Source organism: Mus musculus, chromosome 5 (assembly GCF_000001635.26).
Source record: "Mus musculus strain C57BL/6J chromosome 5, GRCm38.p6 C57BL/6J".
Taxonomy (NCBI): domain Eukaryota; kingdom Metazoa; phylum Chordata; class Mammalia; order Rodentia; family Muridae; genus Mus; species Mus musculus.
Genome location: NC_000071.6, coordinates 68,899,522 through 68,971,610, shown reverse-complemented (window position 1 = coordinate 68,971,610; position 72,089 = coordinate 68,899,522).

The following is a 72,089-nucleotide window of genomic DNA, read 5'->3' as shown; positions in this document are numbered from 1 at the left end:
GAACTGCAACCCTATAGGTGGAACAACAATATGAACTAACCAGTACCCAGGAGCTCTTGTCTTTAGCTGCATATGTATCAAAAGATGGCCTAGTCGGCCATCACTGCAAAGAGAGGCCCATTGGACTTGCAAACTTTATATGCCCCAGTACAGGGGAATGCCAGGGCCAAAAAGGGGGAGTGGGTGGGTAGGGGATTGGGGGGGTGGGTATGGGGGACCTTTGGGATAGCATTGAAAATGTAAACGAGGAAAATACCTAATAAAAAAAAAGAAAAACAAGAAAAAAAAAAAAAGAAAGACAGGGCATCAAGTGAGGGAGGGAGTTGTCATCCCACAGTCAAAACTCTGACCCATAATTGTTCCTGTCTGGGAGAACTACAGGAATGGGAATGGAGAGGAGCTTGAGAAAACAAAGGTCCAGCTACAAGTCCAAATTAGGATCCAGCTCAAGGAGAGGACCCAAGGCCTGACACTATTACTGAGGCTAAGGAGCGCTCACTAAAAGGGACCTAGCATGACTGGCTTCTGAAAGACCCAACTAGCAGCTGAATGAATCAGAGGCAGATATTTGCACCTAACCAATGGACAGAAGTTGCCGACCCCTGTGGTTGAATTGAGGAAAAACTGGAAGAAGCTTAGGAGTAGGGTAACCCTGTAGTAGGACTAGAAGCCTCAATTAATCTGGACCCCTGAGATCTCTCAAACCCTGGACCAACACCCAGGCAGCATACACCAGCTGATATGAGGTCCTCCACACATGTACAGCAGAGGAATGCAGGGTGAGGGTTCAGTTAGAGAATATGCACCTAACCCTCAAGAGACTGGAGGTCCCAGGGAGTTTAGAGGTCTGGTGGGGTCAGGGTTGGGAGTTGGGGACATCCTTGTGGAAACAAGGGGGCTGAGAGGAGATATGGGATATGGGTGAACCAGGAGGGGAATAAAATCTGGAGTGTAAATAAATAAATAAACAAATAAAAGATTTTTAAAAAATAAGGAAGGAAGAGAAGAAGAGAAGGAAAAATACAAACATGGCCAGAAAACACTTTAAACATGTTCAAAATTTTTTGTTAATATACGAGTGCAGATTATCATCTCACCCAGGCAGAATTTGCATAATCATCAATACTAGCTAGCAAATGTGACATGGGGAATGGCAATCTTCATACACTGTTATTCTGAGTGTACAGAAACTTTGGAAATTAGTTTAGCGTTTCTCAAAAATCTAGAAATAAGTCTATAAAAAGATCAAGTTATCCCACTCTGGGGCATATGCTTAAGAAATATTTCTACCATGAGGATCATTACACATTCCTGGTCATTGATAATGTATTCACAATAGTCAAGGAATGGTATCAACCTAGTTGTCTATTACCTTGCATCATGAAATATTCTTTATCTGTAAGTCAAACGTGGTAATGAGATTTTCAATTGAATGAATAGAGCTGGAAATTTTTATACTGAGTGAAGTCACTCAGTCTCCAAAAAGAAAAAAAAAGTATGTTTTATTTTATATGTACAGCTTAGCTTCAGCTTTATGTGATTAACCTGGAATACCTGTAGAAGCTAGGAATCTAGAAGTGGGCAATTATCAGGAATGAATATAGTTTAAAAACAAGGAATGGAATGCAAATGAAGGGAGATACAATGGATAGAGAGTTCAGCAGGTAATGAAGTAGTGGGGATGAGGATGGGTGAACCAAAATGATGTGTGCATCAAGAAACTTCTTAGGAACCTATAGTCTAGGAATCCAAGAAAAAAACTATAAATAGTAGAACAAACAATATGTTGTTCTTCTTCTTTGTTGTTTAACATAGCTAGATGGTAAAACTTCACTGCTGAAGATACCAGCTTATTTTGTTTGAAGGGAATATAGAAATTAGTCTTGAACAGACTAGAACGTTCTCTCCCTGCCAGCTAGATTTTCTAGTGCTAGAAGGTGCTGTATAGGCTGCTGAGAGAGAAAATGTATCAATTATTTTTCCTCCCCAAGCTTCAGACATTATCTTGAAAGGGAGCATGAAAAGAATCTAAAAGACAGAGGATGAAGAGAAGTTCCGAAAAATGTCCATTAGACGTGATATTGCTAATGCATGTCTAAAAATACTGCAGTTCTATTTAACTTGCCCAAAACCTAGAAAGGTCAAGCCAGTAAAGAATTCCACCAGGGCAGGGCAAGGGGCTCATTAGGCACCACCCTTAGTAGAGGAGTTAAAGGCAGTTGACTGCTGTAGGAAATGATCACTTTTCCTTGTAGATGTGAGCAGCAGCAGATCTCCAGTGCCTCGTTGCTCCTGCATCTTTGTGTCTACGGACAGCATTAGCTAGACTCAGTAAGTATCTTAGTTAGGGTTTTACTGCAGAAACAGACACCATGACCAAGGCAACTCTTATAAAGGACACCATTTAATTGGAGCTGGCTTACAGGTTCAGAGGTTCATTCCAGTATCATCAAGGTGGGAACATGGCAGCATTCAGGCAGGCATTGTGCAGGAGAAGCCGAGAGTTTTACATCTTCATCTGAAGGCTGCTAGTGGAAGACTGACTTCTAAGCAGCTAGAATGAAAGTCTTAAGAACCCACTTTCATAGTGACACACCTATTCCAACAGGGCCACACATTCTAATCCTGCCACTCCCTGGGCTAAGCATATACAAACTATCACAGTAGGTAAAAAAAAAAAAAGAGAGAGACAAACAAAACAAAACAAAACAATCAAACTTTATTTCACTGATTTCTAAATCCAAACTATCTTTCTCTATTGTTTAGGAAAATAATTATATTGATCCCTATTTCCTTCCTTCCTTCCTTCCTTCCTTCCTTCCTTCCTTCCTTTCCTCCTTCCTTCCTTCCTCCTTCCCTCCTTCCTTCCCTCTCCTCCTCCTCCTCCTTCTTCTTCTTCTTCTTCTTCTTCTTCTTCTTCTTCTTCTTCTCTCTCTCTCTCTCTCTCTCTCTCTCTCTCTCTTTTTTTTTTTTGGTTTTTCAAGACAGGGTTTCTCTGTGTAGCCCTGCCTGTCCTGGAACTCACTCTGTAGACCAGGCTGTCCTCGAACTCAGAAATCCACCTACCTCTGCCTCCAAAGTGCTGGGATTAAAGGCATGCACCACCATGCCCAGCTCGATCCCTATTTTCTTAACTACTGTCTGTCTCCTATGATGAAGGTTTAATTACTGATTCATAATGAGAATTTTAAAATTCTCATTTTAATTAAAATGAGAGTGTCTATAGAACTCTGTCCATGGGAATAAAAGTTGGAAACAGTACCTCAGACTATCATTTTTTTTAATTTCTATTTTATTTTTTATTTTTATTTTCCTGAAAAGAGTCTAGGCTCAAACTATGAAAGGAACTTTCTGCAGAAGATTCATCTACCAGAGGTTAAACTTATCTGAGAGATACACAACATTGTTCTTTCTTGAACTAAAAACAGCACACCATACCTTTTCCCATAGTTGTACTTTATTTTCTCCAAGATATATTGACTGTGGTAATTAATCAATTCATAAATTAGAAAGAAACAAGAAAGGAAAACATAGTAAAGTTTTTAACTGATAGTGATGTTGTTGGTTTATTTTTAATGGCAGAGATTAATTAAAATCACAACTCCTCCCATTAGGTGGCCACATGTAAGATCAGGCTCTTTGATATATCTGAACTTTAATCAACGAAAATAATTAGAACTGTTCCCTGTAATAACATTTCTAATAATTTTGCAGTGGGCCATATATCAATAGACGTGGAGCAAGGATAGGGTAATAGAGATGAATTATATTCATGAAATGTTCATAATATTAGCAATGGGGTAATGCTTCTTTTAACACAGATATCAGGTGCAGAAATTCTAATTGTGGTTTGACTTTTTAAATATTAACAGCTGTTGAACTCTTTTTCCAGCAGGTTTCAATGTGTTAATTGGATTATTGAAGGTTTTCAAGACAGATTTTTTTCAACTTTAAAGATGTACTTTTGAAGGCCATACGGACCTCCCCATAATCATGAATCCACATTCTAATACTTCAATGTTTTTCTTCAACAACCAAGTGGCAGATAATAGTGTCTGTCATTTATAATTCCAGTTGCATTTCTCAGAATGATGCACTCCAATGAAATACTCCTTTAGCTGCATGGTGGATGTGATGGACAGATAGCCTAAACCACTCTGCATGACGAATAGGAGGAAAGGCCACTTTATTGGGAAAGAAATATGAGAAGCAGCAGAGGCTTAAGAACTAAGATGGAATATGTTATCACACCTTACACATGGTAATATATTTCTATACTCCATAAACACATTCAATTTACCGCAAATACAAAATGCTATCTACCATAGTAGGCCACAGTGAGGTATGTTTTCCTGGAGTTAAAGACCAACTTCACGGTTCAGCAAGATTTAGAGTATAGAAGAGTAAGTAGGGTGGGGAAGGACCTTCTTCTGTGTCAAGTGTTTAAGTGCTACAGAGTTTGAACTGAGACAGAAAGCTCTGGCTTCTCTCACTTGGCTAACTTCATCTACTATACCAAATGTGGTCAGCATTACTGGTATATTTCCCCAAGGAAGAAAGAAAGAAGATGGGCGTTATGAGCAGACACTTGAATGCAGACTCTGGGAACTGTTTTTTGACAAAGTAAAAATGAGTCAAATCCAAATCATCTCTGTCCGCTTATGAAAACCTGGCTTATATCTAAGAACTTTGATAATCTAGGTTTATATTACTGTGGAAATGTAGAGATATACGTCAAAACATGGAGATTTTGCCTCTCACCAACAACAGCTTATGTTTTTAAGCTGTTGTTGGTGAGAGGCAAAATCTCCAATGTTCTGAAAACAGGTGAGTTAGAAAGCATTGTAATGTTCCAAGTGGCACTGTAGTAAAAATTAAGACAGAACCATTATTATACTACCCAAATGTAAAAGACAAAGAAGCAAAATTTATAAGGACATAAAATAACCAAATAGCTATATATTGATGAGCTGAAGAGAAAGAGGGATGCTTTTGACTTTAAAGATTTAAGTGTTTAAGACTTTAAATTTCACTATGACCAATATCAGAATTGCTGTGTGTCTTAACATGTGTAGGCTCACAACTCCTATTTTTATCTTTAGCTTAAAACCTATTCCTGAAATTTTGGATACCAGTCCTATTGTACACCCCCTGGGAATGTGGTTATAAATATGTACTTCTCTCACAAGGTAAACCCTGTTTATTTTTACCACAGATATTGTGGCTCACACAGTCAATGAAGAATGTAAGTTTGGCTTCTCCTCATTTGAATGCCTAAGTACTGGACAGTGACTTTTTATCTTGACATACTTAAAATACTGTAGGTTTCTATGTGTCTGCCTTTCTGTCCCATGTTTTTGTTCCCCTGCTTGAGCCCTGTTATAAGTCATTGAGAAATCTAGCCATATGTGCAGTCTTTTAAATTACCATTGAAGGACATCAGACATTTGAAAGCATTCATTCACTGCTGTGTTTCTGATTCTTTATTTTTATTTTTTATATTTTTATTAGCTATTTTCCTCATTTACATTTCAAATGCTATCCCCAAAGTCCCCTATACCCTCCCCCACCCACCCTGCTCCCCAACCAACCCACTCCCACTTCCTGGACCTGGCATATTTCTAATTCTTGAGATTATTACTGTGAGTTCAGTCAGCTCTTTGTGAAGGTTAGGTATACTTGAAAAATATTTTATGAATCTACTTTAAAAATGGCATTATGTTGCCATTTGTCATGTCTGTTGTATGAGAACTTAAAATGTCAGATTGTGTAAGAAACTCTAAGTGCAGGATGTTTCCTCTCAAAATATATTTTGAAGCAGTGCTATTAAAATAAATTTAAATATTTTGATGAATAAGAATTTTAGATGTCAATTGTTAACTTCTGTGTGAAAATATTATCCAACATCATGGCTGTATCTGTTCTTGGAGGAAATGTACTACCGAAAACAGATGGAAATGTCTTCTACAAATCTTTCAGATAATAATGCTAACATTTTCCTTTGGTTTTCTATGTCTAGTTCACTAATGAAGTAACTATCAATATTAATTACATGGTTCATAACTTGTGGCTGTTTTAAGTATGCATGCCTTTGAAAAATGAAGAACTACCTTCAAAAAAGCATGCAGTTCATCTGGTACCAGGAATAAAACTAACATGAGTGAGGCTGTAACAGAATCAATTAGACATTAGGTGTAATTTGAGTTTGCTATACAGTATGGGCTATCTGTCTGCACAGGTCAGATATCATTATAACATCTGAGTGCTTATGGAAGTCATAATCTGTCTTGGCAAAAACCCTGAATGTTGAGGTTTGGTTTGTTGCTATGTATTGTAAAGCTCACCTGTGTACCTGAAGGTCTAGGTCTAGGATCACACATTTATAAGCTCTTGTTGTGTAAACCTTGTTTCTTGATTAAAAACCATTGGTTAAATAAAATTGGCTACAACCAATTACTGGAGGGATCAGAGGTAGGTGAGTTTTGAGTGACCTGGTTGGGGATAGAGAGCTGAGGAGAGAGAAGGAAAAGGAAGAAGGAGAGCAGAGGAGAAAGCTGCCATGGGGGAAGATGGATCATAAGCTCATGTCCAGGAGAAACAGGGGTTCACTGCTGGAGAGGTAGCTAGACCAGCAGTTAGAAAAATAGATTAGGGGTTACCCTCCATGTAATAGTCAAAGTCTAATAAAATAACCATAGTCTGAGTCTCATTTATTTGTAAACTAGTCAAGGATAAGCTTAAATTGGATTTACTACAGTTGAATAAAAGTAAATTAGGTTTTAATGTCACATATTAAGAAAATAATTTAAATATCTTTAACACTTCATTGATAATTAGGTATATAGCAAAGCTTTGTACACGTTGTATGTGTGAATATGTATATTTGCTGTTATTTGAAAACAATTGTGTGATTTTTGGTTGGTATTTTAAAAAGTGAAAAATGATTTAAAAATACTAACATTAATTATAGTAGTTAAACCATTCTTTGTCTGTACTTTTGCTAACTTTTATTTGAATTTAAGTAAAAGCTATCAAATATTTTTATAAAGCCTATGCACAAAAATAGATAGCTTGAGGAGATGGTGCAGTCAATAACGTACTTGCCATGCAGGAAGAAAACCGCAGTATGGATCACCAGCACCTATGCTAGCTGGGAGTGGTGACGCTGAAGAATAATCCTAAAGTTTCAGAGGCAGAGACTGGAGCATCCCTAGAGTAGGAATGCCTTGGCTAGGGATTCTTTCAGAACTGGTGAGCTCCTTATCATTGAAAGAATCTTTCTCAAAAATAAGTTGGAAAGCAGTAGAACAGGTTACCTTACATTGCCCTCTGGACTGCACAAACATGTAAGCAAACATGATGCTGCCCGGTACATACATACATATATATATATATATATATATATATATATATATATATATATATATATACATATATATTCTCATGAACACACACTTTTGCATAAAGAACACACACACACACATAAACACATACCCGCTGATATCCCATGAAGGTATCCTCCCACACTTTCAAAAGACTACGATTTGAGTTTTCTTAATAATATCAACCAAATTCATTTATTGTTTGATTCTAATTCATTCAAATATCCATTCTCTCTAATTTTCCAAACACACATTCATTGTTATTTTGATGGAGTTTGGGGAAAGACTGCACATAAGAGCACATGCAAAACCACTCACAATGAGCTAGATTTTAATTTTCATAATACTATTACAGAGTAGAGAATGCTATTCTCTACTAATGCCCTATAATGGTTTTATGCCATTAGTATGAAGGAAAAAAAAAAAGAGAATGAGACATTCTGACCAGAGGGGAAGCAATGCTTCCCACCACTGGATACTGGATCTAAGGAATTGTATCAATAATGGGGCGATCACGTATGTAGGACTCAGGACTTGAAAGACTTGTGCGGGGAAGAAAGCAGCAGAATGAGAGAGCAACAAGCACTGAGGAATGGTGGTTTAAAAAATGTAGAAGCTGTCATGAGCAAGAACATGTTGGGAGGCAGATCTTGTTTTATAAATCAGTTCTTTACTTATTTATATGTAACTCTACCAGATATTCCAGAAATATCTCTTAAAGTTACCAACAGCAAGTGATTTAATGTTTTCAAGATGCTCTGAATGTAGATTTGTTTGGATTGGATGGATCTCACAGTTTTCTACCTTTATGATTTTGTTGAGAAATGTATAGATAGATAGATAGATAGATAGATAGATAGATAGATAGATAGATATCCCCTGCTTCCTCTAAAATAGATTCTAGAGAATGTATTAACAACACAAAGTACACATGTGTGCACTGCACTTGTAAACATACAGAATAAAATTAAAAACAGACTGTAAACAGGAGGAAAAGAACCAGTTGGCCCTGACCCTCTATACCAAAGCTCTCACTTCCAGATATAGGAAACAGGGTCAGTGTAACTATTACAGGGTGAAGAGGAGAAAGAGACATGGTGTTGAATGGTGTGATGAGTTCATAGTAGCAAGATGATCACTTCTTACTGCAATGTAGCAATTACCATACCCTGAAATGACAACAATTCATTATTTTACAGTGTGGTGGTAAGAGACTAGAATCATGTTGCCTGGCAGGAGGAACCACAGGCTTTTTGATGCTGGGAAGATCTGGTTACTTGTCTTCCTCGGCTTCTAGGCCACCACATTTTTCAGTCTGTGATCCTCATCTTCAAGACTTCAGTCTCCTTCCTCCACTCAAGTCAATTCTTCAAATCTGTGTATGACTGATTCTCTGTCCACTAACGCAGATCATTTTTATTATACTGAGATCATGTGATAATCTAGGCTAATCTCCCTGATGCATGATTCTTAATTTATTCGCTTTTGAACAAATTTTGGACAATTAGAAATGATATCTTAGACAACTTAAATCTTAAGTCTCCTCCAGGCAATGTAATTTTAATCACCACTGACATAAAAATGATTAACTGTTTCATGATGAGGGAAAGAAAGGTAGATTTTACATGACTCTATATTAAATGTTTGGCACATTATATTCAATTTCACCTACTCAGAAATTGGGTCATTTCTTTGCTCTTCTGTGAAATTATCAAATAGAAACAAGAAAGGAGAAGTGAATTGTATCATGTAGTTTGTCTACACTGCTTTGTCTGCCTCATTGGATGCAGGCACGCACCCTCCCAGGAGCTGTCTTGGATCTGGGGATGAAATATGCACACACACACACACACACACACACACACACACACACACAAACACACACAAGCTTATTTTTAACGGTGATTTTTAGCTCAATGGTTGGGCACTTCTAAGATTCTCATAGCTTTGTGCCTTTACCTTCAATCCTGGATCAACACCTAAATCTGTCCTCAGTTTAGTTGTCCAGTTACCTTCTGTGAAGCCCATTGGTCTTAATGCCCAAGACATTTTCAGACAGTTTTCCATTTCTGCCTATATTTTGGGAGATCTTGGAGCTCTGAGTCTGTCCAGAATCCTTCTACCCCGTATCTCAGTTCTTCTTTAACACTCTCATCCTTGCCTGCAGGAACCTGGAAGACCCACTTCTTTCTTTCTTCCCAGTCATTGGCCACTAGCATCTTTATTGATAGATCAGAAACCAATTGAGGCAAGGACCTTCAGCATCAATAACACAGATTCCTCATCAAAGCATCAGAATTACCTCTTTACAGGAAAATCACAAAGCAAAGGAAATGATCTGAAATAGTGTTTCTGTGGCAAGCGTGGGGATGGGGTGGAATGGGGTCCCTAGTCAATTGGGCTATGAAATACACTGCCACAGACTGATAGTTCTTCCAAGTTCTGGATGCTTGCCAAATCAATACCAAACAGTGGAAGGCAAAAAAAAAAAAAGGGCCCAAAGTTCTTTTTTGAAGCTCCAATCATATGAATGGGAGCAATGCCTTAACAACTTCTTTAACTCAGAACTCCTTTAAGCTTTTTGGAGACTAGACTTCAACATGAGTTTTGAAAGGGCTACAGGCTCTGAAACCTTATTTTTAAAAAGTGTATATGATAGTTTGAATTGTAAATGTGTGAATTATATTGTGTTGAGTATTATGAAAGTAATTGATACAGATTTACAAAGGCCTATGATCTAGGGACACAGCATCCTAAAATTCTGCTTATTTTGTGACTGGGTTATATCTAGTAATAATTTTATTTATGTGTTAAATTATAAAAATATTATAAATTATTGCAGTATGGTATACTACCAAAAATGAGTTATAAAGTTAAATGACAGATCATTTATAAAACTCCCTGTGAAAGCATTAAATACAATACTATTAAGACACATTTCATAGACTCAATTTATTTTAATATAAACATAAATGGTAATTGTATGTTTATTTCAGCATGATATGTAAATTGATTCAAGAACCACAGATTACACAGGAATGATGATGAGTCTCACAATAAATCACAAGGTCCTTATTGACTAGAGTACCTCATTTATAAAGTCATTAAAGGATCTCATTAAATATGATGGGCAGTTGGCTGAGTTGTGTTATGAAGTGGCAAACATAAAAATGCTGACTGAGATGAAATCAATATTCTGCAGGAGTTTTTTGAAACAGGAATCTTGCTCACAAATGAACACAGAAAATTTTATTTAAGAACAATGAAAATCTGAATTTTTAGTTGGTTGTAAGGACTTGCTTTCAAACTTTGCAAATAAATTGAAAAATTTGCGACATGATATTCCAGTTATAGACAAGATGAGTTTTAACTGAGAATGTTTCCTTGTGTTTTATAAGAGATACACATTAACATGTCTTACCTATGGAGTGATGACTCAACCATGTGCACACACAGGATTGAAATAGGAAGCCAAAACTCCTGTTTGATGCAGCCATGCACATCTGCATGCCAGAAACTCAAGTTCATTTCACTTAGCCATCATCCGAAGTTCATCCTGACAGGAGCTAAAACAAACAAACCTGTCTCTCTTTGTACTATCTCTTTCAAGTAAGAGTTCATATAAATCATTTATAAGTTATTACATAATGCTTATATAACATTTTCACCACCCAAAATGATCAAAATAAAAAAAAAATTTACAGGGAAACAGATACCAAATTCATTTTGCCAAACTAACCGGTGAATTCCTACTTTTGACACAGTTACTCAGAAATGAGACTGATAAGTTATCCAAATTGCTGTCAACATGAGAGGTTGTCAGTTTTGTGCATCCTTGAGATATTTCCCATAAGGTGGGTGTGTGTTATGTGGTATTAAGTTCTGTTCCTTGTTACACAAAGTCATTTAAAAAATGTTCTTAAATCACTTTCCTTTGTCATTTAATTTTCCTCTCAGCAATTAGGAGATTGTTATAGAGTTCAAGAATATTTACTTCTCTATATTTCTTTTTCTCTTGTTGGGTTTAGGGTTGAGGACCAAATGATGAGAACCAAGCTGTACAAGCAGTAACAATTTACTTACCTCAGATTTTTTAATATGGTTTAGTTTTATTTTATTAGATATTTTATCATTTACATTTCAAATGCTATCTCCAAATCCCCCTATACCCTTCCCTGCCCTGCTCCCCAATCCACCCACTCTTGCTTCCTGGCCCTGGCATTCCCCTGTACTGGGGCATATGATCTTCGCAAGACCAAGGGCCTCTCCTCCCATTGATGGCTGACTAGGCCATCTTCTGCTACATATGCAGCTAGAGACACAACACTGGGGGTACTGGTTAGTTCATACTGTTATTCCTCCTATAGGGTTGCAGATCCCTTCAGCTCCTTGGGTACTTTTTCGAGCTCCTTCATTAGGGGCCCTGTGTTCCATCCAATAGATGACTGTGAGCATCCACTTCTGTATTTGTCAGGCATTGGCATAGCCTCACAAGAGAGAGCTATGTCAGGGTCCTGTCAGCAAAATCTTTCTGGTATATGCAATAGTGTCTGAGTTTGTATATGGGATGAATCCAGACTTGGGATTCAGAACCAGGACCACAAGCAAGGTCGTTTAAAGAAAAACAACAACAAAAACCCCAAACAAACAAAATCCAAACACACACACACACACACACAAACACACACACACACACACACACACACACACACACACACACACACACACACAACGGGGGTGGCAAGGCAGTAGCAGCAACTTGTCCTTTATGAGGATTGACTGTGTCTGCCAGCAAGGAACTGATTGACCCCGATAGCTCTTGTTGTTTACCCAGGAAGGGTATGTGGGGAAGGAAAGGACAAGTTGTTTAGTAGCTAAGTAAATCAGAGCCCAAATGGGGAAGTTTAAGACAAAATGGAGTTACCTTGGTCATTTCACTACCATAAAACATTTTATGCATTGATATATATTTTCTCTGATATTTAGTCTCTAGTAGCATCAACTTTAAGGCAACATGGGCATGTGTGTATATGTTTTTATGTATATAACTTTTTGTATATTGAATATTATTATTTCTTTGATTTTGGCAGTTTATAGTATTCCTCTGCATTCTGTGCCTTTCATATATGCTTTAAAATTTGGTGATATGCATTGCCAGTATGCTATTTAATAATTTACCTAACTACAATGCTCTTTATTGACATTTTAATTAATTTGAAATTTTATATGTCCTTTGAATACTTTTTGTATTTGTAAAACTTGCCTTTTATTCTTCAATAAACATATTCCATTTCTGGTTATATTTTGAATTTTATATCTATTGATCTTTTCATTCATTTATTTTTCTCTCCTTGAGTTAAATATTACTTTGTTTTCAGTTATTTTTTTATTAAAAGTTAAATATATCTTGATATTATATCAACTCTACTCCAGATTTTATTATTTTAAGTATTAGTGAGAAATTATGATTTTTTCACTAATTTCTTATTTAATATCATTTGGATTATTGATTATTTTATTAATTAAGTTAATTTATCCTTGGAAGGGCTAATTTTCATGTGTTTTCTAGACATGGCCTCTAATGTGTACTTTAATCAAGGTTACTGATATTGCCAACTCTCTAAGATTTATTTTATGTAGATTGTCTTAGTTTCCTTTCCTGTTGTTATGATAACATATCCAGAAAAAGGAAAGTTAAAGGGAAAAGTGCTTTCTTTGGCTCAGTGATAGTCGATCATAGGGCAATCACAGTGGCAGGGACTTTAGAGAAAGCACTAAAGAGTTGAGCGCAATTAGTTAGCACTTGATAGTGTTGAGGTACCTTTATCTTCTCTTATACAATCCACAGTCCTTTGCCCAGGACATGATACCACACACAGTGAACCAGCCTTCCTGGATAGAATCAAGAATGTGATCCATGGGTGTGACCATAGGTCAATGTGATTTACACATTCTCACTGGGATGCCCTTCTTTGGGGATTCCAGTTTTGTACACAGTGGACAGTTAACAGGCAGTCTATCCACCACAGAGCATGAAGCTCCTTTTATGTGGGCTTTGGCTATGACATTTCAGCTAGCTCTTGTTACTCTGGGGTTAGAATTTCAACATAATTTTTGGTGAAACAAAATAATTTTACTATAACATATATAATATATAACATATGGTAAGACAAACAAACAAAATCCCATGAGGAGTGATGAGGGTTGTACTACTAATGCTCTAATCAATTACTACTGTTAGTACAAAGCCCAGTTGTTTCTCTGATAATTATGGCCCATTTATTTTATCTTGCCACCTTTGTGTGTGAGTGTGTGTGAGTGTGGGATGTGTGTGTGTGTGTGTGTGTGTGTGTGTGTGTGTGTGTGTGAATATGAAATGTTCCTAACAGTATTATGTATTCAGCATGTAGTCTTTAGGTGGTGGCTACATTTTGGAAGGTTGCCAAACATTTCAGAATCAGATTTGGCCCTTTATTTATGAGAGAGTGTAGGTCAAGAGCATGCTTTAGATAGTCACCATTGGAGGCTGTTTCTCTTTTTTCTCTGCTTCCTGGCAGTTGCAAGGTGAATATGTATGGAATCAAGCAAACACAACCTGACTTCCTGAGTCAAAATAAAAAATTCATCATAAAGCTGTGTGGTCTCAGGATTTTGGTCGCATTGACGCAAAAGTTATGAACACACTAATATGGCTTATTGAATTGATTTTCCTTCCTGTCATTTGCAATTATCACTCATTTAACATATGCCTAATTGCCACACAGAAATATTTCAATCATCTAATTGGGTAGTGTGCTTCATACAGTAATATACGATCGTGATAAAAGAGAAGCTGGAAAAATTGATTAGGGTAACTTGAGTGACAGCCTCATTAAATCAAAATCTATTTCACACAAATAGTTATCTCTCTGTAGGTTCACAGGGCCCTTAAAGGGAGCAAAAGAATTATGCATGGTCAGATATGTTAATAAGCACATAAATAACTTGTGTCTGAGAACCCAGTCATCTTCTAACTGTTATATTCTTTAATCATGGATCTCACACTAGTGTCCTATTTCCTAGGAGAGAAAGCAGGAGTGTTATTTACCTATGGGTGCCTTATCACACTCAACTGATAAACAGTAACAATACAAACAATTTGCCAGAGGATATGCAATGGTTAATGACACAGAAATGTAGACAGATACAAATTTACATGGATACCAATACTGCTTATCTAGAATACTACTTAAAAGAGAGACTGCCATGGCAATTATTTTACTATTTTCATCAACTACTAAATGATCAGGTTGGTATTTCTCCTGTGGTAGACACTATATGAACATAAGACACTCTCATTGTCTTCTTCAGCTCACACGGAAACCCTCTCAGCACTCACCATTCCAGCTATGCCTTAGTCCTTTCCTCAAAGGGAGCTTCTTTCACAAAACAATTCAGCATCAACACCTTCACTGTGAAACCCAAAGAAACTTTTCCATCAAGTCGATTAAATTTTTTGTTAAGCTTAGATATTTTTTAAAAAAGATTTTGTTGGTATTCTTTGTCACTCTTTCATTTTTTAATGGAGTATCTATTTTATTTATCATTACAAAGTGATATTTTGTTCTATGTATGTTATAGAATTATTTACTTAAGCTAATGAATAAATCTATTACTATATATACATCATTTTTTTGTGTCAGGGACACTTGAAATATATGCTTTTTGAATATTTTAAATGATTCAATTTTGTTTTGGCATAAAGAATTTCTATGTAGGATGTTAGGGATATAGAAATTAAATGCTAGATTTCTCTTAAATAGCTTATTTGAAACTTAACACATAGACAATACATCTGTGAATTACAATATATGGTGTCCAGTACAAAATGGGTGATGAGTATTTACTAGAAGGCATATCAAAATAGGCTAGTAGAAGTTATTAGGTTACATAAAACCATTTGTGAATAACAGACCTGAAAATTGGTTTTATGATATTATTTTATATTTTATGATATTGGTTTAGAACCTTGAAACTTAATAAACTTCATAGATGGTTTTAGAAGTTCACCTAAGAATCAGAACATTTGACTTTTTCTTATCTATAGCATTATATATTCCATCCAATCATAATTTAGAAACAGGAAAATAGGAAGGACTTCCCTAGCTGTGAAATTTCACTAATTTTATATTTTAAAACATGATATTTGGTGTATGTGCCAGAAAATGTGTCTGCCTTCACTATGATATTATATCATTCTGCTTGCAAAATAATATATTGGAGACATGTTTTTCTACAATTGCATTTCATGAAGTTTAATATAAATACACACTAGTAAGGAAATAATTAAGTGACCTTTATTTGGAGGATATACAGACCAAATGTTGGAGAAATAATTTGGAAACAGTAATATTTAAGAATATTTGAGAAACAAAGGGAGACACAGAGTCAAGAGTGAGTTAGTAAGTCTATGAGGAAATATGTCAGAATATATATATTTACATAACCACATCTAGAGGACAGGCTTATGGTGTCAAAATTAGATCCTTAGTCATGACGATGTTGAGTGATCCAATTTATGTCAGTCTCAATATAAGATTCTTCCTGAATTCTGAATATAGAAATATTTGACTAGAGAAAATTTCATAGAAGAATTGAGAAGTTCACATCAGTGCTGCACAGATGCAACAATGGAGCTGCAGAGACTATTCTTAGCCCAGTGGACTGCATGGAACCTCTCCTTGTTTTCTTGGAGGAAACCTCTAGCTGCCAAGTCTCTCCATTTGCACCACACACTTTCTGTGGGTTTCCTTTAATAATGTCTCAAGTAGTTTGGGGGGTTTTGTATTTTTTTTTTTTTACTTTATCTAATTTGACTGTCTTTGTGGGAGGAAAGAAGAACAGTATAATCTCCTTTTCTATAAACTGCATAAGCTCCTACTGGGTTTGAAATATTACTTCAGTTAGAACACTTGAGTACAGTCAGGCCTGGTTCTTATTTTTGTCGTGCTCTTGACAACCTGTGTCATGAAAAAGTGGAACAGCATCTACATCTTTGGGCCTGAATTTAAATACCACCTGTCAACAATCTCCTACAGGCTATCTGGGAAATTGCTTGATGTGTACAAATTCCTGATAATGAGCCCAAATAATAAATTATATATTCGTTGTGGCTGTGTCAAAAAGTGCAAACTGTCTGTTATATTTATGAATTTAAAGTCTCTTTACTGGAATGATGTTCTTTGAATCACTTTGCCTTCATGGTGATATTAGACTTTAAAAACAGCATTTGAGAATGTATTTACTTTGGACACTCCATAGAAAATAATCTGTCTAAATCCAAGGCTAAAACTCCCTGATGTACTGCATTCCTCAGTACCACAGAGGGAAGAAGCTTGCCAGAAGTTCAGAACATTGTTATATGAGTGCTCAGTGGCCTTTTATGTTTCAATTAGGAATTTGCACAAGCTTTTTGCACATTTAAAATTTAACGAGTGAAGATACAGAGAGGGGTAAGGAAAAAAACTTAAGTACAAATGACTGGAAAGGCAGGCAGGGAAGATATAGATCCAACTCTGCTGCTGGCATGGAAGTTTTTAATTACAGATGTGGGGCAGAGCAGAACTGGAGGGGTATGCCAGCAGTATTTAATTTCCATATCCCTAACAGCTACAGCTGAAATCGCCTCAAACACAGCACTGTCACTCAGGATCCAGCATAGAATCCCAAATTCATCTTGCTATGTTTCAGAACACAGACATGTTTCCTGTGGAAACATAACAATGGATTGCATTAAAACTATGATCATTTTCTAAGCCATGTGCCTTCATCATGCATAATCAATAATATAATTTAACTTCCAGATTAGAACATTTGGACCCTGGTGAAGATTTATCAAATAAGTTCCCTGGGAAGTGTTTTCCAGTTGTGAATCCCATGGCTTAGCAGAGAGTGAGCTGTAGTTTTCTATGTTTAAGTTGATTTAGATTCTGAATTAAATTTCATCAGTCAGCTCAACGGTCACTCAGCACTGGTTCTTCTCAAGACTATGCCATTTTCAGGAGCATCGTGCTGTAGCAGTAAACAAAACCTTTAGTTGATGGATAGAGAAACAGTATTACATAATGAGGTACATCTGGATTCAGGGCCAACTTCACAAGTCACAAGTTCTTCTGACCAATGAAAATGTTGAGACTCCTGTTCAAAAGCGAATAAAACATTTTTGTTTTGCTGTTTCTGTTTTTACACCTCATGTTGATTTTTATTTCCTGTTTAATGGTGTCTTGGTGTCTGTGTGTGCTTTGCTTTGTTTTGGCATGGGGAGTCTCATACAATTAATATAGATCCTTAAATGTACATGGAGTCCTACCCCAACTCTGTGCACAGATGTGTCCCACACTCCCTGTGTAACTCTGTCTAGTGTATTGGGACAGCAATGGCTGCACTGATGCAGAGAGATCATACAAAGATGCAGGGAACAATAGTGGGGAGGGAAGACAGGAAATGCCAGTATTGGTTAATGCACGCTCTTTCACAAGTTAGACTCTATTTTCATATTAAAAATTTAAACAAAAGTTTTACAAGAATCTGAAAAGTGATATTATATAGCACTAAACTCAGTCTTTGGAGACTCTAGGTCATTCAGAATCCCCTGAAGTCAGTTCTGTCTCGGACACTAACCCAGACATTTTTGGTTTTGTGTACGACAGTTTTCTATATAAACTGCCTTTCTCTGCTGAAGTTTAGTTGAGACATTTTATTGTCAATTATTATTTCCACAGCTAACCTAAGATTTGCAAATTTTAAACTAAAGAGTTGAGATGATGAACGAATTCAAAGGTGTTGATCTTTGAATTTGTTGCAGACACAGTCCTTTTTTTTCATTCTTTTTTAAATTAGATATTTTATTTATTTATATTTCAAATTCTATCCCAAAAGTTCTCTATACCCTCCCCCTGTCCTGTGTCCCTACCCACCCATTCCTACTTCTTGGCCCTGGCATTCCCCTGTACTGGGGCATATAAAGTTTGTAATACCAAGGGGCCTCTCTTCCCAATGATGGCCGACTAGGGCATGACACAGTCCTTCTTAATGAAAGTCTGTATAGATCCTTGCCATCAACAACAGTTCAGTACTCAATGTGAAATTCACCAGGCACCACATGTACCTTCCTGTTAAGGTTTACAGAAAACCAATTGGAAGCTGAGGTTTGTCTTTTATTTCCCATTTAATATGCAGCCTTGTATGAGGTGGCTTCCTTGAACCAGGAGCATTAGCAAGCTCATTGTTACACTACTAATGGAACAGGAAGTCAGTTCTGACACTACACTTTAAAGCAGCATTTGTATAGTTGATAAGATGCAGTTAAAAACTGGGAGGGGTAGCCAAAGGGGATACCGCTTCTATAAATCTTGATCAAAGAGTTCATAAACATACTTTCTTATTGAAAATAATAATGCTTTACACTGCTGTATTTATTTTACTAGTGAGTATTCAAATTCTGTGAGAAGAAAAATTATATCAATGTGCTTGTTCCTATAAGTGGAAAGAGGTGCTTTTATGATTTTCTGGGGGTGGTGTTCAGAATATTAAGTATCTAATCCTAATGTCTGCTTACTTACTAACAGCAGAGCAGCTAAATAAGCAGTTTGTCCTCTGCTTAGGTTTTATCATGTGGGTGACAAACATTTTAATGGTCCCGGACTGATAGAGAATGATAGTTATAGCTTTGCCTCTCTCCCGCGCAGCATTCTAAATCATTCTAAGTAAAAGAACATAGCTAAGATTGACTGTGTTTTTCAGATTTGCTGAGCTAGACTTTTCAAGATATTTCACATGCTCAAGTACACGTGGCAAGCTGCAGGATGGCACCATTTTCGGTGGAACAAATTGAGAGGATCAGCTCCATAGGTGATGGATTCCAGGCGTTTCCAGTCAATAGAGTGAGAAAGAATGTAGATCCACTGGTTCATGCTTTTTCATTGTCCTTTCATTCTTGCATGACAGATTCTCTCTGTGTCTTCTTCTTTTTTTTATTAGATATTTTCTTCATTTACATTTCAAATGTTATCCCAAAAGTCCCCTATACACTCCCCCTGCCCTGCTCCCCAACCCACCCACTCCAGCTTCTTGGCCCTGGCATTCCCCTGTACTGGGGCATATAATCTTTGCAAGACCAAGGGCCTCTCCTCCCATTGATGGCTGATTAGGCCATCCTCTGCTACATATGCAATAGAGACACAAGCACTGGGGGTACCAGTTAGTTCATATTGTTGTTCCTCCTATAGGGTTGCAGACCCCTTCAGCTCCTTGGGTACTTTCTCTAGCTCCTTCATTGGGAGCCCTGTGTTCCATCCAATAGATGACTGTGAACATCTACTTCTGTATTTGCCAGGCATTAGCATAGCCTCACAAGAGGCTATATCAGGGTCCTGTCAGCAAAATCTTTCTGGCATATGCAATAGTGTCTGGGTTTAGTGTTTGTATATGGGATAGATCCCCGGGTGAGACAGTCTCTGGATGATCCTTCCTTCCATCTCAGCTCTGAACTTTGTCTCTAATGAAATCCTGTAGTTGAACCAATTTAGTCTTATCCTTGCCTAGTTTATGAATGAATGAGATTCAAACTATGGTTATTTTATTTTGTTTTGAGAGTTACTGGGGTTGGGAGGGCAACCCCTAATCTGTTTTTCTAACTCCTGACATGGATACCTCCCAAGTGGTGTGCCCCAAAGGTTTGCTGTTTCTCTTGGACATGAGCTCATGCTCTATCTCCTCTCATGAGGGCTGCATCCTCTCATCTATTCCTTTCTTCCCTACCCTCCCTCTGCAACCTCCAACCAGGTAACTCCAAATCCACTTACCTCTAATCCCTCCAGTAACTGACTGTAGCTATTTTTATTTAATCAATAGTTTTAAATTAATGAACATGGTTTTCACAGCAAAAGCTGATAAAAGTGAGACTTCACTCATGAGCAACTTAGACCTTCAGGTACAAAATTTAGCAATACAATATACAGTAACAAAACAAACCTCAACACAACCCCAAGTCCCCCAAATCATTAGGGTACAGGTAAAGAAGGAAAAAATGTTAACTTTCTAGCTCTGTTTAGTCAGATTATTCAAAGGCAGCAAAGCAAGAATTGCATTACTGATTCATTCCTTTAATTATTCCTCTATAGTCAACCTAAGCCTTATCAATACCCTTGGAACATATTTCTTTCAATGTTTCTCAAAATCATTTCATCTTTGTTTCTTATAAAGTTCAGGCTTCTCAGAGTCGTTCATAACAGAACCTTTTCAATTAGCCTGGCTAAGTTTCACAGATCTCTTTCATATCCCACTCTGTCAAATTTGCTTTCACTTGTTAATTTTATTGTAGTTTTGAGATTGCCTAATTTATTTGTTAATGTGTTTACAGTTAAATATACTAAATATTAAATATTATGTGGTCTAGATGCTCGTATTAATTGCAGATGTCTCATAATTAGAGTTTTTTATTTCTCCATCCCCTTACCTTTCTCCTAATTGGAAGGGAGCTCCACATTCCCTGCATATTATATGTGAATGAAGGGATGTAGAGAGCGAAGAATGTTCCCTGAATGTAGGATCAGTCAGAACCTTTGTCTGTTATGGACATAATTTTCTGAATAACTTGCAGGTATCTAGTCTTTCTCTTACACTTTTGTTATATCTGCATAGTAAAATTCAGATTTTTTTTTGTAAGCACACTGTAAGCTGAGCACTGAATGCTAAGTTTGAATATGAAAAGGCAAATACTAAGCAGACAGTTAAAGGTTCCTCTTAGAAGATGAGAACTGTAAGGTTCCCAGTTCTATGAGCAGATTCTACTGTGCAAACAGTACTGTGCAGAAAAAGAACCTTGTTGTTGTTGTCATTTTGTTTTGTTTCTGTTTTTTTTTTTCTTTGTTTTCTGATAGTGGGATCTAGATGTGTGCCATGGAAAGCTCTATCTTATATTTACAGACAGGTTGCCTTTTTAGAAGTTTGAAAAGTAGTCAAGTACACATAGCAGCATGGTGGGCATTGATAAATTTTTCAGAAAACATGAGTTCCCAAGATCTAAAGCAATCAGAAATAATGGCATAGATGCCCTCTTAGCATACTGCATTGACATATTAACGTAGGTTATCAGGTTGTGTCCTACTAACTCTTGTCCATAGATTTTTTTTCTTCCTCTGTTACAATAAATGTAGAACACATTCAGTTGGAGATTCCAGAAACTGCTGAAGGTCAGCATTGCACAAGAATAAGCCTGACTAAAGACTGAGGATAATCAAAACTGTGCTTTACAGGGAAAGAAGCAAACAGACATTAATCTAAGAAAAGCCCATGCAGAGATATAAATCTGTGACAGTAGTAGTAAATACATGTTAGTAAACAGGGCATTTAGGTGCTTCATCCATAAATTCTCCTTTTCAGTTGCTCCTCTGCATTTACATCTTGCATAACTCACAGGGCTCTACTGACTGATTTATTGATTATTTCCCTAAGGGAAATAGCACAAAGATAAATCCAAGTTTTAACATTTGGTAATCAGAACTTACTCTAAACATTTAAGGGATAGCCTTTTTAATTCACAACCATGACAGTGAGCACAGTGATCAAATGTGGAAAATGAAACATTTTCAGAGAAAAATTTCACTAGATATGAAAAGAGCAACGACACAGTGGATTAATTTTCTAGTTGATTGAGAATACTTGCCCCCTCTACTTTCACTCTTTCTTTTCACCTGCAAATAGACATAGAACCTACCTTACAATTTTTCTTAGGTCTTCACTATGTACACACACGGAGAAATTTTCAAGATGGTATTGACCCAATAAGAAATAGAACCATGACTCTAAAATGGAGACATAATGTATGTTCATGTTTTAAATACATCAGTGCTCCACCTCTGAAAGTTGATTACCTGGGAACTGTTTACCAAAATGAATATGATGAGGGGCGAAGCATTAATGAAACAAAGTTATTTCCTTCCTAGTGTAAACCCTTGACAAAAACTCTTCTTGTGTTAGGTGTAGCTTGAATGACTTATTTTACCTATGATCCATATCTGAAATGTGAAGAAAAACCTGTTAGGAAAGCTTGGGTTCCCCTTAAAACTAAACTGTTTTTCCTTCCAATAAATGAGTCTTATGAATGACTAAATTGTTCAATTGTGCTCAAAATTAACTTTCCAGACACAGTTTTTTTTTTCAGTAAGCTGAAATACTGAAACAAATTAGCTGATATATATCTTGATACCAGTCATAACCAAGTGATTAAGGATTAAGCACATCTGGTGCAGATGGGTCAAAAAGAAAATTACTCTAAACTCTCTTAACTGCAAACATAGCCCTTGATCGGCAAGGTGTGTTTTTCTTGGTTTGGTCTCACAACAATATATGTGTGTGTGTGTGTGTGTGTGTGTGTGTGTGTGTGTGTGTAAAGAATATTCAAAGACATTATTACTTTATGGAAATTGGAGTTTATTTGATACACCAATAAAATAAAAAAAAAGAAAGTTGACATATGATCATTGAGTTTCAATTGTTACTGGAATACACACAAAGCTAGAAGCTTAGATTTGAATAGAGTACTTACTAGCTTTCTTTCTATTACAATAAATGTTAATCCTGAGAAAAAAACAGTTCCACAAATGTGAGTCAAATTTGAATCAAGCTTTAATTAAGTGCTGACCAGGATGGACTCTGGTCACATCCACTCTTGAATCCGGGGAGGCCACCAATCAAGTTTTACACGAGTTTAAAAAGGCAAAATCCCTAATTCATTGCATTTCTCATCATGTTCCATCAGGGACAAGCATACCCCCTGATGACATATTTCCTACCTAGGAACCTCCCATCCACCTCTAATGTGGTTTAAGTGTATGTATTTCCTGCTGTCATACCCATCATGCCCATGTGTGATCAAGGATTAAGTGCATTCGGTGCAGACAGGTTAAACAAACACAAACATAAAGGAAATTACTTTTAACTCTCTTAACTGCAAACATAGACCTTAATCTTCAAAGTATGTTTTTCCTGTTTTGGTCTCACATGATTCTTAGTACACATGGTTTTGTTTTGTACAGCTTCAGTTGCTCATAGTCTATTGAAGTAAGGTATAGTAAGTTAAAGTTTAATAAACAATTAAGTCTTACCTAATTTTATTACATTATCATTTTATATTCCACTTTTTGAGCAGTTTCTAATGTTAATCTTATACTGCGTTAAATTATCATAAATGTATACTCTAGAAAAGTCATCATACATATAGGGTTTGATACTGCATGTTTTCTCACTCATACACTGAGAGACTTAAATAATATATTTTCCCCTCAGTGAGAAGGAGTTATTTGCATTTATAATGCATAGTAAATATTATTCATTAACTATAAATTAAATTCATCAAATGTATAAAATAGCAAAACAATGCCACAGAATTATAGTTAACATGAAAAATGACTAAATATATGTGAACATGAATAAATTCAATTTGAAACAATGATGGTTAACTATTAATTTATTCCATTAGTTATTAACTTGTTTTCTCTAAAAAGTAAGTGTAGTAAAGTAATTTTAATGGCTTAAATAGAAAATACATAAATTATATAAAAAGATAGTCTGGGCAACTCCATTGCTTTAAAATTCAATTTTTAATATTTTTCTGAGATTTATATGTAAGTATGCTCTTGCTTATCCACAATTCTATGATCATACTTTTATCAGATCTATAACTTTTGCTAATTATAGATAAAATGTTGTTTATTAATTTATATCTAATTTATAAATTAAAATTTATATATTGTTAATTATATATATTTAAAAATAAAAATGGAAAAACAAGTAAAATATTATAAGTATACATTGAAGCCACTATTGTGTTCTTTTAACAGAGGTCAATGTTATATACTCGATATATACTAGAATTTGATATTTTATAAATAATTTAAATTGAAACTAAAGTTAATGAATTGTACAATGTTCTAGATATTAAAAGCAGAACTTTTTAGAGTACCAATTTTAACCTATTAATTTCAAAATACATGTATACTACATGAAAACTCATGTTAAATTAAGTGGACATTATAATTAAAAATAAAGTTTTCTACCTGTTCAAGATTTCTTATATTTAGAATAGAGCTGAGAGTTTTGATTTAAGAAACAGTATTTGATTATCTTATTTACTTACATTTCAAATGTTGTTCCCCTTCCCTAATTCCCCTCTGCAAACCCCACCATCTGATCTCCCCTCCCCTTTGCTTCTGTGAGGGTGCTCCTCCATTCACCCACCCATTCTCACTTCATTGTTCTTACATCCCCTTATGTGGGGGTATCAAACCTCCATAGGGTGAAGGGCCTCTTGTCCTATTGATGCCAGATAAGACAGTCCTCTGCTACATATGCAGCTGGAACATGGACTCTTCCATGTATATATCTTTGGCTGGTAGTTTGGTCCCTAGTGGTTACTGATTTTGTCGTCCCTCCCTCCCTCCCTTCTTTCCTTCCTCCCTCCCTCCCTCTCTCCTTCCCTCCTCCCTCCCTTCTTTCCTTCCTCCCTCCCTCCCTTCTTTCCTTCCTTCCTTCCTTGCTTGATTTAATTATTATTATTCTTTAATTTTTTTATAGTCCAATCATTATCCCCCTCTTGGTCTTCTCTCTGACTGTTCATTATTCAGTAACTCTTCCTCTACCTCCAAGAGGATGATCCCCCCCCCCATTAACACCCCACTATACCCCATCCACCCACTCCCTGGAGCCTCAAGTCTCTTGAGTGTTAGGTACATCTTCCCTCACTGAGACTAGACCATGCATTCCTCTGTTGTATGTGTCAGGGGCCTCATATCAGTTGGTGTATGTTTGCTGGTTGATGGCTCAGTGTCTGAGATGCCTCAGGGGTCCGGGTTATTTGAGACTACTGGTCTTCCTTTGGGGTCACTGTCCTCCTCAGTTTCTTCCAGCTTTTCCCTAATTCAATCATAGGGGTGCCCAGCTTCTGTCCATTGGTCGGGTACAAATATCTACATCTGACTCAACTGCTTGTTGGGCCTTTTGGAGGGCAGCCATGCTGGGCTCTTGTCTGTAAGCACACCATAGCATCAGTAATAGTGTCAGGGCTTAGAGCCTCCCCTTGAACTGGATCCCAATTTGGGCCTGTCACTGGACCTCCTTTCCCTCAGTATTTTCTCCATTTTTGTCCCTGCAGTTCTTTTAGACAGGAACAATTCTGGGTCAGAGTTTTTGACTATGGGATGGCAACCCCATCTGTGGAATGGCAACCCCCTGTCTTTTACTGGAGGTGGACTAGACAAGTTCCCTCTCCCAACTGTAGAGCATTTCATTTAAGATCCCCCCTTTGAGTCCTGAGAGTCTCTCACCTCCCAGGTCTCTGGTATAGTCTAGAGTAATCCCCTCACTCCTACAACCTGAGATTGCCTATTTCTATTCTTTCTGTTGGCCCTCGGGACATCAGTCCTGCCCTCCCATACCTGATCATGTTCCCTCTTTCCTCTTCCTGTCCCTTCTTCCACCCAGGTTTCTCTTTTCCTCTCCCCTGCTCTGATTTTATTCTTCTCCCTCCCAAGTAGGACTGAGTCAGAGGCATCCTCATTTGGCATTTTTAGATTGTTAACCTGTCTGAGTTGTGTGGATTATATCCTGAATATTCTGTAATTTGGGGCAATATTCACTTATTAGTGAGTACATTCCACGCATGCCCATCTGGGGCTGAGTTACCTAACTCAGGATGATATTTTCTAGTTCCATCCATTTGCCTGCATAACTCATAATGTCCTTGTTCTTTTAGCTGAGTAGTATTCCATTGTGTAAATGAAACACATTTTTTTATATCCATACTTCAGTTGTGGGACATCTGGGTTGTTCCCAGCTTCTGGCTATCACAAATAAGGCTGTTATGAACATAGTGGAACATGTGCCCCTGTGGCTATGGTGAGGCATCTTTTGGGTATATGCTCAAGAGTAGTATAGCTCGGTCCTTGGGTAGCAAGCACTATGTCCAATTTTCTGAGGAACCTCTAGACTGATTTACCAGAGTGGTTGTACCAGTTTGCAATCCTACCAGCAATGGATGAATGTTCCTCTTCCTCCACATCCTCACCAACATGTGCTGTCACCAAAGTTTTTTATCTTAGCCATTCTGATTGGTGTAAGGTGGAATCTCAGGGTCACTTGTATTTGCCCTTATCACCAAGGACTTTGAACATTCATTATCAGCCAATTATTGCCATATTTATTGGGCACTCACATTGTGTCAAACATGAAAAGTTTGCAATGAATAGTACACATAGCAGCTACTGTTTACACCATGACTCTATTTTACATAATATTCGTGAAAATATAGTCCTGTAATCTTCACTGGGAAGAAATTTGTGTTTACTATACAAGAAATTTCCAATTTGTTGAAATATAGGTGAGTTCTTTATTCTTTATCTATTCAAAATAAATAATAGTTATATAAAATTAAGGCATAAAGCTGATGTTTTGATGTGCATAGTCATAATAAAATAACTATAGTGTTAGGGCAATTAATGTTTCTGTCATTTCAGCTTCATTCTTTTTGTGGTTAGAATACTTAAAGCCTCATAAAATTCCTGGAGTATAATACAATAATAATTACAGTCTCTTGTTTGTCCTTATGACAATATGTTAAGTGAAATAAGCCAGACATTATAGAATGCAACAGTTTACTCTCTCTTATTTGTAGAAACTCCCTGTTATCCAAAATTTGACCCAATATTTTTTGAGACTGGTCAGTGACATGGTGTCATTGATTCTTGATTATGACTATATATAAGACCCTTCAACATTTACATTGTTAGGCAAATGTTTGCTATTCAGTACCTTCTAATAAATTATTATTTACTCAGTAGTTAACAATAGCTAGCTACCCTCCTGGTATAGATTTATAACAACTACAAATTACCTCATTGAGCAAAGCTTAAGTGTTTTATTTACCTTGGATTACTGAAATATATTCTAAAATTTATGTCGCTGGATATGTTGAAAGCCAGGATTTTCTGCAGGTAGAGTCTGTCTCTACTGATGCATGGGCGAGTGAGTCATTCATGTTATCTCTCAAGGTCATGGCTACCATCTGTGTATGGAAGGCACTTTAGTAATATACTATTACTCTCAAAAGTGCTGGATCAAGGTTTCTCCAGGTCATGATTTTATCATCCAAAGTCAACAGCTGCTGTCAAAAGATTTGCAACTACAGCAGAGGCATTGATATTTGTTACAAATGTCTAACAGTCTCCATTCTAACTTCTGCCATATGAAAGGATTAATGTCGTGCCATTTAAAAAAAATGTTTTATCTTGCATTAACTTTCTTGATGATTAGTGGAGCTTTAATCAAGCAGGATGGAAAGACCAGCTCTTCAAGGTACTGAATACTGAAAAGGTCACAATATCTCAGCAAACTCCATAATTTACCGTCTCCTATTACATACTATAAAAGTGATCACATTGCTTTCTCAAAGGCAAAACACCCTGACAAAGTCATCTCACTCCCCAAATTCAGATGTAGTTGAGAATAAAGCAGGTAACAAGATGTTACCAGTATAAAAGGATCACTCCAACAAAGTACACAATAGTAGAATTAGATGAGGCTTTACAAAATTCTACACACAAATGTGATTATAATTAGGGATATGAAAGCAAAAGAATTATGAGTTACATTTAGTAAAATATTTTAATAGCTCCAGTTAGGTGACTAATCCTTTTCACTGTGCAGTTGTGTAGTTATCTCATTACATCATGTGTTTCAGAGCCTATCCCTTACACCGTAGTTGATCACAACTTATCAGCAAATATGAATCTTCATGTTCACATTACATAGGTAAACACTCACTTTGATAATTTTAAAATCACTTTCAATGTTTTCGCTCTTCACTTGTCTACACGTCTTTCACCTTTCCAATGTCTAGGTATATTGAAGCTAGTTTGTCAATTTTTTTTAACCCAAACCTAGAAATTCATACTTACCTTCAAACTCCCCAAAAATGTGTTGCTTGTGTTCTTGTGAGGCTTTATCATTCTGTAACTCAGCTACAGAAAAAGTTACAGCTGGGCAGTGGTGGGCTGCACGCCTTTAAACCCAGCACTTGGGAGGCATAGGCAGGCAGATTTCTGAGTTCGAGGCCAGCCTGATCTATAGAGTGAGTTCCAGGACAGCCAGGGAAACCCTGGTTCGTGAAAAGGAAGAGAGAGAGAGAGAGAGAGAGAGAGAGAGAGAGAGAGAGAGAGAGAGAGAGAGGAAGAAAGAAAGAAAGAAAGAAAGAAAGAAAGAAAGAAAGAAAGAAAGAAAGAAAGGAAGGAAGGAAGGAAGGAAGGAAGGAAGGAAGGAAGGAAGAAAGAAAGAAAGAAAGAAAGAAAGAAAGAAAGAAAGAAAGAAAGAAAGAAAAGAAAGAAAAAGTTACCTCTTGCATTTCAGAAAATTAAAGAAAAATGGTTAAAAATAAACTGCCTTATAAAAAACTCGTTTTTTGTTTGTATTTTTAAGTGATTTTATTTTTAATTCTATTAAACATGGTGGTTTGATGAGAAGTGTCTCTCAGAGCTTGGACATTTAAACTAGGATACGAGTTGGTGTCATTGTTTGAGGAGGTATAGGATATGTGGGCATGTTAGAGGAAGTCTGTCACAGGCTAGCTTTCAGAACTCATAAAGCTTCATCTACCCTTCTTCTAGGATTGCTCTCTTCTTCCTATCTAAATATGAAGCTTTCAGCTCACAGCTTATGTTTCTGCTGCCATGATGAACTCTTCTAAAACTATATGTTGAACAAATTCTTCTTAACATATGTTGCCTAAATCATGATGTTTATCATGGAAACAGAAAAGCAAACAATACAGAAGTCAGAATGCCTGACCCTTTCTATTATGGGCATTTATTCCTCTGGAACTACAAGCTCAAATACACCTTTCCTTATATAAAATGCCTTGGTCATGGTGTTTTATCATGCCTTAGAAAATAACTTATATTCTGTATAATCATATAATGCTTATAATTAATTAATTTTTAATTCTTTCTCTTTACTCAGTGTCTCATCAATCTCAATAAATAATGTTAAAAGCTCTTTCTCCTATATCTAGTATGTGTGGGCATGTGTATGATTGTGTACAACTCTGTGTGTATGTGTGTGTGTGTGTGTGTATACTGCTAGACACATGTATGCTTGTGTGTGAGTATACATACATTGGGGGAAAATAGTATGTGGAGGTCAGAGATAATCTCAAATTTATATTTTTGCTTTCTATTGTGTTTGAGACAGGATCTCTCTGCTCAATGTTTCTGTATGTGTCAGGCTAGTTAGTCTTTGATTAGCTAGGTATTCTCCAATCTACATCTTCTATCTGGATATAAGACCACTGGGGTTATAGTTGTGGATTACTCGGTTCGGTTTAAAGTGTGATTTGAAGATTTACACTCAGGTACTTAGGAATTCACAGCAAAGATTTTACCCACGGAGCCTTCTCTTAAGCCCTTAAAGCCTGGAATTGTGGTTTACTTTATCAGCATATATGGAAAACAGCTGACTTTGCTCTTTCATAGGTTATTAAGTTTAGACATCATCATGTACTGCCTTGTTTATGGGAGCTGTGCTAGGCAGGTTAGGAACAGAGCTAATGCAATAGGTGGAGAGTTACTAAGCTGACTTAAAGGATAAGGAAGTGTGTTATTATAAAATAGCCATCTATATAGTAGAGAGGAAGAAGGCCTTGTATTATGATTTAGAAAGCTGTATGTCTCAGCATTAGAAAATCAGTAACGAAGTCCTTAAGCTCCCTGTGGAGTTGCTGTTACTGAGTCCTAATCGAAAGCCTGAAGGAGTTTCATGTCAGGGAAGGATGGGAGTAACTGGGATGGATGTACTCACTAAGAACTAAGCAAAAACAGGCAGTTATGCACATTTTCTTCATATGTCTCTGTAGACAGACTACAGGATTTAGTCCATATGGTGGCAGAAAGAATCTGAGAGGCCACACATAGAGCTTTGGAGATTAGTGTTTTGGCAACTGGGTTTGTTTCAATTAGTATTTCTTTGCTACTCCAAATTCTTCTCTTCAAGAATGGAAGTGATTGTGTTGTAGCTGTGTAGACCAGAATACATAATACTTTGACTTTAGGGAGGTTCACGGTTAAGTGACTGCTCAAAAGAAATTATGGACTATTCTTTTATGTGTCTGTATTATGGGGATGGAGGATGGAAATCTAAACTTGATAGGTCAACAGTGTAAGTTTCTGGCAAGACCTTTCTCCTTGCTTAATTGTCTTAGAGTTTATGTCAGTGTGATAAAACAATAATGACCTAATTCAACTTGAGAATGAAAGGGTTTATTTCATTTACTCTTCCATATCGCAGTTCATATGGAAGAACGTCAATGCAGAACCTCCGACACAGAAGGAACCTGGAGCCAGGGGCAGATATAGAGGCTGTGGAGGATTGCTGCATGCTGACTTCCTCTTTGTGGATTCTCTTTCCTGGCCACAGAAAGGGCTGCTGGATGCGTATGCAGTCAGTTGACACATGGAAAGTATTTTAGCTCATCCACTTGGCTTTTTTTCCTTATTATTTTTCCCGCATTGACATTTTTTTCTAGTTCAGCCTTAGAGTCCTGTCCTTATTTGGGTGAAAAGAGACACTTACAGGAGTCACTGACTTCTTCATGTGTTTTGGGTTGTAGCTATGCATAAAATACCAGTCATCACATATCTTCCAGAAAGTTCTCGTAATGTTCTCTCTCTATTTCCTAGAGTTATCATGACAGGTTTCCTCTACTAACAATGACCGCATTAGTAATATAAAAAACATATGAGCATTTGACATGTACCATGAACTATTCTGAAAGTTTTATATCTGTCAACTCTTTAACATTTGGTCATTTTAATGACTTTACTGGGAGTTTCATTGGATACTGGAAAGAAGTGGTTTAATCCACATTAAACTGAGACCGCTTTTAAAATTTATATTACAAGTGTGTATATGTTAACTCATCACTACATTAGACTCTCTTTTATTATTTAATATTATCACAACAGCCATTTCACCCACTGTACCCAACATTTATTCAATATCACAAATTTTCTAATTTCTAGTTATTATTTCAAGGATGAAATATCTGATTTTACCAGAAACCCAGACACAAATTCTGTTATTAGATGTTACCGATGTATAATGTTTCATTTTAAATGATATCCTTTAGAATTTTAATCAGAATGATAAAATATAAAATCTCAAATGTAGTCATATATTTCTTTGCAGAAAAATCAATGAGTGATGGATGAATGTACCAAGTGGCATCCAATTAATAAACGTCATTTGGCTTATAGAATTAAGCTTTAAATTTTAAGTTTTAAAAACAAGGATTATGTGAAATCCAGTTGAAATAAAGTTATATATCATATAATACATAATTCTGTTCATTAAAAAGTAGATACCAATTTCTGCTTTACATTTAAAGCACCTGAAAACCCTTAAATTTGATCCTAATGGTCACTACAGGTCAAGTAAGTTATAAAGACTGTGGCATGGAGTCTGGCTTCATGCTACTTTATGTAGTCAAATATGACCCTCATTTGTAATCCTGGTCTAGAAGTGCTGAGCTAAGAGATCTTTCAGATGTGCAGAGGCTCCCACTTTCCTCCTCTCTGAGTTTCTAGCAATATGTCAATGAAACCCAAACATAGGCTTGCAAATTGTGTTTGTAATGCTTTGTCCTTTTGCTTCCTGATAGAATATTTTATATATTAAAAAAAAGTGTTGAGGGATCTGAAGAGGACAGGTATGCCACAAAACTACCAATAGAGTCAACTAACCTCTTAGGGGCTCCCAGAAACTGTACTATAAACCAAAGAGCAAGCATGGGCTTGACCTTAGGCCCATATATATATATATATATATATATATATATATATATATATATATATATATATATATGTAGCAGATGTGCAGCTTTGTCTTCATGTGGCTCCCCTTACAGCTAGAGCAGGTGCTGTCCTGAATCTGTTGCCTGCCTGTGGATTCTCTTCTCCTAACAGAACTGTCATGTCTGGCCTCAATGAGAGAAGATGCACCAAGTCCTGCAGTGACTTGATGTGCCAGGGTGGAGTGATACCTAGGGAGCCTATTTCAGAGGAGAGGGAAAGGAATGGGATGTCTTGTGAGGAAGGGACCAGAAAAAGTGGGGGTCTGTGATCAGGATGTAAAGTGAATAGATAAAATAATTTATGGAAAAACAAACAAAAAACTTACTTGAAAGGTGGGTATAGAGGCTCATGCATGAAATTCATTGCATCCAACAGGATGATTGCCTGAGTTTGAGGCTGAAATGAACAATATAGTATATACAAGGCCAGTCATTAATATATAGCAAGCAAGGTCTTGTCTCAAACAAACAACAAGCAAATCAAAGCACAGTAACCTACTACTGATGATAAACACTGAAAAAGGCATTGCATTCTTATGAGTCAATTAATTAAATAAACCAATAGTTTATTTTAGTGTTCTGTATCACTGGGTATAGGCACAAAACAGAATTCATTCTTTTCTCTGTGACTTGGGTAAAATGCTTTCAACTCCAGTTAAAAGCTTTTAATTACATGTGTGTAAGTTATTCTTGCATTCACATTTGTTGCAAAAGCACCAACATTTAGTTTATATAGTGGAGTACTTTTAAAAAAACTATCCTTGGCTCCTGTTACCACTGAAGACCAGACAGATGTCAATGCTGTAGTCAGAAGGCATGTTGACGTCTGTGATCCCAGCTGCATCGCAAGGCTTTATGTCGAGCGCTATCATCTCGCCAGCAAGAACACACACGGACAACCGGATTCTTCTGCATCAATGCTTTATTATGCTAGCTTCAGCATGAAGAGGAAGACCCAGAGCCCAGAAATGGTGCTGCTTATATAGGCCTAGGAGTGACGTGTCCATACCTGAGTGGTTATGCTACCAGTACCTCATTAATATGTGTCAGGCCAGACAGTGACTTGGCAAAAAACTCTTATGCACATGCGCACATTGGTTGTTTACCCATATTCATGGTTGGTGGCCAGTGGTAGCCAGTGCCACCCTGCAACGGCACATGTGGCTTCCCACATCTCCCCCTTTTTGTTTTAATAAAATGATGCTGGACTAGGCCTATGCAATTATGTCCATCTGCCACGGCTCCTGTTTTAGATCGTTCCTCTAATGTCACAGCCTTACCTGTCATAGGGTAACCATATCGCCAATGGGCCCGTGTCTTAGGTTGGTCTGTGCATGAGGAAAGTTGCCCGTCTCTGGATACTGCAGTGCTGTGTGACAGTAATTGCTAAATGACTTAGGGCGAACTCTACAAAAGAGGCCAGCCAAAACATGAATTAGTGGGGAAATCATGATCACTCTATTGTGTGTAATGAGGAAACCTCAGCGATGTGCAAGGGCTGATCAATGATCGTTGAGTCTCTCTCAACCCAGTGCAATGGATCCATAAATCCGTGGGGTGCAAGAGCAGAGAACTCAAATGCCAACTAATTCTTGAGCATAGATAACCAAATTTCAGGGGAGGTGCCGTTTTCAATAGCTAAAAGTGCCTGAGTTATAATCACCTTGTCACGTTTTTGTTGGGTTTTGAATTTGCATCCCAACCAGAGCATGAACACCAGTCCACAGCATATGGCAGCACAAAACAAAATCACTCCCACCCATTCCTTAAAGAAAAAGCAGAGGTAAGCCAAGAGGTAAAATTGCCAACAATGATGGTTTCTATTCTTGTTCCATTAAGGTTTAAAATCTGGCATTAGATGTAAAGAATTGAGGAAACACCCCCGAATTCATCAACGGCTTAGGTTTCAGGAACACAGAGCTCTTCAGTTCTCACTAGCAGGAGCACCTCCAGCCACAGGAACATCCTTTTCCTCACAACTCCACCTGCCCTGAATTGCTCTCGTCAGCCGCTCCAGGACCTGCAGCTGTTGTCGATGATCCTGGGGAAACACACAAACAGACCCTCTCTCCCAAACCAATTGAGAGCACTCCTCTCTTACCTGATTCAGTAACTCATTGTCTCTCTGGAGTTCTGCAACACCGTCAACACTGCTGGGCAATGATTTCCACACCCTTATGGCAATCTGATTTACCTGCTCAAATACCTGCACTGGATATCCTGTCTGTTGTTGTGCAAAGCGACCTTGACCAAGCAGCATATCCCTATCCCATGCTGGATTTCCTGCAGCAACGTTAGCCACTTCCTGTTCATTTGCAAATTCAATAAGGAAGGCTTTCCAGTCTAAATACTGTCCCATATTAGTGAGCACAGCCTTTGCCACCATTTGCCAGTCTTCCGGAGTCATGGCCAAAGTAGCAAGTCTTTCCACTTGAGATAAAGTAAAACTGGCACTAACTCCATAATTATGGACCGACTCGGCAAGTTCTTTGATCTGTATGTGCTCCACAGACGCGTGAACGTGTCCTCTATCCGCTGCCTCAAAGACAGGAAAGATCTGCTGTAAATTTTGCCGCTCATCTCGAGGGATAAAAGTATCTGAGCGAAAATTTTCCACATAAGGTGGAGGGGCACTAGGGCCTGAAGACCGAACAATGACCTGACCCTTGCTTCCATTCCTTTTGGATTTCCTCTCTGATTCGCTAGGCCATCTTTCATCAGGATGATATCTCTCTTCCTCATAACAAGCTGCTTCCTCCTCCAAATCTTCCTCATCAGTGGGAAGAAGCTCCTCACTTGAATCCGAACCATCAAGTCCCAGAGCCTCAAGTTCCTTTACCGGATAAAGGTTCTTCCTTTTGGGGGCCTCTTTTCCCCGCTCCTCTCTCTTCTCTCCCAGGGCATCCTTTCCCCATTCTCTCATTTCCTCTGATCCAGGGTCCGTGGAAGGGCCTTTTTTCTTAGGTATACCCTTTTTTATTTGAGCTCCTAATCTTTTACCCCGCTCTGTTTCTGACATGCTGTCTTGAACCTCCTCCATCACTCCCTGTCCTGCTTTCACTATAAGGAAAAGGATAAGTGCCGCAAGAACAATTACGAAGGCTTCCACTGCCCCTTCTAGTTGTGGAGAAAGACCAGAACCAAACATGCCTCTCAGAGCTTACCTTGAAAAACTAACCTGGCTGCAGTTCTGAATCCACCCCGCGAATGGAGGGTCTCCTCGGAGCCGGCAATGGTAAGGCATTCCCTGGTTTCGGCGCCACTTGTCACGCACGCTATCGTCTAGCCAGCAAGGACACATGCGGACAACCAGATCCTTCTGCAGCAATGCTTTATTATGCTAGCTTCAGCATGAAGAGGAAGACCCAGAGCCCAGAAATGGTGCTGCTTATATAGGCCTAGGAGTGACGTGTCCATACCTGAGTGGTTATGCTACCAGTACCTCATTAATATGTGTCAGGCCAGGCAGTGACTTGGCAAAAAACTCTTATGCACATGAGCACATTGGTTGTTTACCCATATTTATGGGTGGTGGCCAGTGGTAGCCAGTGCCACCCTGCAACGGCACATGTGGCTTCCCACAGCTTTATCTGGGTCTATGGCTGCACTGAAATCAGGAGTCTTGTTTGTGATCTGTGCTGAAGCCAGAAACTATGTAGAATCCCATGATCCATGCTTCTGTGGACTATAAAACACAAATAAGCTCCTTTGGCAGTGATATCAATGGCTGCAAACTCACAGTTGAGAAAAGTAGACATGAAGACTTTTACAATAACTCCTACCTTCCTATATGTCCATACCCCATGTCCCCCATAATTATAAACTATAGTTATAAATATTTGCTTTAATTTTATTTATTTTACTAAAGTGAATTATTGATATCCTCACTTTCTTTTTGAGAACTGTTTTACACAGACAGATATTTTAAAACCTTATAAAAATACACTTTCATTTCACACATTATAGTATTTTCCTAAATTGTAGTCATATATATTGTGTTTCGTATTACCAGAAACTATAGAATATATTAGTAGTTTTTCTTCAAGCCATAAATGAACTTGAAAAGATATTTATTTATATGAATTATTTTTACTTTTATTGAAAATACATTTTTAAACAATATATTGTGATTACAGTTTCCCCTCCTGCTTTCCTCCCAGCTCTTCTCCATAGCCCCTTCCATATGACTCCATTAATTTCTGTGAAGAACAGGCTTCCAAGAGACAACAATGAAGCATAGAAACGAAACGAAACGAAACTAAACTAAACCAAACCAAACCAAACCAAACCAAACCAAACCAAACCAAACCAAACTAAACTAAACTAAACTAACCTAAACTAAACTAAACTAATATAAAACAACACCATAATATCAAATTTGAACAAGGAAAACTAGAAGAAGAAAAAGAACCCCCAAGAGGAGGCACAAGAATCAGAGATCTACTTGTTCACACACTCAGAAGTCTCATAGAAATATTAAACTGAAAGCTAAAATATTTCTGTGGAGGTTAATCTCATAAAGTTTTGTAATCAGTGCTATAAAACTCATCAGTCAATACACCACTCCCTCTGTTTTATAGTGATGTAAATTCCTTCAGGTAAACAACACAAGTGCTATAACTGGGTCATGTGATTAGTTCAAGGGGAATTTCCATATTCATTTCCATACTGATTGGCGTAATTTACATTACTACCAGCATCACTGGAGAGTCTGTTTTGATCTAAATCTTTTCCACCAGCATGTAATGATGATGATGATGATGATAATGACTGTCTTCGATAGCCATGGGGAACATTTTTATTTGCATTTCTTTAATGCCTGGTGATATTAGACTGCTTTCATACTTTTTACTTCATCTTTGAAGAACCATCTGTTTATTTCTTGAGTTCATTTCTTCACTGATTTATCTGGTTTCTTGTTATTTGGCTTATTGAATTATTTGTGTTCCAGATACTAATTCTCTATACGAAGAATGATAGTAAAGAACTCCAGGTCTGTCTTCTCTCTTCATTCACTGTATTTCTTTAGTCATTGTCCTTTCCTTTGCTGTGCAGAGGTTCCCTAATTTGATGCAATCCCATTTGTCATTTTCTGAGACTTTTTTTCTGCACTAAAAATCATACAATGAAGTGCTTGGTTTTACCATAAGTTCCAGATAATTTTTCTGGCTTCAGCCAACAGTTTCAATTTTAGGTCTTATATAAAGATCTCTGCTACAATTTGAATTGACTTCTAAAACAACTATTATTTTTATAATTAGTTATATAATGTGTTGTGGTTTTGATCATTTTATACTAAATTACATTTTATATTATATTTATATATTTTAATATTATATTTATATTACATTTATTTTTATTTGATAGGTAGTTAAAATGTGTTGGTTTTTTCCTGTACCTTTTCACTACTCATTTCCTTCTCTAATATTTTATTTTTATTTTTCTCCTTCTATTATCTAATACTTTGAATAACCTTGCACTATTAACACTAAAATATATTCTTAAATACCTTGTGTACAACTTATATTTTCCAAAAGGTAATATACTCACATAAGATACCAAATATATTATACATATTAATATAGTTATATATTTATCATGTCTGTTACTATGCCATCATATCCATTTCATCTATCTATCTATCTATCTATCTATCTATCTATCTATCTATCTATCTACCTATCATCTATCTAGTAATCTGACATTCTCACATTTTCTCAGAGGCCAGGAATAATGTTCAAACTTCTCCCATGATTTATGAAATTATCTGCCTAAATTATCACTTTGATTGAGGTTCTTTATTTTCATGAGTTTTGTGGCCTTAGTAGGTGCCATGTTCATATCTTCTTCAAGACTGTGTCTTTTAAGCACATCTATCCACAAACAACTTTTGGATATACCTCAGTGCTCACACCAACACCAGAATATTTTCATGCTGTTCTCACTCAATAGTTGAGCATAACAGGATGATAGATGACAACTTTGCTTTGACTCTATATTACTTTTATTGACAACCGTTAGCTAATATTTATTGTCTTAATGTCTATTCATCTGAGTCTATGGCCATGATTGCTACTCCCACAGAAGCTCAGGAAGCCACTCATTCTTTAACCATTACTTTTCTATGGTTTTCATTCTCTATGCATTTGATCCTTTAAATTTCATGTAGACTTTTTTTTCTAAGTACTTCCTGTGATTTTCACTTAACTTTTCTTATTTTATTTTATTTTTTATTTTTCTTAAAATTTGTAGTATTTTATTAATTTATGTTCCCTTCATTGTCCCCCTTTGAGTCTCCCCACACACAATTCATCCCATTTCTCCTCCCCCTTGCCTCCTAGATGGTGCTCCCCCAACACCAGGACTCACCCTTCCATGGGGCCTCACATCTCTCAACGATTCAGCACATGTTCTACCACTAAGGCCTGACTAGGCAAACCTCTGCTATATTAGTGCCAGGGGCCTCAATCTGGCCTGTGTATGCTCCTGATTAGTGGCTCAGTCTCTGGGAACTCCCTGGGGTCTCGGAGTGGTATAGCTGGATCTCCAGGTAGTACTATGTCCAATTTTCTGAGGAACCACCAAACTGATTTCCAGAGTGGTTTGGACCATCTTGCAATCCCACTAGAAATGGAGCAGTGTTCCTATATTTCCACAGCTTCTGTTGTCACCGGCATTTTTAAACTTAGGCATTCTGACTGGTATGAGGTAGACTCTCACGGTTGTTTTGATTTGCATTTCCCTATTGTCTAAGGATGTTGAACATATCTTTAGTTGCTTCTCTGACATTCAATATTCCTCAGTTGAAAATTCTTTGTTTAGCTCTGTACCCCATTTTTTAATAGGGATGTTTTAGGTAATTTTTAATAGGGTTATTTGATTCTCTGAAGTCTAACTTCTTGAGTTCTTTGTAAATATTGGATATTAGCCCTTTATCAGATGTAGGATTGGTAAAGATCTTTTTCTAATCTGTTCGTTGCTATTTTGTCCTCTTGACAGTGTCCTTTGTCTTACAGAACCTTTGCAATTTTATGAGATCCTATTTGTCTATTGTTGATCTTCGAGCATAAACCATTGGTGTTCTGTTCAGGAAATTGTTCCCTGTGCCCATGTGTTCGAGGCTCTTCCTCACTATCTCTTCTATTGGTTTCAGTGTATCTGGTTTTGTGTGGAGGCCCTTGATCCACTTGGACTTGAGCTTTGTACAAGGAGATAAGAATGGATCGATTTGCATTCTTCTACATGCTGACTGACCACCAGCTGAACCAGCACTATTTGTTGAAAAATGCTATCTTTTTTTTCTCTTGCTATTCTAAAACCTCCCTAGATAGCTCATCTCTTGCAGATCAGAAGCCCAGTCTTTTATTTACATATCATTTCAGTCAATATCCCAGGTCCCCTTCTGATTATGCCATGAATCAGCATCTCATGACCCTAGCCCCTTGATTTTTAGAAAGACACAGCAAGTGCAAGCACAAACAATAAAATAGCTGGATGAGACTCACCCTGAAATACCTATTCCTACCATGCGTGAGCCTGGATTTAAATGCCCTCTGTCCCAGGCTGACCTTGAACTCAAGAATCTGTCTAACTTTGCAAGCATAAGCAAAAAATCTTAACTGGGTAGGATCTTGCTATATGATCACCACTCCCTAAATCTCTTTATCTCCTTCCTTAGTATCTTTCTGATAATCTGACTCATAATGTAGCTGTCTCAGTCCTTTATATCTGTGAAAATCATTATACAATTAATATTGCTTACTTATATTTAGCATTTTTGAGAAACTATATATTTTTGAACTCATGATGGTAGTGTTCTTTCCCACAGCCTTAGGGCTATTCTAAAGCTCACAGTGATCTATCATTTTGCTGAGACATAGACAAACCCTTGCCTCCTGGATTCTTGCCATCTCTAACTATCATAGAATCATTAATCTTGCCAAGAGGACATTCCTCCAGAGGAGGAACATAAAGTAATACATATAGATTATAAAAAGAAGCTCTCATACCTTCAGCAACCATCAACACTTGTAGAGTCCCATGCACTGCTTGCTCTGTTACAGGGATACGAACCATGTCATTCTGTCCCTTACATGGCCAAGTTGGACTCAGTATTTTTCAACATTTAAAATTTAGAGACTATTTTATTTTTCTAAGTTCTTTCAGAAAACATTATCTAAATATGTAATAATAAATGTTAAGAGATCCAAGATTTGACTTGAAATAACTTTGCTAAATAACTATAATATTTTACACATACACAAATGCACATACACACACACACACAAACACACACACATACACACACACAAACACACACACACACACACACACACACACACACACACACACACACACACAAACACTTGTATTTGTAGTACCTGGACTAGAAAGTTACCACTTTTGTTGTTGTTGTTACTGAGATAATATACTCTAATAAAAGAACATTGGAAAATAAAGGGTATTTTCCCTTACTGTTCCAGAGGAATGAAATCCATCCTATCAGGAAAGACCTGCCAGCAGGAGTATGTGTCTTACTTTTGTTGTTAATTTGAAAGCAGAGAGAGAGAAGAGCAAATGCTTCCAAACTTTAAAATCTCAAGATGGTTCCCTAGAAATGTCCTTCCTCCAGCAATGTTCCACTCTTTAAAGTGCCCATAACTTTCCAAAACAATGGAGCTAAAATCCAAGTCGTCAAACACATGGGCCTGTCAGAAACATTTTATAATTTAACCTGACACTTGATATCATTTCTTTTTATGTTTATACAAACCCTCTAGCTGTTAATATCTCTACTATAAGAAAAAAGAAATGAACTCAGGTAATTAAATAACTTATAAATATTTTACATTTAATGTAGAGACCTACTTAAATATAATAATTTTGCTATGGTGTGGTGAACCACACTTGTAATTCTAGTACTTAAGGGGCTAAGGCAGGAAGATTGTTACATAAGGCTATACTCAAACATGTTATAAAAGAAGCAACAAAAGAAAATAGTCCATATTGTATGGTTTGAATATGATCTCTATGACATAGAGTCATGTGTTTGAACTTCAGGCTCTAGGTTTGAGAGCTGTTTTGTGTGGTTGTAGAACTTTTAAGACATAAGTCTGTTTGGAGAGCATAGGCCACTAAAACAGAAACTTGAAGACTTATAGTAGTATCTACTTCCAGTCTTTCTGGTTTTTAATCTATGAATAAGTAACATGACAATATTTTGTATCATCCAATACTAAAGGAGTTATTCCACCCCTCAGGCTGTACCACTATGGAAATATTTCCCCTGAAACAACAAACCTGAATACATTTTCTTTCAATTGTGTTTTTTCCATTGGGTATTTTGTCACAGCAACAATTATATCTGGCTTTATATTTGATATGAGTTTTTCCTAATTAAAAAAAAAACTATACAATTTTGACTGCTAAATGTTTCCTTCTAACATAAGGCATAGTTTTTGTAATCATGGATAGTTTATAAAACTGTCACCATACAAAACCCAAAAGAATTAGTATAGTGATGTATGCAAAGTGTTGTGCTTTTACCTAAGCCCTACCTGTCATTCCGTTTGACTTTGATTCTGCATCATGCTTTTATTGCTTTTTAAATTTCCTAATAAACATGGAGTACCTATAATTTACTTCTACTGGTTTTTATTCTACGTATTTACGTGTGTGTGTGTGTGTGTGTGTGTGTGTGTGTGTGTGTGTGTGTGTGTGAATACATGCCACCACTTTCATGTAGAAATCAGATAATGATTTTCTGGAAGCATAACCGAATGGGTTCAGGGAACTGAGCTCATATTATCAAGATTGGCAGCAATTGCCTTTAGTTGCTGAGATATCTTGCTCACCCACATCTGCTGCTTCCTGCTCTTTAGAGATTTGTATAAGCTCCATGAAGACAGCATTATTGTAATTTCTAGGAATGATAACTCACAAATAAGACCCAATAAACACAGTTGAATAAATTCCTTGGGCAATTCACATGCTGATTGGAAGAAATACATCATTTTCCATAGAGCAACTGAACAGTATAATGAATAGCTGCCTGGTGGGAAATATTTCAATTTTTGTTCTTTCTATGCTTAAATCAATGCAGTTGAGTCACTGGGGGTACAGGGAGTCACCAGGGAATCAATAAAAGTTTTAAATAAGAGACTGACTTGATTGAATTTGAATTTTATAAAGATAAATGGAGGCAAGGAGAGGCTATAACTAGGAACGCCAGCAGGCTAAGGAGCATTAGCAACACATGTTGTATTCTGTAAAGAGATGATGGCCACCCAGGGTAAAAGAATAGACAAGATTACAGAAAGATGGCAGTGGAATGGAGGATAAGAAGACTGAAGTGACAGTTTTGTAACAAATTAGAGCACCTCATCTCAAGCATACATATGAATTTTCTGGGGAAATTATTTTAGAGAAATATGAAAATGTAAATGTTCACAAAGTTTGCAAACATATTTTTCTTATATTGTAGCACTCAAAAATGATTTGGTTCAATGAAATGATAACCTATGAACATATTTGTATGCAATACAGTAGAGGGGACATTTAGAACAGGTCCAAACCAGGTTGTATGATGAGAAAATGAGTATCTAATATCACTCAGAGTTAAATTGCTTGTCTCAGTTACTGTACTTAAAATTTACTGTAATAGGCAAGGGGGGAGGAGAAGTAGGTTGTGGTTAAAAATTGAACCTCTTCATCTTAGATTTACAGTTTGAATAGTTAACAAATATACAAGTAAAATCTAAGCTCAAATTTCTGAAGATTTTTCCTGTTGACAGTTATGCTCAACTTTCTGTGAGGAAGCATCATGCTGGTTTTTTTTCCAAATAGAATTAATTTTCTGAGAGGCTCTGCTCAAAATATGTATCACTCTTTTCTAAGATTTTTATAACCAGTTTGTAAAGTGATTTTATGGTGAGTTTTACTGTTGGAATATATACTATTTCAAAATTCATGTATGAATAATTCTTATGTAAGTTTACCACCATTCCAGTGCTAAAATTGTTTAATAATAATTATCAATATCTTAATGTTCAAGATTACTTTAAAAAATAACTTAATTTATTATTTGAGATTGTAATCATATCATTTCCTCTTTCTTTTTTTCTTCAAATATATCTCCCCCAATATATATACCCCTTTGCTTTCATATTCACAGCACCTTTATTGTATAATAAATGCATATGTGTATACATATATTTCCCTAAATATACAAATACACCATGCTTCATCTGTATGTTACTTGTGAGTACGTTTTCATGGTTTATCATTTAATATTGGATAACTAATCATTGTGCTCATCCCTAGGGAAGATTATTTCTTCCATTCTCAGCATTTCTTTATTGCCCTTATTTCTTTGTGAAGGGTTGATGCCTATTAGCTCTTCTTTGTCCACTTGGCATGTTTATGGCTATTTTCTGTGATTAGCTCAGATTGGGACAGTCATGTTGTCGTATCTTTATGGGTATAATGTATATAGATTTCTGTAAGATACTGTCTCAGAGCAATTTTCTGATCTTCTGGATATTACACTTTTTATTTTTTTTTGCCCAGATTGTCATAATGATCCCTTGGATGTGAAGGTTGTTTTATAGATTATCACTTGAGACCAGACTGTGGTCCATATGTCTGCATTATGATTGGTTGTGACTTTCTGTAATGGTATTTCTGTATTGCAAAGAGAAATTTTCTTGATGTGGAGTAAGGACTACACTTCTCTGTGGATATAAAGACAAATATTTACAATATAAAAGGGTTATATTTGGTTAACTACTCATGAACTTGAGCCTGGAGACTGCCCTGGAGTGCAGTTGAAATAGCTAGTCACACTTTCTTTTTCCTTTGTTCAGTTTTTTGCTTGTTTGGATTTACTGTTTTCTGCTTTTGTTTTGGTTATTTTTGAAAGTGGGGGATTATGTTGGGTAGGTAGGGAGGTGGAGTTCTGAGAGTGGTTGGATGAGAGTAAAATGTGATCAAAATATACAGAAAAATATATTTATACACAGAATGAAAAATACAGCCAAATGTTTCTGTAAAAATATTACTTTTTATTCTACTTTTATTCCTTCCCTTCTTATTCCTCTTTCAAGCTCCATGCTCACATGTTCACTTCCAATTTATTCTCTCTCTCTCTCTCTCTCTCCCCCACCTCTCTCTCTCTCTCTCTCTCTCTCTCTCTCTCTCTCTCTCTCTCTCTCTCTCTCTCTTTCTCTCTCACTTGTGCCAAACCACTGAATCCACTTAGACTTTAAAATAGTCTTTACTATATTTTTTTTCATGGGCTGACTTTCCAATAAAGGAACTAGAGAAAGTACCCAAGGAGCTGAAGGGGTTTGCAGCCCCATAGGAGGAACAAGAATATGAACTAACCTGTACCCCCAGGGCTTCCTAGGAATAAACCACCAAAGCAAAAACAAACAAACAAACAAAAAGCCACATTGTGGAACTCATGGCTCAGTTGCACATGTAGCAGAGGATGGCCTAGTCGGTCATCAATGGGAGGAGAGGCCCTGTGAAGGCTCTGTGCCCCAGTATAGGGGAATGCTAGGCCCAGGGAGCAGGAGTGGGTAGAATGGTGATCAGGTGGGGAGAGGGGCGGGGGCGTGGATGGGATAGGGAGTTTTCAGAGGGAAAACCAGGAAAAGGGATAACATTTGAAATGTAAGTAAAGAAAATAATAATAATAAAAAATATACAAGGAAAAAGATGTTTTTCTTCTTGTATAAACTTGCAGCAAAGGATATTATCAAGCATTTCCAAAGCACTGTTTATAAATGAAATACTACATCAAATTTCAAAGATGCTGACACCTTTTTCAATAAAATTTCAAATGTGCTGAAGTCAATGTAGATCAATGACCAATGACGATGGTTAAAATGTTGTGGGTTTTTGACATTGTTCTTTGATTTGTTGAGCTGTACTAATTTCCTTCCACATAAAACCTTTCATTTTCTCCAAAATATTCCTATAGGTTATAAAAATGATATTTCAAGGTTATGAGAAAATATATCATTGGTATAAAGAAATGTGATTATTAGCCTTTCAATTATTGATACAGAAATTCACATTTCCCCTTTGAAGCTACATCAACCGTAATTCTCATAATGTAAAGACAATACAACTGTATTTCAGTTACTTTCTATTTAAGATAAAGGGGATTTTAGAAAATATGGAATTTGGTATTAGAGGTAATTACTTTGAGAATGATGCTGTACTCATGAGGAGATATTAGAGAATGCCTAAAGCAAATATTCTGGAATCATGTAGAGTTCTGCTACTTAATTGGTCCCAAGACCAAAACTCTTAGTTCTTTCCTCCACATTTATGCTCTTGAGGTACTTTATATTCTGAGAAATAAGTGAAAATAAAAGAGTTATCACATAGGTCACAGTTAAGCTAGACCTTACTCCATCAGAGGTAAAGCTATTAATTTTTATTTCAGAAATTGAAAAAGTTAGAAGTCAAATGAAACTAGTTTTGAAGTAAATTAATTACTTACATCAAAAAAGATGTACTGTTGTGTTTGTGTCATATTCAGAACTTTAATAAGAATGATTGGGAGGTTTATTATATTTATTAATTTTAAAACTCATATTCTTTTTATGCTTTACTTTCTGCTTCGATTAATAGAGATATACATGACAGTCTGCTGTGAACTTACTGTGAGCATTTATTGACCTATTTCATAGAAAAATCAACAATGAAAGAAAACGTGGTTTTAGACTCAAAATTTGAGAAATTTATTCACACTTTCTAGCTTAGTTTTTGTCAAGAGCTGATACTTTCTTATTGTCATTTTTCTGTATTGTCAGTTATCATAAAATAATAATTTCAACAATGTCATTATAGCCCTCCTATACACTATTATGATAAATAAAAAGGCTAATGTGTCATATTTCTTTTTTTCTCTCTAGCTAATTTGTCTTATTTCTTTTTTTCCAGCAGTCAAGAGGGGAATAAACATGGTTGAAAGACTGTAAGAAAAACGGTTTAGTCTCTAGGCTCTTGAGGCAGCAGTTTGTGATTTTAGTCTAACCTGAGTACAGAATAAGGCCTCAACAACAAAATAAATTAATTAAAAATATGCCCTAACACAAAATAATGATCAGGAAATCATATATATTCAATGTTATCTTTATAGGGTTTGTGCTTTCTAGAAGAGATAGAAGTGGTTGTGTGTCTTTAAAACACTGAAAAAATTATACAATGTCAAAAAAAATCAATAGTGATAGCTTACTCATAAGGCAAACAGCACAATTAGTGGAACCTGACACCCTCTGTGTAACATCTCTCCCATTTCATTAAGAACTGGCAGATTAATATCAAAAACACCATCGTCAGCAGATTTACTTTCCATGAAAAATCCTCAGATGCAAACACTTTCCAAGTGGCTGTTTAATGATTACTTTAAAAATGAAATGGTTGAGAAGCTGTCAATATAAACACATTAATAATTCACTTCCTGAATATTTTGTGAATATAAATTTTCAACCATCTTTGTCTGTTACATATTTTCATTTCTTTTCCTAGTTCTCAGTTGAAGTCACTACCGTAAAGTATTCTTTTAGTCAATTTCAAGTATTTATTACTCCCAAAGTGTACTTTGTTTTATTTGTTTAAAACATATCATAAAATAAAACCATAAATACTCTTGAATACAAATGGTTCTTGGAAGGTAATCAAAATAGAGAATAATATCAAGAAAAATATTCAGTTTCAAAGCAATAATTTGAACCAGAAATGGCTCCTAGAGAGGGGTTTACTTAAGCCCCATACAATGCAGTCATTGGAACACCACTGTGTTAAATTGCAATCTCACGTAGTGTCTGCAAATCACATGCCCCTTGTTTATGTAGTACACAGACAACTCAGAATTCCCAGAATCAGAACAGGTTCATCACAGATTCCACACTGAATCTAGGGCACAAATGCTTCATTTTCATTGCAGGGACAATAATCTTCTAATAAAAATAAATTAAATTCATACATTGTGGTGGATTCTAAAGGCTAACATTGATATCATACAATTTTTATAACTATTTTCTATGAATGATTGTTTATATTGGTTTCCTTTCAATTTATAATGGTGATTTTAAGGAGCTATTTTAGTTTTTCATGCTTGAGTAAATATTTGCTTATATGATCTTTTGGTCTCATGTATTTTCATATTCCTGTCAATGAATTAGTATCTATATGCAGAAATGGCAAGAACTCACCATATTCATCTCCTATTCAGAGAAGTGGTGTTGGGTCATAAAACCAGAATTAGAATAAACAACATAGAGTGCTCCATGATTCTAGGCTGAGTTATTGAAGATTTTTATTACCTTTTATCCTTTTTAATTATGTCATGTATAAATATCACAAAAATGTTTAGTTACATTGCAGATTGAACTAAAAACATGACTGCCAAGGAAGTATTATAAAGACAACATACACATAACACCATGCCTCTATTTCTGACTTACACTCAGGTCTCTGGATGTCTTTGGATTTGTTCATTTCTGTTTTATCACACTAGTATTCTATGAGCACACAAAAAACTTCACCATACCCAGGAGTCTAAAGGGATGTCTATAACTTGATAGTCTTCTATAATTATGACATACCTTATTTTCTTGATATTTGCTAAGTTGAAATTTAAAATCAGAGATAATATGATTGCACCTCCAGAGGAGTAATTTTTCCTCTATGTATCATAATGTTTTATAGACAAGTCACCTTAATCTTGCCTCAAGTTTAATCTTGAGCCAAAGAAAGTCTCCTTAGTAGCAGAAAAAGTGTCTACTATAGTCATACACTATTTCAATTGAATTAAAGATGTAAAAGCAGACAAAAACATGTTCTAGTGCCAGTTATACCCAGTAAGGGAGAGAAATAATGAAGAAATAGTTATGTTACCATGCAGACTGTCAGAAGACAATAGGTTCTCCAGGTAGTGAAAATCAAAACAAGAAAAAGCTGCATACAGGAGATGACCCATACTATGGCTGGACACCAATGATAAAGATGTGTTAATCTTATAATAAAGAAGGTAAACAGCTGTTTTGTGGGAAGTTCTGTGGATGGCCTCAGCTAGGTGCTCAGGAAGCTTAAGAACCAATCACAATGATAATGTTGCTCTCAGAGGATAACAAGACATCGATGAGAAAGTGAGCTATAGAGGAAGATAGAGAGTTGAAGCACAGGAAAATGCTCTTACCCTATCCATCCAACCATCTATCTCTCAATTTCTCTATCTCTCTATCGCTATCTCTCTATCTATCATCTATCTATCATCTATCTATCTATCTATCTATCTATCTATCTATCTATCTATCTATCTATCTATCTATCTATTGTGGAAATCTATTTAGGTGAGGAATCCTGAGCAGTTGATTTGCATTTATAAATAGAGAACATGAGAGAACATGAAGGCTTGGCCATTGAGTATGAAACGGAATGGTGGGAAGGAGAGCAGGGAAAAGTCTCTGAAATCTCTGGCTGTTGTACACAATGATTTATGTCTGTTGTAATTGTAATGAATGTTAGAAGAATAGAATTCATCTGACAAAGTAAAAAAAAAATCCTACCATTATTAGAATTTACATTGTAAACAAAAGATTCCCTGCTTTCAAGACTTAATATTATAGGATAATATTAACATCAAGAAATAATAATATTTCAAAAGAAGAATAGTTCTATATCATGCAGAAGCTCAAACAATGCTATAATAAGCTGGTTCATTTTGTTAAAGAATCGCAAAAGAATTCTGTGTGCATGAAAACTATGACCTATTCATTTCATATTCATTAAGAAATCAATGTTTTAAAGTAAATGTTACAAATGAATATTTAATGTTGTTGCAATTAACAGTATGTATTTATAGCACTTTTTTCTAATTAATGCAAACCCAAAGGGCTGGGCATAGAGAAGTTTGACCTTCTTCATAACCATTCTCTTCACTGCATATTATTTTCACAGCACTAAATATGATCTAACTGGATAATGTCTCTCTAGTTAAGTGCATCTCTGCCTAATGAGATCTAGTTCTTCATGTGATGGGTGGAAGAATCAGAGCTTGATATTTCTCTGTGAACACCTGAGTGTCCAGCTGATTTCAAGGGAAGGAAACCATCCTGAAGCAATACTGATAAACGGTTGTTAAAATGCCTTCCCATGCCTCCTTAGAATGTGCCAAAATAACTTTCCCTAAAGTAAGAATATTTTTTTACACAAATAGACACTATCAACTTTTCTATTCTTAGGAGTTCCAGCCTTGGGAAATCTCAATTTTGTGTGGAGACCAAATCTTAATTGAAATAGCCTCTTCCTTAATATTCTGCCTAAGATTTTCTCCTCAGAGCTAAAGTGGACATATCAGTGCAAACGGTTGAAAAATCTCAAATAAACCAATGAGTTAATTTCTGAATGCTTATGTTCAATAAAGCCAAGAGGATAAAGAACTGGTCACAGCCAGATCCTGGGCACTGAAGGAAATAATTTGCATCTTAATCCTTATCATAATTCTCCAAATAAATGATTATGAACACATTATGGTCATGGCATCCATCACTAACCATCAATTAAATATCATATTTACATCATTAAGTCTCAAATTTAGACAATGATTATTTTACAGGTTGCTTCTTCCATTTAGAATAACTCACCACTGTATGAACTAATATCATATAATCTGTTAAAATGTACTAATTTTGCTAAATATATACTCACAAAATATCTAAGAATATTTAATACACAGAGCATTTAAAAAATCACCTATTTGTCAGTTACATATCATTTCATATATGAGACATGGCCACAGCTATTATCATTAGTATTATGCAGCCACGTTTTGAAAATGTTTGCATCTAGCAATGTTAAAGTTAATAATCATTACATATCTATGCTTTAATGACAAGCTGTTTTTATTAATGTCAATTAAGAGTCTGCTTAAAGTTAGAAATTTTATGCTGTTCAGAGCAACATTAAGTTAGACAACTCAAATTGTTAACCAAATTCATCTGAATAGATTGGGTCACAGGAATGATTATCTCAATCATAGTGTAGACTGAGTGAGGAAACACCAGGCCTGAAGAGATGGGCAGACTTACCACTTTTTCAAACTTTATGACTGCCAAGAACACTCGGCAGTACAATTCCTAGGGTGTTTTGTTTCTGCCCATAATTACTTTTTAAAAATGAGCTCTGCAATGATCCAAATATTTCATATATCTTAGTTACTAAGCTGATATTTATTTCCAAATATATGAATGTATCACAGAAAGAAGAGCCATTTTGGAATCTAATATGAGACTATTATGATGTATAGTTCATAGAAATGGAATAGATCATTAGAGAGAAATAGAGTCCAAATGTCTGTTTTAAACACATCAAATAAAAATTAAGATTGTTCTCCTTTAGATAGTAGGATTTTTTTTTTTACATCATCATCTACCATGCAGTATGTGTGTTGTGTGTATGTAGTGTGCATGTTGTGTGTGGTGGTGGTGGTGGTGGTGGTGGTGGTGGTGTGTGTGTTATTTGTGGTGTTTCTTTTAACCTCACAACAACTTTGTAATATCCCATACAGTATTTTGCTTACAGGCAGAGATATTTTACCTGAGGTACAAAGCTCATACAATGAGGGATCTTGTTTTTCATCCATGTTTTTCATCTTATGGAATATGTGAAAGCTACCTAGAAAAAGAAATAATTTAACTGAAATCCCATTTTTTTAGCATGTCTTACAAATTCTGTAAGCTCTAATTTTCTGTGGATTGTGGCAGTTTCTGAATTTGTGAGTGAGATGATCTTTCACTAGTCAGTCTCCAGAATCTGTGGCTATAGTGCTTGTATGATTTCACATGGAAACGATGTAATAAAAGCTCAGCCTAAAATAACTAGGCTTTCCTTTGTTTTCACTTAAACAATTTTTTACCACTTATGCATTTTTGGTGTATTTGAAAGCCCTTATAATTATAGACATTATTTTGCTACTTCCTCTTATAGTTTCTCATACATTTAGTTCAACCAAATCATAAAAGTACTGATATTATAATTTCATAACTTCTTAAATTTGCTAATATATTTAATATTAATGATATCTTTATGTTTAAACACGGAGACATAAGATTTTCCTGAAAAAAAATTCACACTATTAGACGACAACAAATATGCTATAGATGAGAAGAAAAAAATTTTCCCTGGCAAAATGTATGAAAAAAAGTTGACACAAAACTTTACTCCCCTCTTTTTAAATCATTGAATAAAATGAGAAATGAGGTAGGATCATGCTGTATGTGTCAATGGAGTACAGTATTTTGAAGCAGGATGTGTTCAGGAGTAAGAAAAAAAGGAACAGTTTGACTTTGAAAGCTTGAGCAACACAATAGTGTCAATCTGCCATCAATGAGATTAACATTATTAAGAAATGGTTCTAAATGGCTTATAAATGACATTTGGTTCTTATAATCTAATGAAATGAAAATATTATGTCATTTACAAGTAAAACAATTTCATTCAAATGACTCAGTAACTGGTGGCATCAGAATCTAAACCAAGTTGCACTCTAGTATCCTGAGCTTTTATATAATAATTATTTCCAATGAACACTTGGGATGTCATTTTATTTCCTATAACAGGAACACAGAGGATTAACTTAGCGTTTTTGTTTTAATAGAAAAAAATAAATTTAAATAAACATAAAACAGATTGAAAAAAAAAAGGTATATAATTATCCCATCACCTGCCTTCCTGAGAAGTCCTACCAGACTCCAGGAGTATTCAGGTCTTCCTGGGGCACAGACAGCAGAGGTAAGCATGTGCTGTTCACTGAGCTTCATTGCCAGTCCCAAGACTGTATCTGAGTCCCTGAGGAGTCTTGCCAGCATCAGAACATCTAGCAAACAGCATGGGCAACCAGATGACTAAAGGCCAGTATAAAAACCCAATTAACAAGAGAAAGGCCAATATGGTACCACCCAGCTATCCTACTAGACCAAGTCCTAAGTACCATAACACACCAAAGCACAAGAAGATGAACTTAAATTCAATCTTAATAATGGTGCAAAGTTCTTAAGGAGGAAATTAATAAATCCTAAAGAAATTCAGGAAAAGTAATTTAAATAATTGAAGAAAATGAATAAAACTGTTCAAGGTTTAAAACTAAAAATAACAAGAATGAAGACAAGATGATAGAACTTGAAGATGTAAAACCTAGGAAAAAGGACAGGAACTACAGACTCATACATCACCAACAGAATACAATAATTAAAAGAGAAGCTCAGACATAGATTGAAGAAATTTCTTCATGTATATGCATATCACTAAAGAAGCTATTAAATCTAAAGAGTTCCTGATACAAAACATCCAAGAAATATGGGCACTATGAAAACAAAATAAAACAAAACAAATAAACCTAAGAATAATAGAAATAGAAGAAAAAGACACCTTGCTCCAAGGCTGAGAAAATATTTTCAAAAAAAAAAAAATTCACAGAAAAATACTTCCCCAACCTAAAGAAAGAGATGTCTAGAAACATTCAAGAAGATTAAGAGCTCCAAATAGATTAGAAAATGGAAAGAAAATTCCAGTACCACACATAATAATCAAAACACTAAGTGTATAAAATCAAGAAAGAACATTGAATGCCACAAGAAGAAAGGGCCAAGTAACACATAAAGACAGACCTATCAGAATTACACACAACTTCTCAACAGAGACTCTAAAAGCCAAAAGGACCAGGGTAGATGTCTTGTAGACTCTAAGAGATGACAGATGTCCAGACTACAAGACACGGCAAAAATTTCAGTCATCGTAGATGGAAAAAATAGCATATTCCATGACAGAACCAAATTTACACAGTATCTCTCCATTAATCCAACAATTAATAAATTGAAAATGAAAGGCTACTGTAAGGCAAAGGCACCATCAACAGAACAAAATGGGAGCCTAACAGAATGGGAAAGGATATTCTCCAACCCTATATCTGACAGAGGACTAATATCCAAAATATATAAACAACTTAAGAAATTAGACACCAACAAGTCAAATAACCCAATTAAAAACCGGGGTACAGAACTAAACAGAGAAATCTCAGCAGAGGAATCTTGAATGGCTGAGAAGCACTGTGAGAAATGTTCAATGTCCTTAGTCATCAGGGAAATGAAAACAAAAATGACTCTGAGATTCCATCTTACCCCTGTTAGGATGAAAAAGACCAAAGACAAAAGGAGCAGCTTAGACTGGCAAGGATGTGGAGCAAGGGGAACACGTTCTATTGAGGGTGGAACTACAAACTTATAAAACCATGTTGGAAATCAATATGACAACTTCCCAGAAAATTGAGAGTAGATTTACCCCAATAACAAGTTATACTACTCTTGACAGTATACCCAAAGAATGTCCCACCATAACACAAAGAAACTTGCTTAACTATGTTCATAACAGCTTTATATGTATTAGCTAAAAACTGGAAAAAATTCTGCACAGCTTTTAACTAATGAATGGATAAAGAAAATGAGGTATGAGGTATATTTACATACTCAGCTATTAAAAAAAAGACATTATGAAATTTGCAGGCAAATTGGTAGAACTAGAAAACATCATTAACCAAGTAACCAAGATGTAGAAAGATACCCATGCTATGTACTCACGTATAAGTGGATATTAGCCATAAAGTATAGGATAAGCATGCTACAATCCACAGGCCCAAAGAAGCTGCATTACAGAAAGGACCTAGAGTGAAAGCTTGAATCTCACATAGAAGGGTATATAAAATACACATCAGAGGTGCATAGGTGAGGGGAACTGAGGTGGAGATAAGGTATGAGGAGAGGGAAGGAGCAGGATAGACCTTTGAGAGAGAATAGAAATTCAGGAGCAGGGCACCTCTCAGAAGTGTCAGAGACTCAGGATTGGGATAGTCCTGGGAGTCTATGGGGTGACTCTATGTGAGGATCCTAGCAGCTGGGAACATGGATACTGATGTGGCCACCTCCTCTACCCAGGAGGTGTATCCAGTGCAGGAAGGGGGACACCAACCCACCCACAAAACCTGTGATCTAGACCTACAATATTCTTCAGGGATAAATATAGAGCAGAATTTGAGGGAGTGACCTACCAATGACTGGCCCAATTTGAGACTCACCCAATGGGAGAGAGCCAACCACTGACACTATTAATAATCTTCTGCTATGTTTGCAGACAGGAGCCTAGCATAATTGTCTTCTGAGAGACTTCAACCAGAAAGTGATGGAACAGCCAAATATTAGTCAGAGCACCAGGTGACTTTCAGAAGGTTGGGAGATAGGATTAAGGGAGCAAGGAGCATCAAGGACAACACAAGAAAAAACTATAGTATCAAATAACCTGAGCCCATGGGGATTCGGGGGACTAAACTACCAACTGAAGAGCATGCATGAGTCTCACTTAGACCCCATACCTATTATTGGCAGATGTGTGGCTTGGTTTTTATGTAGGTCCCCTAAAATTGGAACAGGTACTGTCTTTGACTCTGCAGCTGCCTGCCTTTGGATCCCCTTCCCCTTAACTGGACTGCCTTGTTTGGCCTCAGTGAGAGAAGATGCACTTTGTCCTGCTGCAGCTAGATTTGTCAGCGAGGGTTGACACTTAGGAAGTCTTCCATGACTCAGAGAAGTTTGGGGATAACTGTGATTGAGATGTAAAGTGAATAAATAAATGAAAAGAAAAATTATGTTAGAAAAATGGATAGAGTGGCATGAAAGAAGAAAAAACTGTAATGCTCAATCTTGATTGTCAACTTGAAAAGGTTTGTCAACTGAAAAAGAAAAGAATGAAACACTGTTGAAAACATCTGTAATCAAATTGCCAAGATGATTGGTATGAGATGCAGTGACTGATGAGGAAAGACATCCCCCATCACATGGCCTTTTTTGACAGGCAGTGTCAAATATACTGGGTCCCAGAATAGAGAAAAGGTGCAAGGAGGAAGCCTGTGCATGAATATTTGTTTCCATGTCTTCACCCAAGGGTACCATAGTACAGGGCTATCTGTCTCTCTGATTGTTTTCTTGCTTGCTTATGAGTATTTATAGTTTTGCAGATACATATGCATTGCAAATGTACAAGGATGGAGGACAACATCAGGTGTTGTTCCAAGGGAGTTGTTTAAGCCATATGAGGTTCTAGATCTGAGAGGAGGAAGTAGATAGGGAGTCCCACTTTTAAAGAAGAAGCTACTTGTAATTGATACCCATTGGAAAAGGTAAAAAGTGTTTTCTCCAATGAGTCTCAATGGGTTTATAAACCACACTGCAGGACAGGTTCTTGCCATTCCCAGGAGTAATTGGTTAATTCAGAGTGAACTCCATGTTCTTTTGTTTGCTTGTTCCTCTGTGTGTGTGTGTGTGTGTGTGTGTGTGTGTGAGAGAGAGAGAGAGAGAGAGAGAGAGAGAGAGAGAGAGAGAGCTTGTATACTTTTGTGTGTCTGTGTAGTCTGTTTATGGTTGTGTGTTTGTATTGTGTGTCTGTGTATGCTTGAATATGCATGTGTGTATGCTTGTGTGTTTAACCTTGTGTGTATGTATATATGTGAGTATACTTTTGTGTGTATGTGAACTTTTCATTTCATTTTGATGTTTGGGCAACTTTTTTTGTGTCCTTTGGGTGTTTGTATTGAATTTCATCTGCCTTTTAACATGGATACAGATTCACATCTCCATCTTACTAAGGAAACTCAAAGCAGGTAGTGTCAGACTAGGGGTTGATGAAATTATGACTAATATCACAACATTACTTTTAGGTGTCCCTTGCTGAAATGCCATTTATCACTAATTATTCTTATCCTGAATTTTCTCCAGTTTCGTGGATTGAGAAATTTCTGTGTTTTCTATTTCTACACTAACAATGGCAATAACCCTTGTTAGAATTTGTAAATGTTGATTCTATAAGCTAATCAAATACAATGTTTTTATTTGTTCACATTCCTTAAATTCTATTCTGTTAGAAAATGCCGATACAAATGATAAATTAATAGATATTTTCTTTATCAGGTGTATCCATAATCTGGACTTGGAGTCAAAAGTTTATTTTAAATTATTACTATTTCACTGTTGATCTGACATATTGGAATTTCTGAGTTTTTGTCTTTTTGTTTTGTTTTGTTTTGTTTTGTTTTGTTTTTGTTTCTATAAATAAGGTATAATAATAGTCAATTTAAGAGTTTTTCTAGGCAACACCTGCTATATATTCTAAAGACTACTTATAAACTTGAGAATCCATTTCTTGTATGAACATGACATCCATCTCACATTTTAGCAAAGTCCAATACTGAAAAGTTTCCTTGATGTTTTCTTTGTCATGCTGCTAAGTGTTCAGTGACACAGTTAGTTTAAGTGCTTAATGTAGATAGCTATCTCAAAGAATCTAAATATCTATATCCTTTCCCAGAAAGTAATGATTTTAATTTTGGGAAAGTCTGCTATTTTACTGATATTTTTCTCAAAACTTTCAGTTTTGATATCGCCAAAATAGATTACATTGAGGAGCTAAATTTGATTATTGCAATGAACTTGAAGATTAAGCCTAGTATATAACTCAGTTACAAGGTTCCTCCCACATGACCTCTTTTTGCTTGGAACAGCAGTTATGACCAAGGACTACATCAATTGACCTTTATAGCACAATAATAGCAAGTTACTTGACAAAACATCTGCATGGAAAGCAGTAGCCACCGATGAGTAAACAGGAGGTTGAAATTACAGCGAATATCACAACATTACCTTTAGGTGTCTCTTTAATGTCGTTCATCAATATATACAGCAAAGCCATTTGCTTCCTTTAAATACTATTCTGTAAATGAACTCAGCAAACATAATCATGTCATATATTGTTCTAGATGATTAACTCTGTGAAAAATAAAACACATTCTGAAGGAATGTGTTTAGCCAAAATTTCATTTAAAATCTGTTTAATAGCAATAAGCTGTAAAAATATGAGGCTTCTAATTAAACCCTGTGAAATTGACACATACACAATTTATCTACTATATAGTGGGGGCATGCCTTAAGAATTTCTCAGATAAAATTACTTTGTTCCAAGTTTCTGAGTATACTTGGTATTATTGCCTCTGCTTTGCATTTAAAGAAAGCAAAGCAAAAAATAATTAAAGGAACTTGCTTTAAATCACATGGACAATGTAGGAAAGACTTAGGATTCTAATCTGTGTATCTGTTTCCAGGCTAGTTTTTTGTTTGCTTGTTTTGTTTTGTTTCGTTTACATGGATAGTCTACCATTTTAGTATTGTTCGTAATGATGCATATAAAGGACTTATTGCAAGAGGCCTCATTGTATGGACTGTATAAGAGCACTCACTATCTAAGTGAATGCAATCTTCATCTCATGTCTCATGGAATATCAACTGAAAACAATGAATAGAAGCTTCAAGCAGCTTACATTTTATTAATCATCTAGTTTAAAAACCAAACTAAGAAAATCATTTTTGGTTCCAGACAGTCCCTCTGCTGATCTTTCTGTTAGCACATCACTGATACTTAATGCCACTGTGTAAATGGAAGCTAAGCAAAAACACCTTTCAGAGTTTAATTGTTTAGTTTAGGAGCACTACTAAAAGATGCAGGTTTAAAGAAGTTGCAATAGGCATGAAGTACACTGTTTCAATTTATCCCCAGGAATTTAGAAATTCTGATTACTTACCTTACCATTCCCCGTGTGGTCAGCTATAATAGAGTCCCTATCTACTTCCATTCTACCCCCATTATTTCAGCCAACTTTGACTATAGCCTGTCAGAGATATCACATTATTTTGATGGTTTCATGAATAGAAAATTCATATTTAGAGGGTACAAGAAAAATCTCCAAGCCCACTGCAGGATTTTCAAAGCTCAGAAAACGTTTATTTTTGAGTATTTTTATAGGCTTTTGCACTCTCTGTGGTAGTTCTTTATATATATATTGGCCACAGTTGTTACAGAATATTAATTCCCCTTGGCCTGCTTTGCGTTCAAAGAAGTCCATAAGGCTCACAAACTGAGCCAGAAATATAAGTCTTCATTTTGATGATGCTTCCATCAAACTGTATTCCAGACGATGATAACATCCTTGACAGACTTCCCTGTTTACTTCGTTGACGTTCAAGCCATTTGGAAGGTGAGGAAAGTTGAGTTAAATTCATCATTTTCACTTTATATTCCCCATTTCAGACATTTGCCAATTATGAGCTTATCTTACTAACAGCAAAGCCACACTCAGTCCTACACTGCATTTGCAAATTAATGAATAAATAAATACATTTTATAATGTTCTCAGCAGGAGCTCCCTATGCTTCCTATTGAAAACAGATTAGTTGAATTTAGATTTTCAATTAATGCTAGAATAGACTATCCAGGAAGACATAAAACATTTAAAAATGCATGGTGTCTGTGTGAAAGTTATTATTTCTTCTTAATGTATTTTTATGTTTTTAAAAGATTTTCGATAGGAAATATTATTCTAAAACATTATTCAAAAAATTATAGTTTTTAAAACCAAACTACTATGTTCTGAACAGTTTGGAACGGAAAGAATAATCATGTTTCCCACTTTTTTTCTCTACAGAGCTCCAAACTTGATATAATCTGAAGTGAAGCAGAGAACAGAGGGTCATTTTGTAGCTACAAGTGAACACTCTGCAGTTGCTAATCTAACACTCTTACCTGGAAACTACATTATAGACTTAGGCTTAAAATAAACATGGAAAATGGTATTTGCTTTTCCACTTTCATCTACATCCTAGTGTCTATTAATTCAAACTTCCTCTATAAGCATGCTCACAACCAGACATTTTCTCTTGAAAATGTTACATGGACACCTATTTCAAACCCAAAGTTACTCTCACATTTGTAGTAAAGGGGAAGAATATTGTGTGTTTTTATGCTTAGAGAAAGTGGATATATTCAACCTTCTCAAGGAAGGTAGCAGGAAACTTCATTATACATGGACCAGAGGTGAAAGATTCACAGTGAGACAAACCTGAAAATAATTAGCTATGTTATATGTTTTAAGACACACCATAATTCTATAGTGCAGCACTGTATTGGCTTATATGTAAAAAGCATACATTAGTATATGAATGCAAGGCAGTTTGAAAGATTATAAACATCAGTATATGTTTATGTAGTATAAACAAGTCTGGAGGCCAACTTAATATTGTAAGGATTGTGACTAATTAAATTGTGTTACATTTGGAAAATTTTGTTGCACTGATCTTAGTTTGTTTTTTTTTTTTTCACAAAATATCTTCGATATAAACATCTACTGTCAATATATATCCCAAAACATTAAGCCAAAAGTCTTGAATGTGCACAATATAATGGTATCTCTATCTCCTATACAGCTACCTATATAGCTATCTATAGAGCTATATGTATAGCTCTCTATTTCTACCTATATATGTATGTAATTATGTATGTATGTATGTATGTATGTATGTATGTATGTATGTATGTGTCTGTCTGTCTATCTATCTATCTATCTATCTATCTATCTATCTATCTATCTATCTATCTATCTATTTATTGACTGTAGCAGTAGAATTCTATGAAGGTTGACTATTCCTATAGAAGTTAGGTGAGAAGAGAAAACTCTTTTGAACAAATGATGATGAAAATTTTGATATATGTATAAAACATAAAACATATCTAGACGTTATAATAAATACAAAAATTAATTTGAGATGGATCATACCCTTAAGTGAAATATTTAAAAGAACAACAATAACAACAAACAAATTATCTTGGAGCAGACAAGAATATGTTTATCATAACTTATTCATATACTAGCAAATGAATTTTATTCTGGATATATAAGCAAATATAACAATTCAGTGTTTAAAAGAGAATAGTGAAACACAAAGACAATTACAAGTGGGCACTATAAAATAAAGAACAAAATGACTCATAGATATGAAGTCTGACTATGAAGAGTCCTCACAAAACTGCAGATTAAAACTGCAATCAACCAGATTATAGAGATAATGGTCCTTAGAGTGCCTAAGACTCCTGGCTCTGGATAAATATATATATAATTACATGATTTTGGAAGTTTCTGATACAGATACAAAATAAAACATAATTCTTTACTTCTGTATCTACAAAAGAAAACATATTCATCAGATGTTCATAATGCCATTATTAATAGCAGCCTGAAAACAGCTCATGTATTATTAAACCAAAACAAAATAATCAAGCAACTCCAACAACAAAACATTGTGTTAAACTGCAAAATGGATTATATGCTGCCTTTGTTATTTCAGAGTATGTAACAACATGTCATGGACTTGGTGCCATAATGAAGTGAGGTTTATTTCTCCTATTTCTTCAGTTAAGGAATTTGTTATCATTATGCCACCACAGCTGTGTTTTAGTGAGATCACTCTTTCTTGCTTTAAGCTGTCTGCGTTTTACTGTATTTTTGTGCAACAGAATGTAGAAAGAATTTTATCTCCTCTTTTCTCTTAAATAAGTACTAATGCCATCCTCAGGTCCTCAACCATCTCGACTTCACCTAATCTTAATCCTATACCAAAGAAAGGTCCAACTGGTTAATTATATCACAATGTATATTACATTTTCAACATATGAATTTGGTTGGGTGAAATTACCTATGCAAGTACATGACACAATAAAACAAAATATAGCAATAGAACATAAAACTCTAAATGAGTTTCAACAATATTATGTTAACATATATACATGTATACTTAATGAGTCAATTTATAAGACATTGCAGGATGAATTAAAGTAAACTATACTGAAAAGAAACAGAACTGTTGTTTCCTATATTTTTATATTTTTCTGGGGAGTCTGAGATGGAACAAGACCCAGCGGAACATTGAAGAATGATGGAAGACTACTGAATTTTCTCTAAGACTTTGGAACTTGTTATCAAAACTCTACAATCTACTCTTTATCCATGTATTATTTTTTGTAAATGTTAGTAATTCAAAAAAAATACTACCCAATTAGTGCAAAATTTATACAAACATTGAATACATTTTCATGGCTCCTAGGAGAGAGTCAGTTTTCCTTCATGGTGTGACCCATGGAAGGTTGACCAAACATCAGGGAAGGTCCCACTCCCTATACTAACCAGGCAATGTGAACTCAACTGCATTAGTAAAGAAATATAAGACAATAAAAAGATAACTTCTAAGTTGAATATGAAGAGAAAGGGTATCATAGAGAGTGCTAATGGGAACAGTTGTAGGAGGAGGTTAATATGTTCAAAATACATTTTATGATGTTCTCAAAGAACTAATACCATACTTGAAAAAAAACTAAATGAGAATAACACTCAAAGTATTAATCAACACTTGGACAACATTTAAATATACCTAAATATGCCTATTGTTTACTGCTATGATAACTTGCTCCACAATAACAACTACTGCTATGACTCCAATGATTAACATCATCACGCTACTTCACTAGCTTCTTTAATTGTCTATTTTATTATTAACTTTCTGTATTAATCAAAGTTCTGTAAAGAAACCGAACTGGTAAAATGAAGATCTATGTATATATTTATATACTTACATATATTAACATTCTAAAAATATGTGTATATTTTATGTAATATATTATATAATTTAATAAATACTATATAATATATTGTATAAATTAATATGTTATTAATATAATATATTATTTAATATAACAATATATTATGTATACAATTTATTAACTTATAATGTATATTATAGTGGACATTAGAATAAGTTAAAGCCTATCATACAGGTAGACCATCAATGACTCTCACCAACAGAAAGGTCAAGAATTTGGTGGTAATTCATTCTTTAAACTAGCTGCTCCAGCAGTCACAATTCAGGGTTGGAGTCCCAAAGGATTCCTACAGAACTGCTGGTCCTGAGACTATATTGAAATACTGAAGAAGGAGGTTCTAGTACCATCAAATGAATACCTCACCAACAGACCAGGTTAACTTACCAGTGAGAGTAAGGGAAAGCAAGCAAAGGCAAAGCTTCCATCTTCTTTTGTCCTTTTACAAAGGGCTGCTGCTGAGAGTCTCCAGGCCTGGAGCAGTTTGAAACAGAGTTGGGCCCTGGTGTAGCTTAAATGTAAATGAAGAAAATATCTAATTAAAAAAAATTGGGAAAAAAAAAAAAGACTAAGGGTCTCAGGACATCCTAGATCTCTAACAATACTCAATGCCAGTGTTAACTTCTAAAAAGTTCTTAAAACTTTCTTGCTTTTTCTGAGGGTTAAAAGCTGCTGACTTAGGCGACTAACACCTGTAGCCTAACAGTGAGGGGTTAAATAATGCAGCCTTTGTTCTATGTCCTCAGGAACTAAGCAGCTCTAACTTTCAGCCTGCTAGTAAGAAGTCACAGGAAGCAAATGGGAGACTGTTTATATGCAGCTAGAGCCATGAGTCCCACCATGTGTTTTCTTTGGTTGGTGGTTTAGTCCTAGGGAGCTCTTGGGTACTGGATGGTTCATATTGTTGTTCTTTCAATGGGGCTGTAAACCCCTTCAGATCCTTGGGTACTTTCTCTAGTTCCTTCATTGGGGAATATGTAGCAGAGAATGGCCTATTTGGTCATCAATGGGAGGAGAGGTCCTTGGTCCTGTGAAGGTTCTATGCCCCAGTATTAGGTGATGCCAGGGCCAGGAAGCACCAGTGGGTGGGTTAGTGAGCAGGGGTAGGGGGTAGGGCATAGGGGGTTTTGGGAGGGAAAACCAGGAAAGGGGATAACATTTGAAATGTAAATAAAGAAAATACCTAATTTTTAAAAAGGTGATTATAGCATTTATTTCTAAGTGGTAAAAGGTTTCCTATGAAAGCTCTATAATAAAAAATGGAAAAAGCAAAATGATCATGGTGATCCTAAGCAGGGCACGGGAAATTTGCATTCCTCATTTTGTCCTCAGCACCTATACATCTTTCAGAATACATGATCACATGGTAAAAAGCCTGTCACAAATTTACACATAAATTCAAATCATAAATTACATAAGAAGTCAAACAGTGAAATGTTTACACCAATATCCATTAAGAGTAATTATTTGAATAAACGTTCATCACCTGTCACAGCCCCACAGGTTCATGGAGAATTAAAAACTGTAACTAAGTTATTAGTGAAGTTTTGTACAGATAAACCCAGTCAATTTTTAATCTGTTGTCCTAGCACCTATAATAAATATTTAGTCCTATTTTTATGACCTCTGGTTAATGGTTTCACAACCCTTTGGAGTGTGCTCTGAGTAGTAGAATGCCTATGAACTATCTAAGAGTCAATTAAACGGGTGTTGCACAGGAGACTGGCAGAGTTCTCATTGTAGTTTTGACTATCAGAAAGGACCTACTAGCAGTCCCACTATAAAAGAGATTAATAAATGCTGATGTAATTTTAGGAATTCTTATAGGATCATTATTAAGAATTAAGAAGCCATCTATCTATATAGCATCATGGAAAGTGCATCTTTGTAGATCTGCAGAGATTTGCTGGAAAGGGTGAGCTAATACCTAGCGGTTGTCATATATGTTTCATAATAACAGAAAAAGCATATTAATAATAGCAGGAATTTTCCTAAAATGATGTAATCCTGGGCCTTGCCTATGGAAGTTTCGTCGTAGAATTTTAACCCAAGGTGAAGTCCTCTCAGGAAGATCATCTTCTGGTTATTAGCTTGTCCTATGATGGCTCCTGACAGGCTGCTACTAGAACACATGGCTAAGATTTGAAGAGTGTTTTCATGTACATAATCTTGATGCAATTAAGAAAACTACAAAGATGTATGACCTGTGTTTTAGTTAATTCCAGATGTAGTCAAGTTGACAATCAAGATTTTTATGTCCACCAAGTAACGTGGAAGAAAAATGAAGGCTATGACTAGTTAAAATAATAAGAGATGGAGGATTAGGGGAAAGGTTCAGTAAGTGTGATGAATTGAGTGTGGAGACTCCAAACTCACATGAAAAAGCTGAGCTTGAGCTTGTCTTTTTTTTTTTTTTTTTTTTTTTTTTTTTTTTTGAGACAGGGTCTCTCTGTATAGCCCTGGCTGTCACCCTGGCTGTCCTGGAACTCACTTTGTAGACCAGGCTGGCCTCGAACTCAGAAATCTGCCTGCCTCTGGCTCCTGAGTGCTGGGATTAAAGGAGTGTGCCACCACTCTGTGTCTATAATTTCAGAACCGTAGAGACATAGAGAAGTAGATCCACAGAGTCAGCAGACAATCAAGTGTAGATGAACCTGTGAGCTTTAAGTCCAGTGAGATATGATGTTGCAAACAAAATACAGTGAAGGCTAACTGAGGAAGACATGTTATGTTCACCAATGGTCAGTACATGTGCAAGAACAGCTGTATTCACAGACACACACACACACACACACACACACACACACACACACAGGGAGGAGAGAGAGACAGAGACACAGGGAGGTTTGTTTCAATTGCAATGATTGAAATAGCAAATAAGACTCATATAAATTGAACTTGTCCTTTAGAAAGGAGACTATGGAGTAGGAGGTTCTAGAGAAGATTTAGGACAGAGATTCTCATAACGCAGGAAGGAGGTATGATTAATTTGATTAGAGTATGTATTTCCTAATTGATTTTTTCTTTTTTGAAATTATACTGCTATGCCCTCTCTATCAGTGGGAGTCAGCTAAAAGCTGGAATGAAGCACATTCTTGGGTCAGCATTTTCCTTTCACAAGAAGGAACCTACTTTGGCTGAACTTATCTAACTTTAGGGATACATTTGGAACTGGGTTATTCTAATATTTGGTTGTGAGTGTGTCTGTGTATTGTGGAGAGGGGATGATTGGTTATGGATTAAATAATATTTGCTAATAGCTCATACATTTTAAAGGTTAAGTTTGAGACATAGTCAATGGAAGGGCTCCTAAGAGTCTGATTAGTGTTTGTCAAGGATAACATATTTGTTAATAGCTAGGAAAATTTTGTTTTATTTATTTATTTTTTAAAAAATGTAATAGTTTTTGTCACATCCTATAAAAGCCCTCTCCAATGGCTTATCATAGCCTTCAGAAGAAAAATCAAACCCCTTAATACTGTATCTAAGGATTTAAATGACCTTTATACAGAGCATCAGATTTTCTCTGAGTCTCTCCTTGCTAATTTTGCTCCAGCCTGTTGACCTTTATATTCATTAAATTCAGCAGGTAGTGTATTATCACAAGGCTTGGGACTTGCTTTTTCCTTTCCCTGTAGCCTTATATTTGACATCTTCATATGACCTGGCCATCTACATTCCTGTAAATACTCAGGCATCAGGGAAGCTCTTGTGAACAGCTTGTCAGAAGTTGCACCCCATCTAAAATCACTGACCTTTTGATTTTATGCATAGCACTTCACTGTGTCTGGCCATGCTAAATATATTGTTATCTTTCTCATAAGTCCTAATGGCAAAATTTCATTTCCCATAGTCACAACTCAACTCTGCATCTCAATGGGTAACTATCAAAGGGTATGTAATCACTGTATACATTTTGATTCAGAAAAAAATATATTCGACTTTATGTGGCTTTATATATTCAAAAACCTACTGATTTTTATCTATAATTCCAGAAAAAATAAAAACGTATCATTTGCCCACTCAACAACTCAGTAGCCCGTGCTATGAAGCTGACTTGAACCTTTGAACCTTGTCAAAGTATATACAGATTAATTAACGATTCTATGAAACAGGAATATTGACTCAAAGAAAATCAAATAAATAACAGAATAGCTCCTGGACTAAGAGATCATTCACTAGAAAATCAAACGTACAATAAAGAAAGATGTTGTAGGCATTAAATTACCTCTTTAGTAGTGCAATAAACTTAAGTTAAATACTTATGAGTCAGGCTTACAATATCTGCTGAAATGTTTGTGTGGGTTGTCCTTCCTTCATTTCTCCATCCCTCCCTACCTCCCTCCCTCCCTCCCTCCCTCCCTCCCTCCCTCCCTCCCTCCCTTCTTTCCTTGCTTGCTTCCTCCCTTCCTTTCTTCTCTGATAACTTGTTTAGTAAACTAATAAAACACTTTTGCCTACATTTTTCCATCAGGCTTTTCCTCAAATTGAAATAAAGAGTTTACCTGAACAAAAACAAATTGTCAAATTGTTTACCTGAACAAAAACAAATTCTTACTAAATTGATGGCAATGATGACATTAGTTCATCACATTTATGAAGGATTAATGGTTATCTATTCATACCAGGGACATGGGCAGGACTAGATCTATATTTAATCTCCAGGAAACCAACTACAATTGACCCTTAAATTAAATTGTAAATGAAAACAGAAGACAAAAGACCTAATCGCTAATCTCTTAAATATAAAATACACTTCATGCTCCAAGATAGAATGCTGGCCTTTTAGAATATTACTATAAATTGCTAAGAATTAATGGGTGTAAATGTTTTGCAGCCTCAACAAAAGACTGGAAATCTTGATGCATGTCAATAACAAATTAGTGTCATGTTACCTACTTAAGTATTTTTTTAAATTTATAAATATTTATTTGTTAGAAATTCTATTTCTAAATCATTCAATTTTGAACTCATTGGATTATCTCATTATTAGTTATTTTTGTTATTGGTGTGGCAAAATACCTGACTATAGGCAATTTAAGGGAGTAAAGGGCTATTTAGGTTAAAGTACTGGGAGTTAAATTCTGTTATAGTGAGAAAAACACAGAGGTAACAATGTGAAACAGCTAGTTTCATTGAATCTGCAGTCAGGAAGCAGAGATGGATAAAAGCCCATATTCAGCTGGCTTTGTTTTTATATTTCAGTCTAGCAACTCTCTCCAAGGAATGGGACTATCCCAAGCTGGAATAAGCTTTCTACCTTTAATAATCTATTTTAGAAAAAGAATCATAGGTATTCCCAGAGGACTGTTTCCATGGTCTTTTCAAATTGATAATCACAATTAACCATCAAAATTCTGAATGCAAACATGCTTAAATAGTGAACCTCAGTGAACAGTTATCAATGGGACAACATGGAGATTAAAGAGGAGAGTGGAGATAGTAGTGACCTACAAGAAATCGTCAACAGAAACTCAAAAGACTTTTCTATATAGAGATAAAACAGAAGAAAACCTTCAAAGCATATTATCAGCCTTATATACAGAAACTCAGTGAGCAGCAATATAAGTATATTTCAGTAATCAAATTAATTAAACTGATTTAAAACCTAGCAAATATTTTCTTCAGCAATAGAGCCTTATCATCAGTTTTTAGAGAGTAACCACTATGGTAGACCATACTCTGAGTTGTTTGGGGAATTCTTTTTGGGATTCTTTGGACAACAACTTTAGATCAAACCCAATCCTGGAACAGAAATTTATCTTAGTAACAAGAGGTGTCTTGTCACGAAATGTTTCCTTGGTAGGAACTACACACACAACTATCCAGCCCAGATAGTGAGCCCACAACAGACCAAAGTTGATACCACTGAAATCAAGCTTGGTGAAGCAATGAGATTTTCCTTTTCTAGCTCCATCCATTTGCCTGTAAACAGAAATATTTCACTTTTTAATAGCTGGATAATGGTCCATTTTCTAAATATATCACATATTTTTTATCCTCTCATTTCTTAATAGGCATCCAGGCTGTTTCCAGTTTCTAACTATTATACTACAGTAATGGACATTGATGAGAAAGTATCTCTGTACTAGGATATAAAATCCTGTGGATACACCCTCAAGAGTGGTGTAGCTAGATCTTGAGATAAATCAATCCTCAATTTTCTGAGGAACCACCACACTGATTTCCATAGTAATTGTACAAGTTTTCAATGCTACTAACAATAGTTAGTTAGTGTTCTCCTTAGCTAAAATTTTATCCAGCATGAGCTACAATTTGTTTTACTGATCTTGGGTAGTTTGACCGGTGTAAGATGAAATTTCAAAGGTAGTTTGATTTGAATTTTTCTGATGTCAACGATTTTAAACATTTCCTTATGTTTCTCACCTATTTTTCTTTTCTCTTTTTAGATCTCTTTGTTTAGACCCATACCCAATTTTTAAATTGTGCTATTTGTTTCTTTGATGTCCAGGTTTTTTTTTTAATTCTTTATATATTTTTACATTAACCATCTATGGGATATGTAATTGGTAAAGATATTTTCCCAATCTGTAGCCTACTACTCCATCTGAATCATCATGTCCTGTGTTGTATGGAGGCTTTTCAGTTTCATAAAGTTCCATTTATTGGTTGTTACTCTTAGTGAATGTGCTATTAGTGTTCTGTTCAGAAAGTTGTCTCCTATGGCAATGAATTCAAATCTATTACCCACTTTCTTTTTTATCAGATTCAGGATATCTGGCCTTAGGCTGATTATCATTTGAAAATGAGTTTTGTGTAAGATTATAAGTATGAGTCTATTTGCATTCTTGTCTTTGCAGCCATTCAGTTTGACTAGCAGCATTGTTAAAGAAGCTGTTTTTTATTCCGGTATATTTTTTTTTCTGGCTTCTTATTCAAAGAATGGGTGTTCATAAGATATGTGGACTTGACTGGATCTTTGATAAGATTCTATTGAACAATGTGTTATGAAACCGTTATGCCAGCCGAATGCTGTTCTATTAATATAGGTTTGTTTTACAATTTGAGTTCTGGTTAAAAGTTATTTTATTATTCAGGGTTGTTTTAAATTTCTGATTTTTTTATTGTGTGTAGAGTTTGTATATGTGTGTGCATGTGTGCGTCTGTTTTCTAAAGTCATCATGATCAAGCTACTCTTATATTTTACTTTGCTTGAATCTAAGTTGGTAAGTTTCCTGGTTCTGTCCTTTGACATTAGCAGTTATAATATGAGAAGGAATCAAACAATTAGGTTGTAAACTCTAATCAAATAGGTCCTAGGGAGTTTACCTGCTGAGTCAAAATCCTAGATTTTAAAGCACTAGAACAGGATTTAGACACTAATACCCATATAAAAAGCAGTGCATACCTTTAATTTATGTATAGACACAAAAGGGACCTTGGGCTTTGATGGCCAGGCAACTCAAATTATTCTCCAACTTCTGTGTTTAGCCAGAGAACCAGTTTCAAATACTAAGGTGGAAGATGATTGAGGAACCCTTCAAGGCTGAACTATTACTTCTATCTGCATAAGCACATCAAATGTAGACACACACACACCCACACGCACACACTTCACTGCCACCACCACCACCACCACCACCACCACCACCACCACCACTACCACCACCACCAGTACAACCACCACACCATTTTGAAAATTAAAATAAATTAATATATTTCATTGTCATCTTGGCACCTATCCATTGACCAAAACAAAAACTAAAACAAAAAGAAAAGCTTAACCCCCTCAAAAATAAAAAAATAAACAACAATAACAATATAGCATACCTGGAAGGTAGTGTTTTTCAGTTTCAGGGTCTATGGTCTTAAATAAATAAATAAATAAATAAATAAATAAATAAATAAATAAATAAATAAAAGTTTAAAAAGAGCTACCATCCATTTGCCTGCAAAACTCGGGATGTCCTTGTTCTTAATAGCTGAGTAGTATTCCATTGTGTAAATGAACCACATTTTCTGTATCTACTCTTCTGTTGTGGCACATTTAGGTTGTTTCCAGCTTCTGGCTATCACAAATAAGGTCTTTATGAACATAGTGGAACACATACCCCTATGGCATGGTGGGACATCTTTTGGTTATATTGCCAAGAGTGGCATAGCTGGGTCTTCAGGTAGATCTACTTCTGATTTTTTCAGGAACCTCCAGATTGATTTCCACAGTGGTTGTACCAGTTTGAAATTCCACCAGCAGTGGAGGAGCATTCCTCTTTCTCTACATCCTCTCAAACATGTGTTGTCACCTGAGGTTTGGATCTTAGTCATTCTGATTGGTATATTATCCTGAGTGAGGTAATTCAGTCCCAAAAGGACATGCATGGTATGTACTCACTAATAAGTGGATATTAGCCAAAAAATAAAATAAAATAAAGTACAGAATACCTAAGAAAGACACAGTACAAAGAACTCAAAAAGGTCAACAAGCTGAAGTGCCCAAATGAGGATGCCTCAGTCCCACTTGGGAGAGAGAGAAGAAAACAATTCCTAGTGGGAAGGGAAGGAGGAACCTAGGAGGGAAAGTGGACAGGGAGGCAATGGGAGGGAGAGGGGGACCTAATCTGGTAGTGAGTGAAGAAAAAGGACTGAAGCCCTGAGGGCCAGCAGAAAAAATGGAAACAGACAACCTCAGGAGATAGTTTGAGGGGACTCTCCAGAATGTACTAGAGATGTGGGAGGTGAAAGACTCTCAGGACTCAAAGGAGGGACATTAGAAGAAATGCCAGACAGTAGGGAGAGGGAACTTATAGTGCTCACCTCCAGCAGGAAGATAGGACATCAAGTGAGGGATAAGGTTGCCATCCCATAGTCACAACTCTGACTCATAATTGTTCCTGTCTGAAAGAACTGCAGGGATGGAAATAGAGAGTAGCCCGAGGAAAAGAAGGTCCAGCAACAGGCCCAAAGTGGTATCCAGCTGAAGGGGAAGTCCCAAACCTGACACTATTACTGAGGCTATGGAGTGCTCACACAAAGGGACCTTTTATGAACGCACTCCAGAAGACCCAACAGGCAGCTAAAAGAGTTAGATGCAGATATTTTCACCCAACCAATGGACAGAAACAACTGACCCCTGTGATTGAATTAGGGAAAAGTTAGAAGAAGGTGAGGAGGAGGGCAACCCTATAGGAGGACCAGCAGTCTCAATTAACCTGGACCCCCAGGATCTCTCAAACACTGGACCACCACCCAGGCAGCATGCGCCAGCTGATATGAGGCCCCCCAACACACATACAGTAGACGACTACTGTGTCTGTGTTCATTCAGAGATGATGCACCTAACCTTCAAGAGACTGGAGGCCTCAGGGAGTTTAGAAGTCAGGTAGGGGATGGGGTGGGGGCATCCATGTGGAGCCAGGTGGTATGGAGGAGGAATGGGATATGGAACAGTAGGAGGGTGGATGGAGGGAATAAAATATGGAGTGTAAATTAATTAATTAACTAATCAATTAATTAATTTTTGAAAAAAGAGATGCCATTAGGCTATAGCACACCAGTCTTTCTCCTATAACCAATACTAAATAGAAAACAAAATAGTAGAAGTTTTGCAGTAATTTTTATTCTTTACTTATAACCACTCCTCCCTTTTTTGTCTCACTATGTTTCTTCGCGGTGGAGTATATATTCATGCATTATAAATTAGTCTTAGCTTAGATCTTAGAAGGCAAGAGAAATATGAACAAAAGTGATGGGTTCTCTAAAGTTTTATTATTAAAGTAGTCCTTGATGGAGCTTGCTCATGAACAATATTTTCGTTATTATCATATATTATGTATTTAATTAAAAAATGAATAAACACTTGTATTGTACTACTGAGCTCCAAATTCTTGAAGTTGAGGAAGATTATAAAGATCTTTCCTCTCCCAAGATCGTCATTTGGCAAATAGAATATATCCAAACTCCACCATATGCCTCTCAATTTGGCTGTCATACCTCTGCTCAGTTTTGTTATTGTCTGTGCTTTCTTAGTACACATCTTTCATGTTTTTATGGCTAAACACTATGCAGGCATTTAATAGGAGAAAAGTCTTCAAATATAATGTGAAGAGCAAAAGTGATTATTAGAAACTTTATTATGGTCTACGTGAAAGTGTAAAAAACCTTACTGTAGGAGAAACGTGAATTGATACCTATGTAGAATGTAACACATCTAAAACATA